The 72,089-nt window shown below is 35.6% G+C and overlaps 2 protein-coding genes across 2 annotated transcripts; both read right to left on the reverse strand.

Moving 5' to 3' along the window:
- Positions 1–11,869: 11,869 nt before the first annotated feature.
- LOC131164536 (uncharacterized) lies at positions 11,870–20,399 on the reverse strand. Its single transcript, XM_058121803.1, has 8 exons — positions 20,027–20,399; positions 18,995–19,307; positions 15,861–16,058; positions 15,320–15,592; positions 14,825–14,927; positions 14,513–14,631; positions 13,471–13,647; positions 11,870–13,228 (listed from the first exon to the last, which is right to left on the reverse strand). Exons 2-8 carry the CDS (start codon positions 19,292–19,294, stop codon positions 12,410–12,412), a joined length of 1,989 nt encoding a protein of 662 aa, XP_057977786.1. The 5' UTR covers positions 19,295–19,307; positions 20,027–20,399; the 3' UTR covers positions 11,870–12,409.
- A 2,036-nt stretch (positions 20,400–22,435) lies between these two features.
- Positions 22,436–57,238, reverse strand: LOC131164737 (proteasome subunit alpha type-6). The gene is made up of 9 exons (XM_058122170.1): positions 57,025–57,238; positions 56,548–56,642; positions 56,337–56,418; positions 45,384–45,480; positions 42,562–42,620; positions 42,340–42,422; positions 41,812–41,907; positions 23,329–23,388; positions 22,436–22,870 (listed from the first exon to the last, which is right to left on the reverse strand). Exons 1-9 carry the CDS (start codon positions 57,098–57,100, stop codon positions 22,778–22,780), a joined length of 741 nt encoding a protein of 246 aa, XP_057978153.1. The 5' UTR covers positions 57,101–57,238; the 3' UTR covers positions 22,436–22,777.
- Between the last annotated feature and the right edge of the window lie 14,851 nt (positions 57,239–72,089).

A 72,089-nucleotide genomic window follows, 5' to 3' on the forward strand; every position in this document is an offset into this window, starting at 1 on the left:
TTCCTGCATTCTGCAACAGGATACAGGAGGAAAAACCTCTCTCCCTCTAAATTCCTACAATATATTGAGAAAAAAGCTCTAGGCCTAATCAAGTTCGTATATGCTTATTTCTCACAAAACCGACACAAGTCCAAAAAAGGAAGTTTTGTACAAGTACAACCGCTTATTGAAATGGCCTGTTGATTCCGACAAGGCTAACAACAAAAGAACAGATTTTATGTCTATTTTATGAAGCTGAATTGAAAGATTCATCAGGCAGTTGAGATCGGAGGAAGAGACTACACAAAACAATATTCACTAGTGGTTGCTGGTCAGGTACTACTTCTGACACTCCATGGCAGAGAAACGGTCTTCCGTCCACCGCCAGAATCACTTTGCTGAAACAAACGTATAGCAGTATGAACCATGCAGCCAATCGGTACCTCGCTAAACCACTCTTCCAAGCTATGGTAGCGTGTGGTCACTTTTTTTCCCAACTTCAAAATCACACATTGCCTCTTCAACGATAAGAACCTGATGGAGAACATTGGGTATGAATGTTCAAGCTGCATCTATCCACTGTGCGCTCTCCAGACAAGTGGCATCAAACGCCTACATCGGCTATACTTTTGCATCAATTGTCACAAATCTGTAAGATCGTGAAACAGCTCCAAGATCACGCCGATGATCTTCCTCTCCCAGGGACAGTCTGAAGATACCATCCTGATCACTGCGGATCGGCAGAGAACATTACAAACCCTTCGGCAGATCCACGGGACAAATTCCTAGCGGAAGAACTGGAAAGATCTTTCCTTCCGTCTAGAATGGATCTCCCGTTATGCGCAAGGGCCTGCAATGACAACAGTCATTTCACAGACCATCTTTCAGATCCAAAATTCAAAAGACTTCAGATTGGTACGGTGTTACAAAGGAACGGAGTCTGTTTCCACAGCTCGAAAGATGACGGGACATAGTCCAGTTACGCAACCTCCAGGATGGTCACTGAACTTAAGCATCAGACCCATGTTCCTTGTTACGACGGATGACATTGTCACCACAGTCGAGTCATGGTTGAAAGAGAGGATGTCTTCCTGTCTATACAGTCAGGTTGAAGGTCACTTTCATTTGGTGCATGTTGACCCACATGACCATGAGTGCAGATACCAGAAGCTCATGTCGCCAACACAAAAAGGAGACACTAAACAGTTCATGCAAAAAACTGCTTTCTCTATAACAAGAAAAACCCCGATGAACCAATCCAAGCCCCACTGAGTCAAGGGCAGCCGCTACGCTCCAGGATCCAAAACCCAAAAACCCTTTTTGTGGATGTCTACGATAGAGCCGTTAAAATTCTCGAAGAGAAGAAGGGTCTCCCTTCACTACTGAAGAAAACCTTGAACCAGAACCTATCAAACTTCCAATTCCAAACTTTCCAGGAAACCAAGCCAATCCCTTGTTTTTTATGGCTTCTCCATATGACAAAGCAATTTCTCCTTTGGAACCCAGAAAACATATGATCCAAACTTCTCCACTATAGACCATTCCATCCACCCTCTGAAGTTCAACAGACGGTAACAAGGGAAGCTTCCATCACAAAGCTGAAACAAAGTCTGAAATGGCACATAAAAAACCCGGAATGCGTTTAGAAAAACACAGAACACGACGCTGTGGAAATGCCATTGACAACTAAAGTGACAGATTATCAACCATGGGCGCTCAGATTGAATCAACGATTGCTTTACCCTTGATTCAGAATGAAGGCATTATATGATGATCTCAAAACAAAGGAATCGATGTTCCTTAGTTCTGAAACTCAGACCTTTCGCTCATCTGAAGGGATACTTTGGATCCTTATTCAGTAGTGCTAAAGAGGAAGGGGGGAAATCAGAAGACTGCGAGAAGAAGTTATACGATTGAACGAGAATCCGCCAAGCTTCTACACCAAACCTACCACACCTAAAAAGCCTTTCGTTTCTCCATTGCATATTTCTTCATTCCAAACAGTCAAACTACAACATCTACAGGGACAACCTTGGGGACTACTCCGCCAAACACTTCAAACTACTGCTGAAATCCTGAGAAAACATTCCCTAGTCCAGCAGCTCCTGTTGTTCGCACAGGAAACTCCTATACCAGGCAAGTGAACCTTTTTTACCTCCTGAAACGTTCATTCAACCACCTGACATGTTGATCAAAAAACCAAAAAGCCCATTCATTTCACCTGATCATATTCTCCATCCGGCCTTGCGACCCATCCTGAAAATTCTACTGATGGTAACAGTGATGTTTTCAATGAAGCTTGTGTGAAAACATCTTTCTCATCCACAGACCAAGAGATCACTATCTTTCCAGCATTGATTGATGATGGATCTCCCACAGAACCAGGATCGTCCAGATACTCATGAATTTCATGAGAGTCCGGACAAACCACAGTTCCTAGTGAAAGAACCCTCGGAAGCCACCTCGGCTCCTCACTCAATCGGCTCCTCACATTCAAAAACAACAACTCATGGTTCTCTTTTGATGATTACCTCCAAGCCAAAAGAATGGAGAAGAGATCAGAATTGTGAAATTTGGTTTGCATGGATGATCTCCAACTATCAAAGCCCGGGGAGACACATACAATGTGTTCTTGTGAATTTACATCTAGATTTACTGTGTACACTAAGAGGGTGTTGGTTCCAAAGCTGGGTGAATTCAGAAAAGTTCGTTTCTTATTCCCAGATGCCATCCCTTGAATTGGAACAACTGTCTACAGAGAATTTGTTGGGATCCAGACATTCCACGCCAATGTTGTTCGTTTCAAGAATATTTCGAGAATGAGATGTGCTCTCTACAAGAATGGACGATCTTGGACTTCAATACAAAGAATGTCTAAACGGTTATGACTTCTTGGAGGATTTCATGATGTGATTAATTCTTTAGTGACAAGTTTATATCAATTCATTACAAGAAGGGAATCCAGCCAGACTGGTACAAAGAAAGAGAGTAGACGCTTCTCACTCCTTCGGTCTCCAAAGAAATCTCTCTTGGAGAAAATTCATCAACTGGCACTCAACGCCTTGAGAAGTTGTGGTGTGGGGACACGTCATCAACTATTCTCAAAGATGATCAAGCAGGACCATAAATTCCCCCCCACAAAGTAGGCAAGCAAAAAAGCACTATTTACAGATCAAGTGCCAAGAGAGAGAAGAATTGCTCTGCAGTTCCAAAAAGTAAAGCGCAGTTTACAAAGACTACGGTTCTTGACGATTCAAAAGAAAGATACAGGGAGACACACAGAAGAAAAGATAGATTCAAGATTCTTCAAGAAAGAGAGGAACATTAGAGGATATGGGACCAAATCCTCGCTGTTTTCGATTTGCAAAGTGGAATGAAAGGACACTGCCAAAAACAGGTGCCAAAACGAACAGGACCAAAGTCTGCCAAAATTTGCCTCAACAGGTACAGGAAACGGAAGGAGTGTGTACGATGCAGGGACGCAGAATTCTATTCTTTCAGAGCAAGAAGAAAATTGAAGATTGTGTTTAAGAGGATGACAGAGAGGGAAACAGTTCTCGTCCTCGCAATGATCAGAAAAAGCTAATGATTCATGACTTAAAGGATTATCAAGACATGAATGAAATCTCTTCAGATGTCTGTACCAGGTCCAAGGCCTTGTTCTTATTTTCCCAGAATTCCTCAAGTAAGCCGCATGGCCAGATGTACCAGGCTTCCTAACTGTTGAAAAATTCCCATGGGTAAACCTATTCCTGCTGTTTGGCATTCGTTGATACAGGATTTCTCATAAGACATGATTAATTTTTCCTAAAGTCTTACCTCCAGGACGTTGGTCTTCCCAACTCAGTTTTTCAGAGCAGCCGAAATCATGATTCAAAATCTTTTCAAGCCTCTTGATTCCAAAAAACCAAAATCGGGGAGTATAAGCTCCTCCTAGTCATTGTATACATTTGTGGGGACTCAGGTAATCGGTAGGTCCACCCCTAAAAAAGGATGTTCTTTAGGATGGGGATGTTTACTGGTTCTGGTAAAGGGGTAAACCAGGGGGGGGAGTCGAAACTCATTAAGGATTTCTTTGCCCACTGAATTAGTACAACAAGAGGAATTCAAAGCCTTTCACACAACCAACACAATTTTATTCTCTTTCGTATTCCTTGTCAGATGTCCAGGGCGCCATCCAAAACAAGCTCCTGAGGTTATGTGCTGTGGAAAAGCCATGATCAGTTTATTCATTTGAATCATCCACTTGGAAAAACACCCAGACGTCATTTCATTCACATTCCCTTCAAAAGTTAATGAAGATATTCGTCCTACTTTGTAAGAGCTAGAACATCACCGGGAATGTCTCCCTCAGACCTTAAGCTTGCCAGAGAATATATATATATATATATATATATGTTGGGTCACCAAAGCACCCTATGAATGCTTGAAGCTAAGGGCCTCTCTCTCTCTCTCTCCTCGCTCTCTCTCTCTCTCTCTCTCTCTATCTCTCTCTCTCTCTCTCTCTCTCTCTCTCTCTCTATCTCTCTCTCTCTCTCTCTCTCCCATATTATTGGGGAGTGGCAACACACATTTGCTACTTCGACTTAGAGGCCAAAAATAATTATGCATCATTTGAGAGCATAGATTTCAGACTTTAAATTTGAATTTAAATAAATTTTAATATAATTTTATATTATATATTTTCTAAATCTAATACAAATCTAAATCCAAATTCAAGGCATTTTCAAATATAGGATTAGAGTTAATGTTTAAGAAAAATTCTTAATTTGTCACTAATCTAATTTGTCACATAATCTAATTTTTTTTATGAAAAATATATATTGAATATGCTTAAGTGTTGTTGTGTTTATATAATTATTGAAGGAAAACAAAAACTTACTTTATGTGCACATTCACCTCTTATCTATTTTATTCTCTCTTTTTAAGATAGGATTTCCTAAATTTGAAATCACTCGTCTATACAAGCCCGTGAGAATGATAGGTACACCACATTCAAATAATCAAAGTTAGGCATCGTTTAATAAATAATTTTGAAAAAAAAAAAAACATACATTTAAATTTAATAGTTGTACCTTGAGGCTTTAGTTGATTTTTTACACATGATTTACGGATGGACGATTAATTAGAATCGATTTTACACTTGAATTTGAAATATATAAAATGTGAAGTAAAAATTAACGACACTGAAATAAAGAATATTAAGAGGATTTTTCTCACTCAATAAAACGAGAAATTATGAGACTAATCATAGTCATGTTTTATTTTTAAAACTATGATTAAATACTAATCAGATTCTAAGTGATTTTCAATTGATAATTATCTATTTAAATCAGACTCTCTCTTAATTGCCTAAAATTTAAGGAATTAATTGAATGTTTAAAATATGACGTGCACGATTAGACAATCTAAGATATACCATGTAATGAATTAATTATAAAGTGACTCGTATTTTCTAAAATTTGCCAGTTTTTAAGAATACATACTAAATCCACTCTAATTAATTAAGTAGCATCTTGATCTAGTGGTGCAATATGGAGTATGTTGAAGAGGGAGCGAGGAGCTCAATTTCCACCAATTACAAGGAAAAGGAAAAAATAAAATCAAAATTAATCTCCTAATATATTTATTTCCATATCAAATATGATTAAAATTTAATAATAATAAATCAAATGTTAATAGTATATCTGATATAATATACTAATCAAATTTTGTTGAAATTCACACAAATTCAACTACAAGGTTTGAAATACATTGTAAAATTTATTTGGACAAAAGATTTAACGAAAATGAAAAAAAATAAGACAAAAATTAATTTCTCACAGTATTTTCCCTCCTCCTCAGTATAAAATTTATTCAAATATAATTAAAAACAAACAAAAAATAAATTAGCACTATAAAAGATAAACATTTTGCTTAATGATATATTGTATATTTAGTTTCTTTCTTCATTTTTATTAATTATTGCTAACATAAATAAACATTTTTCCATACTGCGAATGCCCCACGTGAGAATGAGACCCAAAATTGTGAATGGCTCAAACTGAGTCCATCTGCTCTTCTTGGCCTCTCCCACTTGTGTGATGATGAGAGAGAGAGAGAGAGAGAGAGAGAGAGAGAGAAAGATGAAATGGGAATAATAGTGTTTGGGTCCATGATGAATTATGAGGGGGATCAAGGATTGATTAAACAAATTAGGAATAGGAATATCCTCATCTATGTGCCCTTCCCATTCCATGGCTCATGGCTTGACTGCTGCATCCTATTTATTATTATTATTATTATACAACTAATCAATTTGAGTCATGCTCTTAATTTTAATAGCTTCATATATCTTTGCATTATATATATATATATATATATATATATATAAGATGGATGGACCAACCAATGCCAAGAGAGGATGCAAATTAAAGAGTGAAATTATTGAGTTCGATCATGTTCATTGCGAAAGGGACCTTCACACTGCATAAAACGACGCCCATCCTGCATTTCAGCCTCCTATTTTTATTTATTTTTTATTTATTTTTGTCTATTCAAGTGTGAGAGAAAGTCTTACTCTATGAGTTAGCTTCTGGGGTTGAGAATACCCTAAACCACCCAACACTAGTATTAGAGTCTGGTTCACCAACATTCTCCCTAGTGTGTCGTGCCGGAGTAGACCCCGATGTGTGAGGGGGAGATTGTTGGGTTATCCCACATTGGTTGTGGAAGGGACTGATGGTTAGTTATTAAGTGTGAGGAAAAATCTCATTTCTTGAGCTAGCTTTTGAGGTTGAGAAGACACTGAATTGTCCAACAGAAACACAATATAATTTAGTACTAAATTTTGTATAAATTCACCCGTATTTGAATTCAAGGAACAAATTTTAGGGTAGGATAAATCAATATTAATTTGGGAGAGACTTTAAATTTGGATTTAAGTTAATTTACATGAAATACAATATAAAATTGTATTAAATTTTTTTCAAACTCTCTCAAATTGAAATTCGACACTCAAAATTCATCATGCTTCCAAATGAAGCGTAAGTGAATTTACAACCCTATTATGTTTGAGCATTCATATTTAAATGAAGCGTAAGTGAATTTACAACCCTACTATGTTCGAGCATTCATATTTATTGTCACAATTGAATGGTATTAATTTTGAAATCTATGACTAATCTCCTTAGTTCAAATCCTTTCTAGTTTTATATATCAAACATTAATTTTAAAAAAGATCTCGTAAAGGAGGGCCCAATAATTTGAGCACAACGATAAAGTATACATTACTCCTATAATATGTTTGGTTAGCGAATAGATTAAGAAAAATAAAGAAACGAATGAAATAAAAACTTAAAAAGAAACATAACGAAATTAAGTGATAAATTCGATTCTAGCTATATTATTTTCGATCCCATTTCATTCTCACGTACAAAATATGTAGCTATTTCATTACTCAAACCCCGAAAAAAATTAAAGTATTTAAAAGAAAAAAAAAAAAAGAAAAGGGAATTTCAACCACCATGCATTAATTATAAATTATGCTCATAAGGTTGAAAAAAAAGGCATCCACGAGTCTTATGTGGCACGCAAAGAATAATAATAATAAGCATAAAGTGTGACATGGCATCATATTCGCAAACTTACGTGTCGAACACTCATCGCATGCCGATGGCCCATCGAGTTGTCCTAAATTTTAATTATTATTCCAAATGATTTGGTGTATAATACGTGCTTTGTTTTTCTCTCTTTCCAGTGATCGTAGGCATAGGTTTTTTCTTCGACTCTCAATGATTGCATCCCCAATGTAAAATGGACCAGACTTCAGCCAAAGTCCCTTTTGCTGTTTTAGAAAGCTTCGTTGAGTGAATCAGATTGGCGTTTTGGGACGATGCCCTTTTGCTTTCTCATCCTCTTTTTTAATCCTCCTCCTGTGGCTTTTGTCAATCACAGTGATCGGCAGCAGATGAGAGCGAGACTGGAGATGGAATTGACACTTCAATTCATTGGTAAAACGTGTCACTCAACTCAACCCAATTCCATTCCATGACTCACGCTGCACCACCACTCACCACTCACCAGGATAGCTCTGCTCTCTTGGACAGATTTGCTTCCCACCACAAACAGACACTCTCATCCTTTCTTCAACTTACCAGTCAACGATGAATTCCCATCCATGCATATCTGGTTTTCCATTAATACAAGGTTGTTTAAGATTCATGTATTAAATGATGATAGTGATTTCAGAAATATGGAAAATATTTCTGCTTGGGACTTCAACTAGCGTGTCATGTAGTCCGTCTCTCGTTTCATCCTTCTTATCCGTGTTAAGGTTAATTAAAACTTGAGACCTTTTAAGTCAGAAGAGAAAAGGGAGGAGGAAACTTATTTTTAATTGTATTTTCTTTCTATGTTAAATACTATTGAAAATGAAAGTTTATCTTATTATGATTGAAAATATGAAAATGTCGAATATTAATGATGAGTAGAATGAAAATTTTGTTCATAGTTTTGGTGTTAATTTTTCTCTTTTTCTTTTTCCTTTCCTTGATAGTCAAACATCAAAATACAACTTTCTTTATATTTTCCTTTTCTTTGTTAGTATTTTTCGAGTTTCAAACAAAGCCCTGAGGAAAGGAAGAAAAGAAAAATAATGAGCAAACTCATTTTCTCTTATATTTTCTTTCTCTATTAAATGCTGTAAAAATGTAAGTTTATTTTAATATGACTAAAAATTAGGAAAAAATAAATATTAATGATGCGTAAAATCAAAATTTTGTTCATAAATATGATATATTTTTTACTTTCTTTCTTACTTTCCTTGAAAACCAAACGTAAAAATACAAATTTTTGATATTTTACTTTCCTTTCCCTAATTTTTCTAAGTTCTAAACGTGACCTAAATAGAAGAGTTTTGAACCTTAACAAGATGCTTTTTAAGAGGAACTATATATGTTATCCGAATGAGAACGATAGAAAAGTTTGCATCAAAATCTCATGGCATGAATGGATTTTAGGACTTGGTTGAATTTTTGCAGAATTATATAAAATTTAAATACAGCTTCAAATTGAATTATACCCGTCTTCATACAATTCTAAATATAAAATCCAAAGTTTAATTTCATGTCCTGATTCGCATACAGTCGGGTCCATCCTATATTTATATATATTCTGGGAAGAATCGGGCTCTGTACGTAGAATGATAGAGAGAGCCCATGAAATAGGAATAGGATTTGGATACACTCTAAAGTTGTAGTCCACCGGCAGGCCTAATCATTATCATTTAGGAATTAATTACTTGGTTAAGCAGCATCTTTAGGTACATTGTATCAGGAAATTGACCTATTACATACCATCCTCAATACTAAATTTAAATTTAAAAAAGAAACATGATTACCATCCATACCTATCATACACTTTGCACATGAGAGAACGTATACCTTCTTCTTGCAAAGAAAATTTATTAAGATGCATAAAAATGCATTGTGAGATATGTTCGTGCTAAAAACCGGGCTTTGGAGTCTATTCTCGTGCTTAGTCGAGATTCGAGGCATCATCGAAGATACATTTTCCGAAATATTTCGAATGCTGCAGATTTGTACAAGCTTAATGCGGTGGAAAATATGAAACACAACATTTGTTCTGCAGACCCTCTGCTGTTTCCCATGTCACCCTCCTCACCAAAATGTCAAAGGAGATTAGGGGAGGCTGTCCTAATGTGTGCAAGTCTCAAGAAATGAAGCACTTGGGAAAAATAACAAATTAAATAAAGGGTACCAAAGCTAGCTTCAAAAGTCTTTTCTTCTTATTTATGGGTAGTGGGACTGTGTTCACCTCACCTGGATTCTATTCCCTTTCTGAGTATTAAAAAAAACATAAAACAAAAGAAGAAGGAGAATATGAGGGTGGGAAGCTATGAAGACCCAAAGACCCACAAGAGTACTGCTCCTTGACCCCAAGCTGGACTCACAGTCTGACCTATATACATGGAACCCACAAGTATCCCACGAAACAAGGAACTAAAAATTCGAAGTTGGACAATTTAGGCTAGGCAGGACGGGTCAATGAATTGTTAATTGTGCAGGTTTTATTAGCACATCTTCTTCTCATTTTTAACTTGGGTTAAAGAAATCTTATGATCATATTCTGAAATCTGAATAATGAACCAGACAAAATATCTACTATATAAAGAAGCAGGAGAAGAAGAAAAAAACACACACACACACACATGAGAATCACACCCCTAAGAATAAATGTAGGTAAAGGGAAAAACCATAAAGGGATGAATTATATAGGGGCATCATGATTCCTGGGTGAGCCTGTACAAAAGTTAGGCTCTCATTCTCTTACCTTTCTCCTCTTGAACCCTACTATAATACATTTCCAACATGTATTGTCCTTTTCTACACCTAAAATGACATCATTTCTTGCCTTCGATTTTCACCTATGCATGTGTAATAGTCTTTTCAAAATATTTTAATATAACACTCACATGCCACTTTTTATGTAATGTAAATGTGCCGAGTATTTAAATATACCAGCATCTTTGATTAGCTACACAATTATTCTTAAATCTTAAATCTTAAATCTTAAACCCTAAATTCATATTGTGATCAATTTTCATAGTTAATATATTACAAAATATACAACACACGTTTTTCATATAAATTTGTTTTCAAAAAATAATTATTGATTTACTCAAGATTTTTACTTGCAAAATCTCACAACCTAGGATTAAAAAAAATAGCACAAAACCCTGATGCATGTTCCGTTTATATACATACATACATATATATATATATAACACAAACTATTCCTCATGTTAGTTGTTTGATCTTAAAAAATAGTTGCGTCCAAATCCTATGTATCTATTGAATTTCAAAGGCCGACAATTGAAGCCTTGGAAGAGTCTTGGATTTTCTCTTTTTTTTTTTAAGGATGAAAGGTTATAGGCCATTAAAGAATAAAAATAAAATAAAATTGGGACTAATTTATTAATTATTTACGCACTCATGTTTTGAAATTTATTATTAATTGATAACTTGTAAATGATGCAAACTGCTCTTGAAATATGAGAGGAATGGAAAATAATAATTGAAAACTCTCAGATATTTTCAAATTAATGGAATAGTCGAAGGATCAGTTTCATGTAAAAGTTGGCCCTTTTGGAGTGTTGAGTGAAGCCTTCTCTTATTTCTTGCAAGCTACATATAAATTATTCAAGCAAGAATGTTCCTAGTCAAATCTCAAGGCCGCCAAAGGATTTGTCTTATAATGAATAGAGAACTTCATAAAAATTAATAAATTAGTAATCTCAGCGCGTACTGGTGGATGGATCCAAAGCGGATGAACTTGCAAATAAATTTTTTATCCTTTTAGATGAAAACAACACCCACTACTAGCCAGCAAAGCAAGCCCAGCTTTCCATGTAATCTCCCAACCTTTGGGCCACATATCAGTTCTATTGAATCACTTGGGGCCCTATCCCCTTTCACAATGGGATTGGTGCTCCTAAACCACTTGCACAAATTGCATGTCACATTCCACTTTTGAACTCCACTTGTATGTTGAATTCTAGTTCTTAATGAAAGCTCCATGACCCAGCATGCACAAAAATGGGCGAGTTGAATGGGTGTTGAACTCCATCTAAACAGTTGGAAAATTTTTTAGCTGTGTCAGCGACATAAGAATTTTACCTTTTTTTTTAATCAATATAAACTCATGCTATGCTGCCGAAATGATAGTCAGGTATCACCCACAGTTTTCTTGCTGACAAAAAGGCCACTCAGAAAAGAAAAGATGAATATCAATCCATTCAATCCAGTGTCTCTTAACATTTCCCTTTCCCATCTAAGGAAAAACTAAAACAAGCAAAACAAAAAACAACAAACAAACAAAACAAAACAAATAAAACAAAAAGGCAGGGAGGAAATTTTAAGTTGGAATAGTATCAGTTGGTCATCTCAATCCTGTGTACAGGCAAAAACCAAATGCAAATTGTAGCCCAAAAAATCAGAGCTTTTGATGGGCCGCACTCGTATAACACTTTTTTCAAATTAGTTGAATCGGTCAAATTGGCTTACCAAAGAAACAGATGCATCACATGCAATAAACACGGTGACATCGAACAGGACTGGCAAGCATGGAACGTGAACCCATTCAGCCATTCTTCCAAAGAATAAATGAAGATATGACATGAACCCAAATACTAAATTATGGAGGGAGATTTTGAAAAAGGAATACATACATGTGTCATGTTTCACCTTCCATCATTTCCCACCACTGCACATAATCTGTGGAGTTCCAGCGATGAGCATTGCATTTCCATGGCTTCCACGATCATGGTTAATTTCCTCTTTCAGCTACAGCCATAAAACTCAGGTTGGAAGCCGTGTAAACACCAGTTTGGTGTTCCTCACAATCACAAACTACCACTGTAGTTCTGTTGCTATAACAGTACCTCCCCATTTGCTTCACCAGTATGATCACCAGAAGCTTCTTTTCCGAGCTCTTCAACTACTTTTTCCATCTGTCTTCTATATACCGGCATAAAGTGATCGCTGATCATTGTCTGTGACAGCCTCAGTTTACTATAAAGGGACCTAGGCGTGAGAAAAATCCCAACCTTACTCTCTACCTGCTGCTGGCCGTCGTCTGTGTCGCCAGAGGATATGCTGCTGTCATCTTCCCCTTCACAAAGAAGGGTAATGATATGCATAATCTTCCCTGGTGGGAAAAATCTGTGCGCCTCCTTCATTTCTGTCATAGGGTTCCCCACCTGGCTCTCAGCAACCTCTGCAATGGCTGCCGCTTCTTCTTCTCTTATTTCCTTTGCCAAGGCAGCTTCCTCCCCATCCCTCTGATTGTAGAGCTCATGCTCAATTTGCTGCCATAACTCAACCTCCGTCATGCGGTCTTCATTGTGATTCAGGAGACTCTCACCATCAACAATATTGGCATCCACATCAACACCTGATCTCAATTCATCAGAACAGTGAATTTCTGAAGACCACTCCCCTCCTACAGATGTAGACACAGGAAATTCTATGGCTTCAAAAGTGGTAGTCGTTTCATTGGGGGGCATAAAAAGAGGCTCAGAAGTATCCGTTCTGGAGGAGGAAGGGTCCTGGGTTTGATCCTCTTCTTTTGCATTTGAACGAGAAGCAGCGGCTCGATGACGGGGACCCATGCATGACCATGATGACAAGTGGATAGCCGGGCGTGTCCATGCTGCCTGGGCCATGCTCTGGGCTCTCTTCATCACAACCTGCGGGATTAACAGAACAAAACCAGCTAAACATAAAACAGGAAATACAACTCAAGCCAATCAGATCAGAACAATCACCCAGGGAATTATGCGAAGACTGAAGTGTAGGGTACAGAAAACAATTGCTTTCAAAAGAAAATTGAAATGGTTAAATACTTAAATACACAAGATATTTTATGGTCAACAACAAGAAAGGGGGGGAAAGGAAAAATTAAATTCTTAGTTTGACAGAGAAAGATCACCTGTGTACCATTGGAAACTGGGCGCAAAATTGCCCCAGCCCCTGCAACTTTTGCTCTAGCACTAGCCATGGATGGAAGACGGGAACCCAAAGCTGAAGCAGAACGATAAACAGTACTAAGAATTCTAGTTTGCTCAATTTGGTTCCGCAGATCATTCAGCCAAGCAGATGCTGTAACCTGCACGGTTCTCCCCCAACGAAAAAAAAGAAAAACATGCATAGTTAAAAATTAATCCATTACATAAAAGCCTGAACAACATTGAAATAAGACTGAAGCCATGCATATTATTTCCAGAAAATGCTAGTCAACCCTTTTCCCCAAAACAAAAAAAAAGGGGGGGGGGAGGGGGGGGGGGTGGTTAGAAATTATAGGAGTTATCAGAAGCAACATTCCAAGAAGACTGCAGTCTGGCGATGCATATTACTTCCATAAAATGCCTAGAATGCAAACCAGCCATATCAACATGCAAGTTACTAGCTTGAATTCTTAAACCATTGAAAATTGGAACAGCTCTGATGACATCCGCCAGAGAAGCAATATCTAAGAAATTCTCAAGGGCATAAAATGAAGTTTCCATAAAGACCACTGTAATTAAAACTCCAATAAATTCAGTTTTGATTGCTTGAATGCTAACTCAAGGGTCCAATTTTCACTCTACTCGAATATAGGAGTATCCAATTAAGAGGATGCCAATTAAATACGAAATAAGAAAGTATGTACAAACAGAAAGAAGAGATTCAATTCAATACATAAGTAATGAACCATGGCAGCCGTACTCAATTATTTCCACATACTATTAAAATAGTGACTTAAAATCTAAAAACCATTTTAGTCTAACTAAATTCAATCCAGAATTTCATCAACTATCTACATCCATCATCAACATCATTATTTAGGCAACCTAACAAGTAACAACAGCAACTGACAACACTCATTCACAAAATACAAGCACCATCTTCTAAGGAATAACTGAATCTCATTTATCATCAACACAAAGTGATAATCAAATATCAGAAATCCTAAACTAGTCCAGAAACAAAACCTCAGCACGCAAGTCGTCCACTGAAGCAGCTGAAAATGTAGGTACTAAGTCAGCTCCATTTATAACAGAAGTGATAAAATCATTGCCTGATTCCGCCAATTCCCATGTCATACAAGCAGCTGCATATGATGTGCCCAGTCAGTGCCAAAAAATGCTCAAAGAGAAACAACATCTACTGGATGTAACAAACCAATGTCACACCCATCACGAAATAGGACATATCCATAAACATGGAATGATATCTGAGGAGGCATCACATCCATATGAAGAAAAGGACACATGTTTAAGAAATAATTTACAATTTACACAAACCTGGAGCAAACGTGACACAAGTAATTGTCGACAGTTCCTTCTGCTCACGCAATACATATGTTAAAAGTGCTGCAGTGCCTCCACCCAAAGAGTGACCAACAATCTGGAGAAAAAAATTTATTTGTGTGGTTTCTAAGTTTTTCTGCAAATGATACAAGGCTAAATTTCTAAATAATAGTTAATTGGGACAATTTCGTTGAATATAACTAATCCAACAACAAAATTAATGGATTCTTGCCAGCAATAGTAGCATGCTCGACACAAACAACAGAGTAGAAAATGTAGACAGATGATATTACTTTAACCAGTAATATACAATCATAGAGTTCTAGCGGAAAAGAACATCCTATAAAAGACAAAGCACATTATAGAATTAAGTATCTACATTTTTTAGCAAGCAATGAGATATCATTGCATTAACACCAATTTAATGAATGGAAAAGATGAAAATAGGTGCAAACTGAAAATTAAAAAAAAAAAAAAAATTGTTTCTACCTGAACTTTATAGCCAGGATATTCATGCAGTGCTTTAATGAGACATGGGGTTGCGAGTTTGGCAATCCATCGTGCAGCAGCAACCATTCCACAATGTGCATAACCTAAAACTAAATTGCTGACTCCTCCCTCATGAACAACTGTGTGATGAAATGGTACCACTGCTCCTGTTGCAGCTGTCAAAGTATCCTTGATACTATGAGTTCCACGAATCAATAAGAGGAAACAATTTGTTTTATGATCAACAAGAATTGTAAAAGCCGGTTTCAAAATCTGCACACGATAAAGAGATAAATATGGTTAAAACAAGTGTGCATGCGGACACACCAAGACATGATGTGTATAAAAGATGTTCCACAATATATTTCCATGCCACTGCAGAGATACCTATTCCACATCTTTCATCCATCCACATCACTTGGGCATTACATATGCCCCCCATGAAAAAAGTAAAAAAATAAAAGAATAAAACCTACCAAAAAATAGAAACTAATTAAACTGAGGTTGCTAAACAACTGAATGAAGATCAAAAACCACTTACTCCTGCTTTTGGTTCTTGAAGGAGAACATTTTCTTTGGAATAGCCAGTCTCCTCTAAAAATAAGGCAAATGGCTTTTTGGAGAAATGCCAACAAAGGGTCAATAAGTTCAAGAGGTATCTGAGCTCAGCAGTTATGTCAGATCCTTTGAGTTGTAAACTATCTTTACCTCCAAATACACCGCTAACATGTAAGTTACCCTGAAGAGTAAGGTCATATGATTAGAAACTTGGTCCAAACTCCAAATAAGGAAGATGTCTTACAAGAAAACAAACCATCGAAAGTCATTATGCCATATAAACCAGACAAGAAAACCTTGTTCAGTATTTGGTAACAGAAGGTATCTCTAGAATCTATATGCAATAGAGTGCTTATAAAGTAAGTCTTTTAAATGATTGACATCTAATGTTTGATGAAAACCATGTATAGTTACTAGTTGCAACAGCATCATAATGAACATTCAGGTCCAGTCAAGTCAAGTAGTAGAAGCCTTCTTAATAAGGCCAACTACTTAACAAAGAATATGACTGCATAGAGGTGAAAAACAAGGTAATTTTTTTACAGCCAAACAAATCAATAATGGGAATTGATTTACATGGAAATTAACCAACATTTTAATCAGATGCTTTATTATATTCTTGATCTATTAGCTATACAGCGTTCATGAATCCAGTACTCTCAAATTCCAGTTCTCTTGCCAATGAGACATTAACTTCCAAGGTCTTCTTAACAAAATCATTGCATTGCTACCCCAATACTCATGCCCACAGTCCAAATGGCATCAATTTCCTGGCAGGAGCATCCAGATTAAAGACAAACTCCTTGAGGCTTGGAAAGAATTTGTTTCAGGACGACACATCTTTACACCTAAAATTTCATTATTGCCACCCTTGATAATCAGTCATATTCCCTTAAAAAGCATGGGGGCCCATTGGTATCATCCTAACAAATTACAGAAATGAAAACTAAAACCTAGAAACAAAAACTAAAACCTGAAAACTAACAAGTAACAACTTGTTTAATTAACATTTCCAAAACCAAAACATTTTGGACTCGTATCCAATTTTGTCCATGAATCAAATAACAATTATAAAAACACATAAATAATAAAAATGCAAAATATAAATAAATTTAGAAATATTATAATGAAAATAAAAATTACTTATTATTTTAGTTAACTATTCTATTTTTAAGCTCAATTTTCAGTGCTCCAATAATAATCCTATTGTACATGACAATTGAAATTTGGAAAAAATAACTTTCTGAATGAATTTTTCAAAACTTTAGAATTTTTATAGATCATTTTATTTTAATTATATTTTAAATTCACAGTCATTTTATTTTAATTTTATTAAATTTTTTGTCTAGAGTAAAAGATTTAATCCACAAAAGTCACTTTTGATACTAAAGCACTGTAACAACATATTGCTCATGACAACTGAAACCATAAAATTTGATTTTCAGTGTTTTTATGAAAATTAACAAAAATTCAACAACAGAAACAAGCACGTTGCCATAACCTATATCTTCACTATAAAACAGCGAAACAGAAAAGAGAACATGCAAATGATCCCACACAGCCCATAATATTAGAAATCATCCTCATCACAATCTTTGGTTTTTTATATTAAAATTTTTCATTTCTCATTTAGAGAAATATACAAAAAACGAAAAACCAAAGTCACAACTATTTAAATTTGGTAAGGTCAAAGATACATTGAATGTAGCATGCGAACACACACAAAATATATATACTTATTCCAAAATAGGCCTGAGATTGAGGGTTGGAAACATGGCAGTGGTGAGTGCAAACATGAAGCAGGGACTAGTCTCACATCAAAGCCCATCGAAATTCATTGTGTAGATATCTCCCTTTTTTCTTCCCACACCTTAAATATAAAGAGGTAACATTGCCAGGTTTGGTTCTAGTAGGATATTTGGCCAGGTTTGGTTCTAGTAGGATATTTGGCTTCAGATTAATTTTTTCATCATCATCTAACTTTGAATCATGATCCACCCATGCCCTTAATTTTTATTCTTCTTGAAATTTTCATTTTCATAGGAATCTAAATGACAGGGAAATTGAGGAGCTTTATTTACTTTGTAAATCTTTCTATTCTTATAACCATCACTCTTCACTCTTTTCATTCTTTTCTCTTGTTAATCATTTGTGGAAAGTTAAGATTCCTTCTAACATTAAAGCTCGTGTAAATGGCCATCCTTAATGAGTTAAAACCAACAATATGTTGCAGATTAGAAGACCTTCTATGCTTGTCTCCCTTGATGTTTATGTGATGTGTCTAGTGGGCAGTGAGACTCATGCTCATCTTTTTCATTGCTCTATGGCCTAGAACTTATGGAATAATATTTTTTGGAATTTGGATTTTTGGAGTGTTGGGTGCTCCTAGTTTTTTGGAGGGCTTTCTACTACTTGTTTTTAGAGGCTCTGGAAGGCAAAAGAGCAAGAGGAATATTGCAGGGGTGCAGTATTTCGTAGTTTTTGTGTTCTTTGATTAGAGATAAATGCAAATACTTGTGATTGCACTTCACTTCCTGATTTGGTTTGGGGCAGTATCATCTGTTTTGCTTAACTTTCAGCTTTTTTGTTGGTTCTTTCAGGTTTCTCTGATTTTCAACATGGTATGAAAGTTTCATTAGCCTTATTTTCATCCCAAAACACACTCAATAAACAAGTCAACTGCAATCCTCTGTTCCAGGAACACATGACTTAACAAAAAGCAGTGTGCTTATAATCCTGAAATAAATGGCAGGGCCAGCATAAAATAAGCAATAAAACAGGAATTTGCTTATCTGGAGTCAATAATCCATATAGTTGTGATGTCATGGCAAGCATTTAATAAATTCATATTTTCATTAGTTAGGGTTTTGCACATATCAAGAGGCTCGATCAAATAAATTCATTGCAATGTAGATTTCTGGATTTGAAATAACAGCTAAAAGATGCTTTGTTGTATCCATACCACCTAAGATTTATAACTTCTAAACCAAAATCCAAACAAATATACTACTCCAGAAAGGCATTTTTCTAAACATTCTGCAAGCTAAATAAATTAATGAAATAAGTGAAAAAAAAAAAAAATGCAGTAACAGTATGAACGCCAACAAAGATGCTTGCCTGCCTCTTTAAAAGAAAGCTGATCCCAAATGCCAAATCCCCAATGGGCCATTTCCCTAAAGTCTCGGAATAAGTAAATCTAAGAGTTTCCGACAACGTTGAAATTGTATCCACCCATGTGGCAGGTGCTTGTATAAGTCTGTGGGATACTCGATCAATTCCCAAAGGACTGTGACTTGACACATTATTAACATCGTCACCATCATGTTCCCGAGATGAAGAAGACTGTAATTTCCTATTTAATGTGTAGTACAAAAGAGCAGCTGCACCAGCCGCCGTGGCCATAGTTGCAGTTGCCATGATTTTGTAAAGCCTATAAGTAACCAGAAGATATATCAGCTCCATAAGCAAATTTATTCATATCTGAACCCAACTACACGTCTAAAAAAAGTTATTAATTCCTTAAATTTCAAAGGCATTATCTCTTAAGTTCTTGAAATTTCATACAATCTTCAAATGCATAAACTTCATCATTCTGATGCGAGATTGTACACTGCTACTAACAACAGTACATAGACTGAAAATGCAATACATCTTATGCCTTTAGGAGATTATTGAAGAGTAACTACCCGTTTGGTTGCTGAGAAAACTGAAGAGTATTAAAGGAAACGAAATGTCATCCTCTATATCCTTTCGTGATTTAAGTTCTGTGAAATAACAAAACTCGTATAAAAAATCAAACAGTCTAGTCGCATAAACCGTAGCAGAGAAAAGGGTTTTTGTCTAAACAGAGAAAACCAAAGAATCGGATTTTAATTTCTTTTTCCTTCCTATCTTCTCTCGGCAATCAAATCAAATGTACAAATCAAACTCAGCTGAAAAAAGAGAAGAAAAAGCTCAAATATTCTAACTTCCTGAACATCCTTAAAGGCATACGTAGAAATTTACAGCATCGCCTACAATCCGCAACAACGAAGGAAATAACAAATAAATTAACCTCGACATAATCGAAAGCCCCAGAACAAAACCCTAAAATTCGTAGGATTTGCGAGCCAACAATAAAAAGAACTTGAAATAAAAAAATTGACAAACCTGAACAGCGCGATTCTGATGTGATGCCGATACCTTTCTTTTCAAGACATCAAATGAAAATTATTTACATATAAAACTGAAAAATAGAAGGGATCAACGATAAGAAAGAGATTTGCAATGAAAATGTTCTTGATTTTGCTTTTTTCATTCCTCCTTTTTTATTCCTCAAGTTCGAATCTGCTTCATTTTCACCTCGTAGGAAAACTACACGCATTTCTTCAGTACCCCCTCGGGGGGAGGGGGGTGTGTTGGTGCGCGTCGAGGGACACGTGTCGGTGAGGGAATGAACCGGTGACGGTCGAAACCGACCCTCGCTCGCTGAGAATCGAGGCCGAGACCTGGACCGCACGCTGGATCAGTTCCTCTGCGGTGCTTTTCTTTGCGGTCTCTACGGTTCTCGCTATGCGGAGGTTGACCCCCTAACGGCACAACTATGTAGAAAGGAGAAACACTGGAATTTAAATTTAAAACCCACCCATATAAAATATCACTTTAACATTTTTTATTTTAACTATAACAATTCTCAATGTAACTCACAAATTAAATACTTCCTAAAAAAATGTGTCTTTGTATTTAAATTACCAAATTGGTTATTTTAGTATTATTCGAGGCTCAATTAACTCGTGATAAAAAATTATGATTTTTTTCTCTAATGTGAATTGATAAATTTTTTATGTTACATTCTTAAATTTAATACTACTAATATGGTAGACATAAGATTCTAAAATATTTTTTAATTAGCCGTCATGAACATATGTATTGAACAGTAAGATTTTTTTGCTGAATTAAAATAATTAAAGTTAAATTCACAAGTTCGTAGATTGAGTTGAAGCCAATTAGATGCCAAAGAAAAAGTTTGTATTTATTATTGTTGTATTATTTTAAAATTGAAACTATTAAAGCTAAAAATATTATTATTACCATTAAAAGAATTAAATCTACATGGTGACTAAGTTATTTACTATCGAGTATAATTATTAAAAAAATTAATTTCACAATGAGAAATTATTATTATTATTATTATTATTATTATTATTATTATTATGGTCTAGTCCATCCTCATAATGAGTTATGTATTTGAGTAAGGATTTAATATCCTTAAATTTGTCAACAAAAAAAAAGGGTCTATGATCACATAAATTGGCGAAAAACAATTCATATGACCAACCCCATCTAATAGGACTTAAAGGTTTGTTTTTTTTTTTTATAATCTGGGGACTCCAACCGCCTTCACACCGCTTTGAATACTATGGTGTGGTGCCAAACTCGAGGGGTGAAAGTCACCTACCCATTGACGCACCCCTGATAATTCACCGAGATAAGCTCTTCAGGGGGAATCGAACCTATAAACTTGAGATCACCAAAATTACAAATCACTCTTATCACTTAAGCTAACCCTGTATTAGTAAGGGTTGATTTTGTTGTTGTTGTATATGTATTTATATATATTACAGTTAGTCAAACCAAGCTTTGGCTTTTTCAAACTCAATTTGGATTAGCCTACCAAGCCTATGGTAATATTTCAACTAAACTTATAATTTTATTGGAACTATACGAACTTTAAAAATTAAATTTATTTTGTTTATATAAAAATAAATTTTAATTTTAATTCTAAAATTTACGTTCCTAAAAAATTTACATTAGGGATTATTGATATCGTGTCTTTTGTTTTCGTCTAAATGAGACTTTTGGCACATGGGCCCCAGAAGCAGCGGCAAAATGCAGTCGCTTCATTCCTTTCTAATTATTGCAATTAATTAATTATGTACTCTCTACTCTCCCTACAACCCATTGATTTCATTTGGCTAAAGCAAAAGGAAAGTAATAATAATAATAATAATAATAAGAGAAACCATTACTTGTTGCAATCATAGATATGTTGATGGGTTAGTAGTGGGGTAGGAAGAATCGAACTATGGACGTACTTCCTTTCAATTCCACATATTTCCATTTCGGTAGTTGTCCACTTCTTACTATTCAATTCCACTTTTCACCCAAATGCTTTACTTTGCACCATTTAAAGGGAATGCATTTAAAGAGTGAAGAGGTCTATTCGGCTTTTTTAATTTCTCTTTGTGCCTTTTTCAACCTTTAAAGCCCTTTTTGGTTGTGAAAAAAATAGATTCATTTTTTCTTTTGAAATAATTATTAAAAAATGCAATTTTTTTTTTAATTCAAGCATTTTATAACTAAACATCAGTTTACTACTTTTCAAATTTCCTATATAAGAATAGTTTTGAAATATAAAAATAAACAGAAGCCGACCTCACAATCGAACTTTAAAAGTTTCTATTCATTTTCTTATTCATACAGATTTTTCTCCCCCAACCCCATCCCAGCCTCCTACCAAGGGCAGCCTCCGTTATTCCATGCCCTACACCAGAACCAAAATGGACAGAGCAACCAGCATAGTTCAAGTGTCTTCACCAACACAACAATTGGCATTCCCCTTGTTCTAGGGATGCTTTAGCTGAAACAAATAGCCTCATTTGACCACTAAAGCCATTTTTGGATGTCTAAATTCAAGACGAGCACCAGCTCACTGGCATAATGTATTATCATCTACAACTAGATATTTCAAAGATCTGCGAGTAGAAAGGTGAAAATGCATAATATTTAAGGGCAACAACACAAATACCCCCGATCCAAATGAATTAAGAACGTCTTCTATGATTGGAAAGTGAGGGGTTTCAAATTAAATTTTATCTTGCAACTTTTAGCACCATTCAGCTGTAGCTTGCTCAAATACTTCTAGTCACGTTCGCTTATGGCAGTCAGGTGCTCATCTATCTCTTCAATGGACAATGCTTTGAAGATGGGATTATCCTTCCTCACAACTCCAACCTACAAACAGTAAGGATTTTAATTTACTTCCAAAAATAGGAATAACAAATAATAGCAGCATCACTACCAACTTTAACTCAAAAGCCTAGTACAATAAAGAGGACACTACTTCAGTTTACAAAGAGAGGGAGAAGCCACCATGAAGGTTTCACTATGGTCAATCTGCCCTCTCACTGACTGAAAGAATTATGAGTTAAAAAAGGAATGGGAGGAAACTCTTGAATGGAATTCATGATAAGCTCTTCAAAGAGTCTTTGTAGCCATATAATTTCTCTCCAATACATTATTACGTCTTCATCCAATGTTACCTAGAACATGGAACACTTCAATGCTGTTGCCAACTATCATATCATATAAAATTATGTAGCTGCTAAGGCATTCCACAATGGATCAAATCTAGCTCCCCATGACACAAACGCCATACAAAAAAATAAAATCACACATGGAACATTCAATACCTCAATTTCATTGGCCTTGAAGTCCTCCTGTAAAACCGATTGAAGAGCAGAAATAGCTGTCTGTACATTGGAAGCAGTAGGGCGATGTTAGGGTTCAGAAAAACAAATAAATAAATAAATAAATAAAACATGCATGGTTTTTCAAATGTATTGTACAACCATAAGTCTTACGCTGCCCCTGTGGTAGTCTTTAGAAAAAGGAAGAAAACATTATTTGCAAAGTCCACAGATATCTTATTGGAGAAGTGGTGGTGCAAAAAGCCCACTTGCATACAGTGAGAGCAGACACTAGAGCAGCCATAAGTAGATCTTAAACATATTAACAATCAAAATAGCATTTAAGTCAAATTAAAAATTAAAAAAGGCACATCTAGATGACAAATATCTTGAACTCCTCCCATAACCTTCTCCTTTCAAATAAATACAGGTGAAAAGTCTCACGTATATTCGGCCTCATCCCTTCATTTTCTTCATCATAATTTCAGTTTATACTATAAAATGCTGAAGTCACATGAATCCTGAGTATTTTCAGTTAGGAAGAATATATTGATTACTAAAACCATGACTACTCAAACCAAGTAAAAACATGACCAAACAACTTGATCCCAGATATCCTAAATAATTCTCCTTCCATCCTCATCCCTTTAATAGCACATTGTTAAATGAAATTTAATGCAGATTCAACATCCTCCCTCTCTTTTTCCCTATTATATAAGTGGTAAAATATCCATGTTATTTTAAAATTTGTTCGCTGCATAGAAATCTAGTAGCAAAAAAGAAGCTCACATCATAGGAAACAATATAATATAAAATAATTTATGATACTGATAATCTGCATCAGTGCTAGCAAAGTGTCACAATCTAGCACCTTATAAGAACCAATAGAATAAGGATGCACATGCAATATGACTAGTTTAATGTTTTCTTCATTGCTGTTGTAATGTTCCAGAAAGCCTTTTAGGGGGTGAGAGTGGTCATCCTGATTGTGAGCTTGTCAAAAGTAGGGATGAGTCCATGTCCGGTGTGCTAATAGGCTGCCCACACAGGCCACACCCACCTACATCATGTATAAATTTCCCTTATTGATGCATGGAAGCTTGATCATAATGATAATACAAAGCATACACATTACTGCATGTGCATTGTCGACCATGATGCTGCTTCCTTGATAGTGTTCTGGATGCATATTGTATGAATGATTATTTACCACCGGTGCTCACTATTTTGATTTCTGCCACTTTGGATGAGTAATTATTTTTATTGGCACATGTCATGTGGCTTATGTTGCATTTGTTCTTGCAGGCCTTGATCAAATAATCATTGCCTAGTTTGCTTGGAATAGTCCAATACAAGAGCCACCTGAGCCTAATTAAGGAAAAAAAAAATTTGAGTCTGTGACACTTTGTATCAGGGTGGGGTTTATTACCATGACTGATAATGTGGAGGCCAACAAGAAGGCAAAAAACAGACATGATGCAAAAGCTGTTTAACTCCATGCCCTAGTGGCAAAAATTCCAAATACCAAAGGAGAAACAGAACTTGTTGACTTAGAAGTAAAATCCCTGGAGAAAAGGCCAATAGAGCTTGAGGCTTTCCAAGAACAAGCAGATGCTTTCAAGGCCATAGTTAACAAAAGTCACTTTAAGATTTTCACAAGACTCACAACTCACAAGTCAACAGTAATTATTAGCACACTCATGATGATCTATACAGTGGGAAGAGCATGAAAGAATAACATTGATACTACTTCCCAAAGTAATGAAAACAAAATGCTGAAAAAGATTGAGTTTACCTGGAGAAAGCCAAAAAGTGCAAGAAGAAATGGATAAACAAGGGCAATGATGACAACAATTTGAAGTTGAATATCTCATGCTTGACAAAGTGATGCCAAAAACAACTTCATTTCTTCCACAACGAAGCTAAGAGTATATACATAAGTATAAAGAGTCAACCCCAATTGTGGCGAAAGTGGACAAAGCATCATATTGGATTTAACCACTACAGCCAATAAAAATTGACCTTATCTTCAACATCAGCAAAATGAAACCATATTGTGCAAATTCAAGACATGTAGACAAAAGGTTCGAAGAACACCCATTACAGAGAAGCACTCAAAACTGGGGAAAAGAAACAACTGGAGGAGTATCTAGTAATCAGTGGAGGGCAAAGACCTACAACACTTCACACGGAAGATAGAATATTTCTTAGCTTCTAAGTCAACAAGGATGGTGAGAGATTGAGGGGAAGAGAATGTCACAAGCTAAAGCCTTCAGTGGATGAATAGGGTTCACTATGTAAATATGTAATATTTTAAGGATGTACCAGCAGTATTACTCCAGTGTTTTGTTTTTTGACTCGTGTCAGTATTAAAAAGCTCCCTCCAGGGGACCAGTCATCCTAAATTGAGCTAGCCACCACTAGGGGTCAGTTTATGTCCCATCAGCTTGTAAGTTGCCCTTCACGCAATCATGTGTAAACTCCTCCTAATCTTGCTAATAATACAAGTAGACCCATTTACCATACATGCATCATAGCCAATAATCCATTAAAATTAAAGTTGCTTGCTGACTAGTGCCACAGATGTCTATTGCGTAAATGATGCTTGTTCGCATGCGCATACTCTTTGTTGACTACATTGCTCATTTGGACACGTATATTTTTATTGTGTGGTTTATGTTGTGTTTATATTTGCAGTGCTAGATTGAGTAATCCCTGGCTAACTTGCTTAGAAGTGTCCAAAACTAGGGCCAAAAGAGCCTAACCTGATCCTGAAAAGTTTAGCAAGTCAGAGAGCAACCAGTTGATTGAGGGTAAAACGTCAGTCGACTGTACATCAGTGTTTTTTACTTACATGCTTTCTTCAAACACTAATCCTTGTTCCCTATTAAAAATACTTCTCTACTATGCAATAGACCTAGATTACTGCAGATTTTCTCTCTTTTGATTTCAGATTATTCTTTTGCATATGAATACCCAAAATTCATATTGCTTTCTATTAGTTTTACTGTAATCCAAAGAGGGGGGTGAATTGGTATTTTCAAATTTTATCCCCTAGGTCAATCCCCTAACAGCAGTATTACACAAACCTAAGGTCAATCTAGTGCAGATAAAGTAAATCAATATAAATATACAACAGAAATTAAATTGCACAAATAAGGTCCATGACACAAAACAAATGGAGCTTCCTTGGGTCAAAAATATTATCATGGAATGAAATTCCCGGCAATCCCATACCTAGAAATGAGATGCTTGGCTCATGATAATATTATTTTGGTTCGCATTGTAAGATTCTCAGGAATATACACAAGTTCCCATATCAATATTTGGTTCAACATGAGAATCATGACAAGCATTTTAAAACACTAATCATTATACCCTTGACATGTGTATAACCAATATATAAAAAATACTTATATTTTGAATACAAAAACTTACTAAGAATGTGTACTTAATTAAATACATGTCCTAAAATTTTCAAGAATCACAAACTTAAAAGCTCGAAGCTTAGATAATAAATTGGCAAAAATGAATTGTGGGCAATATAGCATCTAAATATTAACCATTATTTTAAATTACTACAACACTAATAATATTGTTACTTTCATTTTTACTAATAATGTATTATTTTAAATATAATCGTAGAGCATGATAATACTATTGGAGCATTGTTGTCCAACCTGCCAAAATAAGGATGGCAATTTGGTACAAAGAATAGGATTCCCATGGGAATGGGATTCCATGAAACTTACTCATGGGGATGGATGGGAATAGGATGTCTATGTTTAATAGGAATCCTTTCATTCCCAAATATGAACATTCGCACCATTACAGATTCTTATGCTCAAACAAACATGGGAATGAAATGCCATAGACATCGATTTCTAGAAATCTTAAAAGATTCCGCAAATCAAACAGCCCTTTAGGGGCTAACCCTATCTCAATTGCCTTTTGGGATCTAGTGATCAAGAGAGTTCGTAGGAGTTTTACGGGGTGGAAGAGGGCATATTTGTCCTCAAAGGTTGTGCAACTCTCATCAATGCTTCCCTTTCTAATATTCATATTTTTTCTTTTTTTTATCTCTTTTCACTTTTTAGAGTTCCTAAGAGGTTAGTTAGTGTTTTGGAGAGGCTGATGAGAAATTTCTCATGGCCTCGTAGTGAAGACAATAAGAGGGATCACCTTTCTAGTTAGGATGTGCCGACGTTGCTATGAGACCTAAGTTTGAAGGGGGTTTGTGACTTGGCAATGCAGTTTCAAAGAACATTTCTTAAGTCAAAAAATGGTTATGGAGATTTCCCTGGCACAACGTCATTAAAAGCAAGGACTTGAATTTTGATTTCAATACAAATTTCAATGGTCTCAATTTACAAGAATTTCAACAAAGAATTTAATTTCGATTTCGATTAAAGAAATAAAAGAAATTTATAGAAAATGATGGAAATTTACAATGAAACTTTGGGAACCTTTCGCAACCAAACGAGGGGTTGCTAGGGCTGTTGGTTAAATATCTAGAAGCACACCTAAATTGATTTTGTCAAGTTTATCTTTTCAACATTCCCCCTTAAACTTGATTGTCCAAGCTTCATCATTCCAAGCATCATCTTCAATCTTAAAAATATATCATGTTTAAGTGGCTTCGTGAAAATATTTGCAATCTAATCTTAAGTCCTGCAAGAAATCAATTCAACCTTCTTGTTCTTCACATGCTCTCTGGTGAAATGATACCTTGTATTAATGTGCTTGCTTCTTTCATGGTATACTAGGTTCTTCGCTAGTGCAATCGCTGACCAATTATCAATATAAAACTTTGTGGGATCATTTTGTGAAAATCCCAGAAATTTCAAAACATTTCTGATCCAAATACCATGACAGATGGCTGAGCTAGCAGCAACATACTCAGCCTCATATGATGACAGCATTACAACGGCTTGCTTTTTGGATGACCAAGTAAACGATGTATCACCCATAAAGAAAGTGAATCCAATTGCATTCTTCCTTTCATCGATCTCTTCCCCAATCGCTATCTGAATAGCCAACAAATTTGTTGTCTTCACTCGATGCGTAGAACATACCATCATTGATAGTACCCTTGATATAACAAAGTATCCTCTTTGCTGCATTCAAATGGGACTGATCAGGGGTCTCCATATCCCTGCTGACAAGTCCAACTCCATAGAGTATATATGGAATGGTGCACATCAAGTATCTCAAACTTCCAACCAAACTCTTGAAGTAGGTGGGATCAACATCTCCTTGCTCGTTCTTCCTCAACTCCAATCCTGTTTCAATCGGAGTCATGCATGGTTGCAATTTTCCATACCAAACTTCTTCAAAATTTATTTCACATAGTTGCTTTGGGAGATGAAGATTCCCTCTTCACTTTGAATAACTTCTATGCCAAGGAAATGAGTCATTTGGCTAATGTCTGTCATCTCAAATTCCTTGACCATGCTCTACTTGAAAGCCTCACACATTGATGGATTGTTGCCGGTGAATATCAAATCATCAACATATAGGTAGGCAAGTAGCATGCTTTCGTTTGTCTCCTTTATGTATAGTACATGCTTATAGGGACACTTTTCGAATCCATTCACCTAGAAATAGTCATCAATCCTCATGTTCGATGCACGAGGAACCTGCTTCAAACCATAAGCCTTCTCCAACTTGTATAATCTTTCTTCGCTCTTTATCACATATTCAGGTGGCTGATCAATAAAGATTTCTTCATCAAGAAAACCGTTCAGGAATGCCGATTTCACGTCCAATTGGTAAATCTTCCTTCTATTTTGTGCAACTAGTGAAATCAACAACCTAATGGTCTCAAGTCTAGTAACTGAGGCAACGACTTCTCCATAATCAATTCCCTCCTTTTGTTTGTAGACTTTGGCAACAAGTCTTGCTTTGTATCTTTGGACTTCTCCTTGAGCATTCCTCTTGGTCTTGTAAACTAATTTCACTCCAATAGTCTTGCAGCCCTTTAGGAGTGTGGTCAACTCCCAAGTCTTGTTCTCTCAATGAATTGAGTCTCCTCATCCATTGCTTTTCTTCATTTGTCTTCTTTGTTAGCTTCCTCAAAACTAACTGGATCATTGATTAATAGTCGACAATATAGAGTAACATACTCATCCATAAATTTTGTATTTTCATACAGATCATCCAATGTACAAGCTCCTTGGGGCCTCATATTAGAGAGTTATCATTCTATTGGTGATGGAGCTTCATACCTTTGTGGTGATGGGAAACCACGTGGGGGTGTCTGCATGTCTCTAAGTAGTTGTGGCTCTCTAGCCACTTCTCTTGTTTGTGCTGGTTCTTCTCCCTCAAGTGTCAATTATGCATTTCTTGAAGCTTCAGTCTGGTCCCAATTCCAAGATTCATTTACTTAAAAAATGACATCTCGGCTAAAATGACTTTCTTGGTGAAAGGGTTGTAGAGTCCATAACCCATAGTATTGTCACAATATCTAACAAGTATACACTTTTTTCCTTTGTTTTCCAACTTTGTTCTTCTGGCCTCCGAGATTTTGGTATAGGCTATAGAGTCAAGCACTCTGAGATGACTCACACTGGGCTTGTGAGTACCCCATGCTTCATGTAGAGTCTTTGTATCCAAGTTCTTGGTAGGGCATCTATTGAGCAAATAGACCGCACACAACACTACTTCGGCCCAGAAATTTTTGGGCATATCCTTGTCCTTCAACATGCTTTTGGCCATGTTAAGGAACATGCGATTCTTCCTCTTAGCTACACTGTTAAGCTGGGGAGTGTAAGCTGAGGTAAACTAATGTCGAATTCCTTGTTGCCTAAGGAATTCCTGGAAAGCGTCTAAAGCATATTGTCCTCCATGATATGATCGGAGTGACTTGACGTGATAGCAACTTTGCTACTCCACAAGAGCTTTAAACTCTTTGAACTTGTTGAATGCGTCTGACTTCCTTTTGAGGAAGTAAACCCAAGTCTTCCTACTGTAATCATCAGTGAATGAGAGAAAGTATAGATTCTGTCCATTTGAAACTGGGTTCAATGGACCACACATGTCTGTGTACTAGCTTGAGCGGCATGGTTGCTCTCTAGTCGATTTGCTTTTCGAAGCTATTTATGTGTTGTTTGCTAAGAACACAGCTCTCACATATCTCATTTGGGTGGTGAATGTTGGGTAAGCCTTTCAGCATCTTCTTGCTTCCCAACTATTTTAAACTTTCAAAGTTCAGATGTGCATACCTGAGATGCCATAGCTTGTCTTTGTCTTTGTCTTTGATGATAGCGCTTAGACACCTTGGTGTATCATGTTGAAGGGCGAGCAGAAACATTCGATTCTTCGCCATGTGTACTCAAGTAACCAGCATTCCTTGAGCGTCAAAAATGATAAGTTGCATATCTTTAAGACTAATATTGTAGCGTTTCTCCATAAGTTGTCCGAGACTAAGTATATTAATCTTCATGTCTGGCACATAGTACACATTGGAGATAAAAGCATGGTCTTCATCCTTCCACTTGATTAGGACATCTCCTATTCCTCGAACTGGCACTTTAGAGAGATCGCCAAAGGACATCTCTCCCTGAACTTTCTCATCAAGTTTAGTAAATAGGTTCTTTCTGCTAGTCATGTGATTGCTGGCTCCAGAGTCAAGGTACCAAACATTTTGGTCCTCGTGGGTTGAGCTGTGTGCCATCAGCATCAACGATTCTGCTTCAACTTTCTCCTTTTCTACAAAGCTAGCATTTTCATTTACTTTGTTATTTTGGGGATTACCTCTGCACTTATTGTTGTAGTGTCCATACTTGTGGCAGTTGTCACACTGAACGTTTCTCTTGTCTACGTTCAGGCGGTTATTATATCCGCCTTTTCTTCCTTGTCCTCTGCCTCATGGGACATAGTTTTATTGATTGCGTCCTCCTCTAGTGGGACCTCTTCCACCTCTGCTGCCTTCTCTAGATTCAAAGTTTCCAGAACTTCTTCCACGAGATCCTCAGCCTCATCCTCTTCCTCGCTGTGATGTCCCCCCCTTGGTCATATCTATTTGTAGTGAGGGGCAGCTTCGTTTGGAGGGCTTGCTCTAGTGCTTTATCATCACTCCTTCTGTTGACTTTTGCTCATGGGCTTAGAGTGAGCCCACAAGTTCTTCTACAAACATGGTCTCCAGATCTTTTGTTTCTTCCAAGGTTACAGCTATATAATCAAATTTTGGATCCAAATATCGCAAAATTTTCTCACAAATTCTCTTGTCTTTGAGAATCTCTCCATTTCTTCTCAATTGATTTGATACTACCATAACTCATGTATAATAATCAACAATGAATTTAGTAGATTTCATTCTTAAAGATTCGAAATCACCTCGCAATGTTTGAAGACAAATCTTATTCACCTTGTCCGCACTTTTGTGTGTTCGATGGAGAGGGTCCCAAACTTCTTTGGATGTCTTGGCAGATGTAATGATTTTGAACGTGGCCTCATCAAGGCCTTGGTAGATTATGAACTTCGCCTTGCAATCCTTCTTTCGATCGACTCACAAGATCATTCTTTGAGCTTTGGGCAATGCTCCTTCTGCTTCTTTAGATTTGGGTTCGTCATACCCATTTTCCACAATGTCCATGACATCTTGAGCGCCTAATAGGGCTCTCATTTGTATGCACCAATTGTTGTAGTTGTCTTTCGTGAGTTTCAAGATGAGTGTCTGTGCACTACTGTTTGCCATTGGGTCTATGGATGCTTAGTACAGCCTCATGGAGTTTGAATCTCGCAAAACAGACGCCGCCAATTTGGTTGGAACGTCAAAAAATCTTCGAAAGGGTTGGATGCTAACGTGGCAGTGGGTGCTGACATAGCAGTGGGAGAAAATGTGTCATGATAATCTATACCTTCCAGTTGTGCGCAAACCTTTCGCAACCAAATAAGCTTTGAAATGCTCAATAGTGCCATCTGAGTGTCGTTTGATTTTATAAGCCCAACGACAACCTATAAGCTTCTTACCAGGAGGAAGAGAAGTGAGGAACCAAGTGTGGTTGGCATCTAAAGCGGCCAATTTGGATTGCATTGCTTCTTGCCAATGGAAATGAGAAGCTACTTCGGTATAAGATGTAGGCTCAATATCTTGATTGATAGCAGTAGTAAAAGAGCAATGTTGTGGTGAGTAATGATGATAAGAGACAAAATTGCGAAGGGGATATCGCGTACCTTTTTGTGGACTTGATGACAAAAGGCGTCAAATGATTGGGAGACGTCACTTGGTTGCAGACATAATCACATAAAGCCATGGGAGGGTGACGAGGTCATTGAGAACGGCGTAAAATTGGTTCGTGAGGAGGACTAGCTAGTGATTGCTGATGAGAATGGTGCTTGTTTCCAAGCCTCTCAATGGGGATAATTATTCAACATGGTGTAAAGCCATGACGATTTCTTTGAATGTCAAATCCAAGTTAGGTTTCATAGACGGGACCACCACAATGTCGTATGCCACAGCCAAAGGAGACGACTATGCTTCATGGAAAAGATGCAATGATATGATCCTCTCTTGGATGCATCCCATAATTTTTCGGCCTTGTGTAATATATTAGCTACAAAAGTCATCTGAACTTGAGCAAGACAAGCAATGTCCCTCTCAATCTGAAAAATACGAGGGGCATTGCTTTGAGAAAAACTATCCCGAAGGTCTTCCCATACCTCCTAGGCGGCGGTTGAAAAAATGACGCTGTCTGCAAGATCATGTGTGAGTGAATTGAGAATCCAATAGAGGATCATATCGTTGCATCTTTTCCACGAAGCATAGTCGTCTGGCTTGGCTGTGGCAGACGGCATTGTGGTGGTCTCGTCTATGAAACCTAACTTGGATTAGGCATTCAAAGAAATCATCATGGCTCTACACCATGTCGAATAATTATCCCCATTGAGAGGCTTTAAAACAAGCACCATTCTTGGATGATCGGAATGGTGAAAAAAATATGGATTGGTAGCATCAAGGTTGCCCTCATTCGAAGGTTGCTCGTTCACCATGATAATGGGAAACGACGATAAAAGGAAGGCAAAAAAAAGGGCAGGGAGCTAGGGTATCATTCCCTGCTCTGATACCGTGTAAAAGAAGGAAAAAAAAAATATTTGCCTTTGAATAATTTTATTGAATTGGAAGATGTAGCTTTATACAAGAAATTTCCTTTAATCATGCTCGAGATTTCCTACAATCATGCTAGAGAATTTCTTACAATCACTCCTAGAGATTTCCTTCAATCACTCCTACAATCATGCTAATCTATTCTAAAGTATAAAAAACAACTAAACAAATATAAAATTAATACAATATATTTGTCAATGAATGACTGATATAGTTGACCTTCTCAACAGCTTGATTATCACACATCAACTTCATAGGCTGAAAATGTGAAAAACTCAATTCTTCCAACATGTTCTTCAACCAGACAAGTTCACAAGTAGTGTGAGTCATAACTCTATATTTTGATTAAGCACTTGGCCTAGCCACCACAATTTGTTTCTTACTCTTCCAAGAAACCAAATTACCACCAACCAAGATACAGTACTCAGTTGTGGATCTCAAGTCGGAAGGCAACCCAACCCAATTTGCATCTGTATATCCATGGATATAAGTGTGACCCTGATCACAATATAAAAAACCTCCCCCAAGTGCACATTTGAGATATCTCAAGATGTGAATTACTACGTCTCAATGACTTGTCCTCGAAGAATCTAGAAAATTGACTCACACAATCATTGCAAGAGACAAATCCGACCAAGTGATCGTGAGATAATTCAAATTTTCAACAAGTCTTTGGTATATCCGCCACTAACTTTGTTATTAAGATCCATACGTGTATCAACCTTTTTGAATCCCAACAATCCAATTTCATCCAACAGATCAAGAACATACTTCCTCGGTGACGAAATAGTTCCTATACGATATTTAGATACTTCTATACCCAAGAAGTGTTTCAATGGTCCCAAATCTTTGGTTTGAAACTTAATCTATAGAAAAAGTTTGAGACTCTAAATATCTTTATCATCATCACTTGTAATAACAATATCATCCACATAAACAACAAGAAGGATCCTACCCAATGAAGTATAATGATAAAACACAGAATGGTTCACTGCACACTGTCAAGACCAAACTCAAGTACTACAACACTGAAACGACCGAACAATGCTCTAAGAAACTGTTGTAAACCATATAGTGTCTTCTTGAGCCAACACACTAAGCCTAACTACCCCTGAGCAACAAACTCAGATGGTTGCTCCATATAGACCTCATTCTCAAGATCACCATGCAAGAAGGCATCTTCACATCCATCTGATACAGAGGGCAATGACAAGTAGTGGCCAAGGAGATGAACATACATACTGATGTAAGTTTGGCAACCAAAGAAAAGGTGTCAAAATAATCCAAACCATACCCCCGAGTATACCCCTCAGCAACAAGACAGGCATTCAGATGAGCCATAGAACCATTGGGGTTGACTTTCACAGTGTATACCCAATGACAACCAACTGCAAACTTGTCTGGAGGAAGAGATACCAAGTTCCAAGTGTCATTGTCTTGTAAAGCATTCATCTCTTCAACCATAGCATTCCTTCACCCAAAGTGGGTTAAGGCTTCCAAAACAAATTTAGGAAGGTCAGTAGATGATAGAAGCAATAACAAAACAATAATAGGAAGGTGATAAGAAGTCATAATAAACATAGTTGGAAATAGGAGTTGGGCACATGTGTGTTTACATTTCCGAACAACAATGAAAGGATCAACATCATAGGAAATATGATCATCATATAAGGAAACCAAAGGCGTGGAAGTAGAAGCTAAAGGGGACTCTCTTCCTTGGAGTCGTCGTCATGAATACACTAGAAAATAGGATGATCACGACAATGAAAAGGACTTGAACTACATGGAGATTCAGATGGATGGTTAGGCAAGGACAGCAAAGTGGAATCTAGAAGATTAGGCAAAAGGAAGAGACTCATTGATCTCCAAAGCACTCAAGGACTAGGTGTAGCAAGATGTAGACTCAAAGAAGGTAACATCGGCAGAAACAAAGAAGTCATGCAACACAAGACTATAACAACAATATCTCTATTGAGTACATGAGGAGCCCAGAATGACATATTTTATAGCATAAGGAACCAGCATACCCGCCCCAAGAGTTAGTGGATGAACAAAGGACACACACCTGAATATGCGAGGAAGGAGTGAGAATAAAGGTGAATTAGGAAAGTGAATGGAGTAAGGAATTTTATCACTAAGAACAAAGGATGGCATCCTGTTGAATTAGATAGCAAGCGATAAGTACAGCATCACTTCCAAAACATTTTAGTTACATGCATTTTAAAAAGAAAGGTGCAAGTAATTTCAAGCATATGTCTATTTTTCCCCTCTGCAACCCCATTTGTTAAGAAGTGTGGGCACAGGATCATTGATGGACAATACCAAACTAAGTCATATAAGTAGTGAATTGTGAACTAAAATACTCTTAACATTATCACTTCGAGGTAATCGAACTAAAAAACCAAATTGAGTCTTTATTTCAAAACAAAAAGGGCAAAATATATAAAATAACTTGGAAAAATATTTATTAAATATAGCTAAGCCATTCTTGAATAATCATCCACAAAGGTTACAAAGTACTGGAAAACCCAACTTCGATACAACGCTACTAGGACCCCAAACATAAGAATGGACTAACATGAAAAGGCTTCCAGCCTGTTTATTGACTTAAAAATTGAAAGGGACACGATGATGCTTTCCTAACTGACAAGACACACAATCAAGACTGGACACAAAACTCAAATCAGGAACAAGACGTTTTAACTTTTTCTAGTGAAGGATGACAAAGACGACAATAAATTTAGAGAGGTGTGGCAGCAGCAATGTATGCGGTAGAAGGAGATAGCGGCTCAAAGTGAAAAAGTCCACCAACTTCACGCTCTCCACCAGTCGTGTTCCTCGTCTTCAAGTTCGGAATAACCACAAAATCAAGGAAGAATGTTATTGAACAATTCATAGATTTAGTAATCTTGCTAACGGACATAAGATTGAAAAGAAACATGGAATATACAAAACCAAAGGAAGAGAACTAGAAAAAGTGGGATTTACAGTTCCAATTCCCTTGACTGCAGTGGTGGATCCATCAACAAGATTAACACAAGATAAATTTGCAAGACATTGAAGAGTGGAGAAGAAATTAGATATACCTGTGATATGATTGGCAACGGAGGCCATGACCCAAGGACTACGACGAGAAGTACTAGAATACAAGCATACTATGGAATTACCTGTTTGGGCAAGAGATTCAAAGGGGAAAGAAGCTTGTTCTGACACTTGATACTACTGGAACTTAGAATACTCTTCCTTTGACACGGGTACAATATGTTGCCCCCCACTCGGCCCCAAAGGTGCGGAATTTGTGGTTAGCTGCCCCTAAAGGTGTGAATTCAGTGGTGGTTGCAATGGCAACACATGAAGGTCTACCGTATAGATCCAACATTGCTTAATAGTATGATTACTTCGTCCACAATTAGTGCACTAGCGAGGAGTGCCTCTACCTCATCCATCGCTACCACCATGACCACTCGAACCACCTTGATAACTTTTGCGGTTGTTTGGTAAAGAACTAGAATCACCCTACGTAGCAAAGACTATCCTTTCAGAGCTAGATGCAAGAGCAAGAGAATGTGTGCTAAAGGAAGCATGAAAAACACGAGAATAAACATCGGCAAATGAAGGCAACTCTGCACTACTAAATATTTGGGATCGGACTGCCTCAAACTCGAGTCTCAAGCTACTAAAACCCAAAGAACTATCATCTGATCCCTCTGCTTCTACATCTCACGAACGTTGGTGGTTATAGGTAGCACGTCATTAAGCTCCTCATGAATACAATTCATCTCTCCAAAATAGTCTACAATGCTCCTATCTCCTTATTGTAACTGAAAGTACTCCTAGGATAAATCATACATATGTGTAATGTTACTAGAGTATAGAAGTTTAGCGTAATCCCAAATCTCCTTGCACATATCTAGATGCATATACGTTTGTGCAATTTGTAGCTCCATTGAATTCCACAAGAGGGAAACAATCAAGGCATCTTCTTGAATCCACACTTCTTTTCTCTTTTCATTACAAGGGTCAGACTGGAGCAAGTAGTCAAATTTTCCCAATCCTGCTAAATAAACACCCAAACAACTTTAGGCCATAGAACATAATTCATCCCATCCAACTTTTGAGTCGTTATCTGTGGCAGCGATGAAGGGAATTTTTGGCATTCATAGACTCCATCTCAACACTCACAAACTTGCAGCCACACCAATGCCAAACAATAAGAACAATCAAAACCAATCGGGACAATCACGAACTCTGCAAAGCACCAACACAACCATGGACGAGGTGATCGACTTACCAACAAAGATAGCACAGCCACAGCATCACAATCTTAACTTACAAACACTGCCACAGGTCCAAGAAACTCATAAAGAAGCCTTTACAAACACTGAACAAAAACTAATGGATTACCACGAGTGCATGGTTGAAAAAGGTTGGATCTTTGGGCCAAAAACATGCCCAACAGCTTGATAATATTGCCAATAGAAGGAATTGGAACATGGAAGAGGGAAAAAAGAAAAAAAGGAAAAAGGTGGCTGGAAACTCTCTCATGTGCCAGTGCATGGAGTAGGCATTGCCGGCAGTTGGCCTGCGCATGGGACTGTTTCCAGCAATGGGGTTTATAGGGATAGGCTTCGGAGGGTTCTGTTTTTGGCTATATGGTTGGTATCGTGAAATAATGAATGGGGGATGTGTATCTGCGAAGGGCAGCTACAGGAATGTGTTTTCCGAAGACAGCAGAGTATGATAGGGTTTAGGTTGGATCATGCTCTAATACCATGCTGGGATTTTGATTAAATGAATCAAATACATTCTAATGACAATAATACCCTTACTAACTCTCACTAATTAACATACTAACACATTTAATAATAATACTAAAAGACATAAATAACCTCTTAACAACTATATATAAAAATAAAGGAGATTTTCAAAACTGTAATAACTATCATGGAATTAAACTTATGAGTCACACAATAAAATTATGGAAAAGAATAGTTGAACAAAGATTAAAGTTAGAAACATCTCAAAAAATTAATTTGGTTTTATGTCTGGGATATCTACTAAAGAAGCTATATATCTTTCAATAAAATTAATGGAAAAAATTTAGGAAAAAGGAGGACTTGCATATACTATTATTGACGTAGCAAAAGCATACAATGGGGTACTAGGGAAGTTATACGTTGGGTTTTAGAAAAAAAAGGATCTATGTAGTAGGCATACTAATGTCATTAAGGAAATGTACAAAGGAGTAGTAACTAGCAAATTTCCAATCACAATATGTGTATATCAAGGATATGCTTTAAGCCCTTACCTTTTTGCTCTAGTGATGGATGAATTTACCAAGAGTATCCAAAATGAGATTCCGTGGCACATGTTGTTTACAGATGATATTGTCTTGATTGATGAAACTAGGGGTGGAGTAAAACCTACATTAGAATTATAGAAAGAAGCTTTAGAATTTTGAGGCTTTAGGATAAGTAGAAAAAGATGATATTGTCTTGAATGATGAAACTAGGGGTGAAGTAGAATCTAAGTTAGAATTATGGAGAGAAGCTTAGTATCTAGAGGCTTTAGGATAAGTAGAAATAAGATATAATACATGAAATGTAATTTCAGTAATAGTAGGAGGAATATTGGAGAAAGGGTTAAACTTGATGGTGAAGAAATCAATATTATTAGCAGATTTCAATACATTGGATCTATTATGCATGCTGAAGGAGCAATTAAGAAGATGTAATGCAGGTTGGGTAAAATGGAGAAGTGCTTCATGCATGCTGTGTGATTGTAGAATAGCCTTAAAATTAAAAGGGAAGTTCTATGAGACGGCTGTAAGACCAACTATGCTATATGGATCAAAATGTTGGGCAACTAAGAAACAACATATCCAAAAGGTAAAAGTTGTTGCGATGAAAATGTTAAGACATTTGAGTGGTACAACATTACGATAAATTAAAGAACGAACATATTCTCAGTAAGTCAGGCGTAGCTCCTATAAAATATAAGGGGGGGGCAGCTCAAATGGTTTGGACACCTACAGTGTAGGCAAAATAAAGCACCAATGAGGAAGAACGAGTTATTGTGACGAGCAGTAGAAAAGTAGAGGTAGACCTCAAATAACTTGGAATGAGATAGTAAGGATTTAATAGCCTTGAATTTGTCAAGAAATTGCTCATGATTGCAAATATAGCGGAAAAGGATTCATATAGTCGACACCACCTAGTGGGACTTCAAAATTGGTTTGTTGTTGTTTTTGTATCATCATCATCATAAATTCATAATAATAATAAGGGGGTATGCTTAGTTTAGGGCTTCAAAACAAGGGTGAAATAATGAGGTACACTTCGTTTAGGGCTTCAAATTTTATTTTTCTTTTCCATTTTTTTTCCATTAAAATTTGAGTTATAGAGCTGAATTTCACTCAAAATCTACTGAAATTTCGAAATTTCAGTCGAAATTTTTCAAAAACAAATTTGGAAGTGAGTTTCCATTTGATAACCTCCAAAACTCAAAATTTCGATGTTTCAACCGAAATTTAAGTCCTTGTCTCCTTCTTTACAAGTAAGTACAATGTTCATCAAAACGTAGAGGAAGTGACAATGTTTCTTAGACTCAATCCTTTGAAGTTCATTTCCGAAGTTGCCCAATTGTTATTTCCTCTTACTTGAATTTCTATCAATTTGGCATGGACACACCTTGGATGCCTCGGTGCCCTGCCTTTTCAGATTATCTTCCTTTCATAATGCTCTAATAGAGAGATTGATGAGCTCATTACTTTTTGAAATCCTTTGCTCCTCATCTGGGGAGTAATTCTAGGGTCTGGTTAGGGGATTCTTTGGGTTTTTTTTTACCTATAGATCTTGCTTTCAATCTTTCTTCATGTATTGAAACCTTCAACCCCCTCTTCTTTTCTTGGAATAGTGTCATTTGTAAAGCTAAGGTTCCTTTTAAGATAAAGCCATTCACTTTGGACTTGTCTTAATAGAATTAATACGAATGACTTGTTGCAGGTAAGGAGACCCTCCAAGGCCATCAATCCAAAAATCTATGTGATGTGCTTGCCGGGTGGTGAGACATCCATGTTCTGCCCTGTTCTCTATTCTTGGTGAAACATGGGTAGCCTTGCCAAGTGTGGCCAAATTCTAGTTGGTGCAGCATTGGCGTTTCGGAAAGAACAAAATAGTGGTGGCCTTATGGAAGTATGTGGTTTATGCTATTTTTTGGACTTGGTCTGCTGAGAGGAATGCAATAACTTTCAATGCTAAAACTAATTCTTTATATGGATAGGTTCTTTTTGGGCACACTCTTGGGGAATGTTTGGTGGGGTTTCATTGTCTAACCACAAAACAGACTAAAGGGCAGCACTTCCATAATTTTCCTCAGCTGAGAACTAGAGGATTCTTGTCCTTTAAAGCTTGTGTATAGTTTCTTTTTATTAAAGGATAAACTGTTTCTTAGAGAGAGAGAGAGATGGCTAATATGAATAGGCAAATTTTGTGAAAGATCACAACATTCACTGCAATCAAATCGAAATTCAAATGATGAACCAGATTCGAAATATTAATTTTGTCATTTGTGAATGAGTGATTGAATTCAATTGAAGATTCAGCACAAATTCTAAAAATTGGCTTCAAGTGACTTGTATATATGACAATAAAAAAATAAAATACATTGATGAACATTAAATGACATGCACCTAATATACATGGATACATACATACATACATACATATATATATATATAACTGAAAAATAAATTTATTTATAAGGAAGCTTAAAAAGAAAAGATAACTAATCTTTAAAATATAAACCCAAAAACTTCTAGCTTCCTAATAGACTACTCTTAAGGAGAATCAAACAAATGGGATTTTTAAACTCTTCTGAAAAAGTTTGCAAACACTAAAAGAATACAAAAGAGAGATAAAAGCTAGATGCTTTTGTTTATTTAATTATAGAGGATCTTCAAAAGGGTTAAGATCTTCTCTGTTAAAAATGGAGAATTTAGCGTTCTAGATTATGATTCAACTAATTTAAACAATTAAAACCTAAGTACCTAACTCACCAATTAGAAATCATAAGATTCAAATCAACAATTGTACAATTCATGTTCAATTTTTGTTTACTTCAATTTGCTTACTAGATTCAAATGAATAGACTAGTGGACTGAATCAAAATCAAATGATTTTGAAGATTCCTACAATTTTGACAGCTATGACAATTTTGATAAAGCATGATTTGACTCCAAAGAAAGCAGGTAAGTGAAAAACCAAAAATAACAAAACAAAAAGTAAAGTAAAAACAAGCATTAAGTCCAAAAAGGAATAGAATACATGTCACTCAATCATCTTTCAAATGAAAGTTCAAATTTGAATTAGAGCAGCTACCTGTACTGTTTCCTCATAGGAAAATGCAGGATCATTCTTCATTTTCTTCTCCAGGAAATTAATTGCTTCTTGCTCCTTTAGCCCAGCACTTGTTGCCTATTAACATACACCAAAATGCAGTCTCCAAATATGAAATTATGGAAGTGAAAGGTATAATAAGAAAATCTAAACATGACCCAAAACTGTTGGAAGTGGTCAAATAAAATTAGCTATCTGTATTGCTGGCTTCCTAAACAGGTATCAAAAAGAACATGATGTAGAAAATTATTCTGTCAGTTCAAAATTAGAATACAAGTACAATCCAATGTGGTTGCCAAAATCTACCACAGGCAATTGGTGTAAAAAAACTAGAGACAAGAAGCAAAAAAAAAAAAAGAGACAAGAAGCAAGAAAAACTTATATTGTCCTTCATTCATTTATGAACGCACTTTTTTCTCTTCTCACATTAGGTAGCACAAGCATGTCAGGACATTCTTGAGGAACAATAACATTTCAAATGTAAATCGTGAAACAGAACTTGCCACATACCTTGTGACCAAAAAAATGTCCAGCTGGGTCACATTTAAAGAGCCGCGGTCCATATTCTTCATCAATTCCCAAAACCATAGCAACTTCCAATGGGAAGATTAAAAGTAGAAGGAAAAGAACATCAATATTTATGAAGTGATGAGTCCAATACATAGTTGCACCACATGGAACTCTTCCAATTACAAGAGAATTTTTCAGAACAGTGAAGAAGAAGAGACAAACCTACTCCAAGAGGTCTCATATAAGCATGTTGAGTATAGACTTGAGATTTGTCAGCGATCCTGTACATATAAAAGAGTTGATACCCTGAAAAGGCCTTAAACTACACCATATGAAGTAAAAATAATCTAAATGCACATGTTGCAGGATGAATTGATTTTAAATATACGCATAATCCTCTCCCACATTCAACACACACTTGTACTAATTAAACTAGAAACTTTTCCCATGTATAGCATGGGCACATAATACATAAATTTAAAATATCATTACCATGGTTCTAAAACCCGGGCTGGACCAGCCAGTACATCTGGGTTATACCAGAAATAGCTGCTTGGGCTATCTGGGTGAGACTTAAAAACCAGAAATGGCATGAGATAGTAAGGAACTGGCCAACCCAGGGCAAGTCGGCTGACTCAGCTCAAACCGGCACGAACCAGGTTGAAAGTTTGGTCAACCCAGTCCTCGTACTAAAAAACAAAAATGCTACAAAGGGAGGTAGGGGGATTTGATCCCTGCACCTCAAGGAAGATGAGAATACTTAGCTGCAATTGTTGCTCAGCTCATAATCTGGAACAAATAATATATAAACATAACATGCAATATATACACAGGTAGAGAGAATTTAAATAATTTTTTATTGAATCAAACACTACACTCCCCACCTTAATAATAATAATAATAATAATAACAACAACAACAACAATATGTTTCATAATCTGGAACAAATAATATATAAACATAACATGCAATATATACACAGACAGAGAGAGAAATCCAATAAATTTTTATTTAATCAAATACTACACTCCTACCTTAATAATAATAATAATAATAATAATAGGTTCAAGAATATTTTAGGAAAATAAGAAAGTTTACAAATTCCATCTTTTATATGTAATTGATGATGAAAACAATAATACAAATATGTTAATCATGAATCATAATCACCTATTAGTCAAGTAGAGAAAAATCATCACCATCATTAATATCATGACATCACCAGTTTGGCCACTGGTTTAACCCACCAGTGTGATCCATCCGACCAAACTTCACCAAATTCATCACTTGCCCAGGTTTTAAGACCATGACCATTACAAAGAACAAGGGCAATAAGCAAGCATAAGTTCAGTCAATTGCTAAACTTGAACAAAATTACTTTACGAACCAATATACAATAATGGTATAAATAAAGGAATTTGCTTTATGGTTTAAATTCACGAAAATCCTTGTCATGAATAACTTATCAATAAAGCAGATTGAATATATAAAATTCCAATAGGTTTAACGTGGGAAGAAAGATCCAGTGAAAATTTGTCTACGGTTTACATGCTGTGTTGGTTCACCTTTTCAGTCATCAAGCAAGCTTATTGATACCTTAAGCATTTTTTAATAGCCACATATGATTAGAAAACATCAAACACCCACATTTTTGTGACAGATATTAAGTGCATACACAGATTTGAAAGTGTAAATGAGTTAAATCTGTTCGGATGTGTGTTTGGTGTGTATCTATGTTTTGTGGATATATTAAAGAGAAATATCTTAAATTGGTATTATAGTGGTTGTTTAAAGGCCTGAGTTGATGTTAAAAATGCCAATTCCTACCCTTGGAATTGAAACCAGTTGAGCATTTGGTACTGGGGAACAAGACACCCTGGCCATGAATTGTGCAGCAACCATTTGTTCCAAAATTATGTCAATTGGAACAACAAATTGGATTGCAACTGTTGCAAACTAAATTTATTATATGGATGGTGGAATTTGAAAAACACTACCCCTTAAGTTAAGAGTCTTTTTGGCATCGCTGTTGTTTTCTGTTTCTGATTCTGCACAGTGAAGAAACATATTATAAAATACATTTGTTCATATTGTCAGTTTTCTGTTTCTGTTGAAGGTATTCAGCTATTTGCGAGGTCACTCTCATCAATATCGATATCATCAATAAGAAACGTTTAGGCTTGTTATCCAAAAAAACTGAAAGCCAAATTTTAAAGTTTTCAGTTGTTTTGGCAACTTGATATCCAAACTTTTAATATCCAGATTTAGTTCATTTGGATTAAATCATTCATTTTATACACTTTTTAAAATTTAAATTAAAATTAAATGATCATACAAACTTAAAAAGTTAAAATAAAAATATACATAAATTTCAAAAATAATAATAAAGCCAATTACAAAATATTTTACTATTTTTCAATTGTCATGTCCAATAAAAAATTTTATTGTAAAGTAAATTTTGGAAGTATAACAATTAAGTCAAATAATTATAATAATTTTTATTTTCATTGTATTTTTAAAATGTGTAATACTTGCAATTTTATTACTTTAATCATATTTTTATAATATTATTTGATTTAAAGGCAAAAATGAGATTTTTTTAATTAAGTTTTAAATTTGTTTTAGTTTTATAAATATTAACCAAACAGGTTGCTGTTTTCTGGTTTTTAGTTTCTATTTCTGGTTTTTTATTTTCTTTTCTGATTTTCATTTCTGCAATATTTGACAATGACACCGAACAACCCCTAAAGATTTTCATGCAATTTTTACAGATGGTGCAAGCGTTTTTTCAAGCTTGTAATGCATGAATTATGTCTATTCAAAACCAATCTTCCCATAAGGAAAGTAAACTCTGCCTCAAATCAACAACCCTACTTATAAAAGGACTAAAAAATGCTGGGTGTTTTATTACCAAGCCATCCAGTCAAATGCAGGTTATTTTTTGAAAATATGTGCTACGTGCTAATCTAATTCCAAACATATAATCCAAATTAGTTAACTGGTGATTAAGCTAGAAAGGATTATCTGAGGCAAATGCAGCATACCATCTAGACAATACATCCACTGGCATCTCATATCCATATCTGAAGCGAAACTCAGCTGCTTCATTTCTTGCTTGCTGTACCAAGGTCCTCGCATCAGCTGGAAAATTAAATTCATAAGAAAACTGAAGGCTTCACTCATCTAAAAGAGCACTCAAGATGCATATGTATCGAACTGACAAGTACTCAACATATAAATGTACACATATGGGATAAAACATACTCGTAGTTTAGTTAGTCATGTCATCTTCACACTAAACCAGATGATTTCTCTAAAACAAACAGTTGATAAATATCCTCGAAGTACCCATGTCCACAAGAACTTTATGACTATACGATGTAAGATGGATGCAAGGATTTGGAAGGATAATTTTGAACCAGTTTGGAGACCAATTTCAGGGAATAGGCCAATGGGGTGTGGGACTTAAAACCAAACATGTTTAGTTTATCTGTAGCAGGCTTATGCGTATTTGGGGTTCGTTTGTAATATATGGGTGTTTGTGTGTAATTTCATTTATCTTTAGGGTATATGTGCAATTTCTTGTATTTTAGGCTTTCCTTTTAGTAGGGTGTGAAACCTTGTAGAAGTTAGTTTTTTGTTGAATTTGAATTGAACTGAATTTGGAGTTCCCCCATCCCAACCCACATGCATCTTTTCTTCCTTCTTCTTTCTGTTTCTCTTCAAATTTCTTCGATGGCAGTAATCCTATCCTGTTCCGTTCACCCTTGATTTTGTTAGAGCATCACTATACTTCTTTATGAATAATAAAATTCAAAAAGAATGGCAAAAGCAGCGAACCAGTGTGTACAAGGAATATGCGTACAGATTTTTTTTTTTTTTTTAAAGAAAAAGAAATTCATTAGATAAAGAAAGAATTTACAATTAGGAGAGAAGACATCTCCTTAGCAAAGTCTGATAAAATCCTTAGAAAAACCAAAAATTAAATTGCAAAAAAAAAAACGACAAAAGAAAGTCAAGACGCCCTAAGAATATCAGGAATATGCATAAAGATACACCACCAAGGGGGAGGGGGGGAAGGGAAAGAAATTAACTACAACATTCTCAAATATAAAGAAAATAGAAACATGAAGGAAAGGAAAGATAAGCAGATCACTAGACCTCCAACAAAGCAATATCAAGAGAAAGTTTTGCTCCAAACCACCTAAAGAACATTCCTTGCCTTTAAACATTCTTGACTCTCTCTCCAACCAAACACACCAGGAGACAAACCAGCAAAACTTGCCAAGCCATACTCCACCTATTCCTAGCTTCTTGTCCTCAACTCCTTAACTAAACCACAACTGTCTTAGTCAACAACCAAGACACCCCAAGTCAAGGAAATACCAAAGCCCATTAAAAAATGTCATTAGATTTTCCCAAGAGAATTGGGTGGTTTGTGAGGCTTTGATAGACTCATTAGTGATTGTGAGCTGTGTGACATTCCATCATCCAAGGTACAGTTTACTTGGTTTGCTGGTGCAAGTGCATCGACACTTGGATTAACCAGCCTTTGTCTACTAAAGAATATGAGTGATTGAGGTGCCTACAGATAACTTTAGGCAATCATGTTCTAATATTTAGAAATTGGGGATTCTGCATTTATTTGGAAAATGTGGACATTTACAATCCATTTAAGGTGTTATTTTCGACATTGTTAGTTATTCAGGGTTATTTTGTAATTTTTGGTTGTTTAGTTTTAAAGTTTCTTCTTCATGGGTAAATAGAGGTTTTTTTGGATAAGAAATATTTTTACAACAGAACAAGCTAGGTAGGTACAATAATAGGAGGACAAGATGTCCTCCGAAAAGCAAAAGCAATAACCAAAAAATATTACAAAATAGCTGTCTTCCAATCCCTTTGAAGGTCAGACAATGGCAAACCCCAAAAAAATCCAAATGAATGTGCCTGAAAAGATGCCTAGAAAACAATTCTATCCATCCATAACAAACTAGGAGGAGTTATGCAATCCTCAAAGGTTCTCACACCCGTCTCTACCCAAAGAGCCACAAGATAGCTAAGGTTGCACTATGCCATAAAACGCAACCCTTCCTACTTGTGCCAAAGCCCTAGTGTCTCAAGCAAGAAATCTCCCACATCTTGAGGTGCCACCCAAGCTTCCTTGAAACAAGAAAAAAGAGCATTCCAGAGGTCGGTTGCCACCAATGAATGAAAAGGTGAGCATTCATTTCATTGGACTCACAGCACATCAAGTACATATCAGGACTGAGAGACTAGTAGGATCTTGTTATTTGTAATAAAACATGCGTGTTAAAGTGAGAATCCAGATGAAGGTCCAAATCTTAAAGGAACCTTTCAATTCCAAATGATGTGGCTCCAAGGGAAGTTGGGAAAAAGGGGTTTTAAGAGGTTGAGGAAAAAAGATTTAGAAGAAAAGAGACCTGAAGAATCAACCTCCCAAACCCTCTCTTCACCCTGAAAAGAACGAAGTGATCCAACACAGTAAGCAAGGTGGGAAGCTTGTCAACCTCACTTTCATTGAGATTTTAAAAAAAAAAATGGAAAGCCCAATTAAAAGAGACCAACACCCACCCCCCCAAAAAATAAAATAAAAAATAAAGCGTTGATGGGTGCATTGTGAAGAGTGCAAAGCTTATACAGATGAGACACCATCAACTCCAAAAATTTCTCGACCACCCAAACATCCTCCCAAAAAACTGAACCCTATTTGTCATTACCCACAATAAAATCGGTCAGAGGAAAGAAAAGACACACAACATAGGAAACAGACTTCTAGGGGCTCACATGAGAAACAATGCCACTTCCTCTAGTCTCCCAACCTTTTTGATGAACCACATATTTAATTTCTATCAGCTTTGGATATACGGATTAGGGAGTTAACCTCTAAGGGGAACCTCCATTACTATTAATACTTAGAGAGATGTTTTTGGAAACCACGTCACCAAGCCCCAGCGCCCCCTTCAGGTTTAGGTCTTATAACAACTTCTCAACTAACGATGTGGTCACTTTTATTCTCCCTAGAACCCAATGATAGAAAGTCATGCATCAGCCTCTTAAGAGCCTTGGCTGCACTCAAGGGTACTCTAAAAGGGATAAGTAAATAGGAATGTTGAATAGAAGGCACCAATAAGTGTAATACGACCCTCAAGAGATGAGTGCACTTTTTCCACCCTTCCTACCTCTGACCAACCCTCTAGATCACGGGATCACAAAAAAGCCAGAGAGTTAGTATTGCCCCGAAGAGGGACACCAAAATAAGAAAGTGGAAAATCTAAAACAGGGCTTTAAACCTCTTTAAGTCCCTACTGCCCAAGTTGATATCAGTTACCTACTCTAGGACAAGTTGATCTTCAAACATGAAATTTTTTCGAAAATTTTCAACAAAATAATAACTTTTTGGAATTTCACAACATTGCCCTCAAGAAAATGCATGATATCATCGGTAAACTGGAAGTGTAAGATCTCCACCACCTCCCTACCAACATATAAATCTCTATCGCCCCCAAACCCTAGGCATGCAAGAGCATCCAACTCAAGACATCCACCAGCAAGGTAAACAAAATTGGAGACAGCAGATAGATCAGATCAGTTTGCTTAAGCTCTCAAGAGGCCCTAAACCACTCTCTAGGCTGACCATGGACAACAATGTCAACTAAAAAATTGGTCGAGCTCAAGCAACCTATCCACTTCCTCCGCACATCCCCAAAACCTTTCTTAAAACATCACCTTATCCAAAAACCCCAGTTAACCCAATTGGACAAATAAGTGAACCTTTTCCTAAGCTCAACATCCATCCCTGTCCTCCCTACATCAAAATGGACTCTTAGGGGGCGTTTGTTTGCACTTAATAGCCTCTAAATAAAAGTTAGGTGCTGAACAGTCTAATATTTAGCAAGTCAATATTGTTTGTTTATGGGTTGGATGGATACTGAATTAGTGCTGACTGAACCAGCATCTTCCCCCTTGCTGATTCGGCCAGCAGCAAAATTTATACGTATTTTGGAACATTTGCCCCTATCAAAATCCCTAAATTACACAAAAAATCCCAATTCCGTTCACAGCCACACAGCCTCCTTGCTCCTCCATTTTCTCTTGCTTCGTTTTCAGATTGAACAGCCTTTACGCACAGCTGCTGCTGCTTCTTTTTCTCCTCTTTTCTCCCCGTTGTCCTCTGTCTAGGCTCCGTGCACAGCCTTGGCCTGTCTGCTGTGGCAGTGGTTGTTCACCCTGTTTCAAGAATAAATAGCCCCTCTGCAGTGTTTCAGGAATACAAGCGGTATACCAGCAGACCCGAATGGAGAAAGAGCCCCTCCTCCCGTATCTCATCCTCAGAAGAAAAGTTTTGCCACCACAGCCACTCTGTCCTCTACAGGAGAACAAATCGACTATATATATATATATATATATATAGAGAGAGAGAGAGAGAGACGCTCACACACACACATATTTATAAAAACATATATCTATATCAAGTTCAGTTAGATTTTTGAGCAATTAAGGTTGGTGATGGCTGGGAAAATGTGTTTGATGGTGGAAATGTGTTTGATGGAGCAGTTGTTGCCAGTGGAAATGTGTTTGATGGAGGGGTTGTTGCCGGAGCAAGTGATGCCCGCCTTGTCAGCTCCAGCGGTGACCACTGTGGGATGATGCTCTGGCTGCAGTCATGGATGTTTTGGAGGTCTTGGCCTGTAATTTTTTCTTGAATCTAAGAGGAGGGGGAGGAGGAAAAGAAGAATAAAGAGGAAGAAGATCTAAGCTATTTTTCTGACCAGAAAATAGCTATAATTTTAAAATCTTTTCCAATAATTTCTAACAGGTGATTTTTTAATATATTTCAGAATTTTTTCCTGTTTATGCAATATTTGTTTTGTTTATTTAAACATGAAAAATTATATATATTTGTTTCTTTTTTAAGTTCTCGTGAAAATATTTAAGAGTTAAAATAGCATAAAAATATTTATATTCAGAACTTTGTTGAACGACCTAAACTATTCAGTATTCGGGGGTTCACTTCACTTCTAATTCAGTTAACTACTTCAAAATTAGATTCAGCAATTTGCGCTTAATGCTTAATTTTGTCAAACACCCCTTGCACGTATTTGGTACGTAGGAATGGAATGGAATCAAATTTGTCACTTGAATTTGTTACGATCACAATTCAAATTTTCATTGCATTCATTTCCTACCACATTCTATTCCGCAAACCAAACATGACATAGAACAATGGATAATTTGGAGCTTTTGAGTGATGAATCTTTAGTTGGAGGACCCCATTTGCTACTTTCCTTACGGTTACTGAAGATGCAATACAGTCCATACGAGTTCATTATTTTGCTTCTTGTTGAAATTGTTCCAAATGGTTAAATTGCTGCTACAATAACATTCCCAAACTCAAGCTTAAATTTTCTCTAACCAAGGGAATTTGATGGGAAATATAATTTTAGGTGATATATTCTTCTTGACGATTTAAAAATTAAGTATTTTGATTTCATTTGGAAAATATGGATATTTTATCAAGTCAGCTGGTTGTCTTTTATCTACCACCATCTATGTCATTGTTAATGGTGAACCAAAGTTTTGGTTTTGAGCAACCCATAATCTCCTTTTATTTACTCTAGTTGTGGATGTGTTTAGTAGGATGTTTTGTAAAGGAGTTCACAGAGACCTTGGAAAGGGTTAGGGTGGGCTAAATCATGTGCATGTTTCTCAATTCTCACTTACAGCTTGTGGGTGATACCACTGTTTTCCTCCCTTTGGATCTCAGATAGCTTCTGTGATGTGCTGACTATTTTGTAAAGAAGGCTTCAAAGTTGGGTAAATTTGTCAGAGTCGAACTGCAGGCATTAATGTTGCTTGTAGTGTCATGCCCATTATGCATAGTGGAAAGGATCTATCATTCTGCACTAGCCATGTGCCTAGGTCATCATCCTAGGTCATTGTGGTTGATACCACTATTTTCCTCCCTTTGGATCTCAGATAGCTTCTGCGATGTGCTGACTATTTTGTAAAGAAAGCTTCAAAGTTGGGTAAATTTGTGAGTGGAACTGCAGGCATTAATGTTGCTTGTAGTGTCATGCCCATTATGCATAGTGGAAAGGATCTATCATTCTGGACTAGCCATGTGCATAGGTCATCATCCTACAGTAATTTCTTTTTGGGATATCACCATAAAAAAGTCTAGAGGAGGTCAGATAGTTGGAGTGGTGCTTACTTCACCATAAATCTGGCAGGGGGGGTAGGGGAGGAGGGGGCAGTCACACTGTCATGCTTGGAGTGCAAAATATGCTGCGATAAGGGTCCTTTATACCATCAGAATTCCAAAAAGAAACATTTAAAATGATAGTGGACGAGAAGCCTGAAAGATACCAATTATGTATATGAACCACTGGATCCTGCTAGCAGCAAGGAGAAGGCATTAGATAGTGCATAATCACTTGGGGTACAAGTTTGAATTGTTCTTCGGAGGAAACCCACCCAAAAGCCATTCCCTAAGATAAACAAGCTCTTCTAATAATCTGGGGCAGTTACCCACTGAGGAGTTCAGCAATCTGTACATGCCCGTGATATTAATTTGATCTTGAACCATATTGTTTGCCAGTTGCGTTTGCACCCCTCTAAGATTGGTGTGTTGTTGGTATTTTGTTACAGGATGTGATTGCAATTGGTGTGTCATTGTATGGATGTCAATTTAGCATTGAGCAGAGTTATCTTCCAGTTACATTGTTATGTATATGATTTGCATGGTTGTGATATTCTATTGGGAAGACCACGGCCCTTTCAACATCATATTATTTATGATGGTTATAACAATAACATGAGCAACGAGATTGAGTCATTCTGTTATGAGTTGTAATCTCAATCAATTAACCAATTACCACTAATGCTCAGACCCCTTGAGACTTGAGAGTGTTGGGTTGCCTTGGGTTTCTTTCCTTTGCTGAGTCCTCCATCAGTTTTTCAGAAGTGGGAGACAATGATAGACAAAGGGATAACCTGTCATGCAGTAGAGAGGCAGTTCGGAAGCACTATCCTAGTTTAGGAAAATATCCTAATTTTAGTTTATTTGATTTATTTTAGAAAAATAATTCTCCATAGAAGGGTTTAAACACATTGGAGTTACGCTTTTGGAACTGAAATTTTTTGCATTAAGTTCAGGTTTTGCCCTTGAATTCATGCAATAAGCTAGCGCTCTCCAACTTATAGCTTGGAAAATTTTATGAAAATTTTTTTGTCGTCCAGGGTCAGGGAAAGAAAGAGAGATCGACTCTATCATTGGGAGATCGTTTATAAGCCTACGACTGAGGGAGGATCAGAGGTGTCTAAAAACAATTCTTCAAAGGGGAAGTGGTTATGAAGATTCCCTTTAAAGCCTAATTCCTCATGGTAATTCTTAGCAAAGGGCTTAAGCAAAATGAGCAGGATGTTTAATGTTAGTCATGCAACCACTGAAAATTTGTTTCTGAGATCTCTCATCTTTTTTTCCCATGTGTGATGTATTAAACTAGGATTGTTAAGAGGGTTTATTTCTAGGAGGATTTTTTGGATTGGGGATGCTCCCTTTCATTGGGTTTTTCCCCATCTTTATCATATTCCTGCCCTTCACAATCCTCCTATTGTTGATTTCTCCCTTGGTCAAATGATTTTAATTTTTGGAAGTTTCATTACATTAGAAATCTAAATGAAATGGAAATTGACGACCTAGTTGGGCAGTTGAATTTTCTTGATTCCTTTCTTTTTTACTGTGGGGAGTGACAGTAGAAGATGAGATTTGGAATCCTTTCTTGCAAGTCTCTTTTTGCTGATTTGATCCATTATTGTGATGTTTCTTTCCATCTGAATTATTCTTTTTGGAATTCTAAGGTTCCTTTCAAAATCAAAAGAGACACCTAGGTTGCAGCCCTTGACAGAATCAATATACTAATAATCTTTTACAGAGAAGAAAGCCAAATTAAGTTTCATCTCCTTATATGTGTCTCGTGTCACCTACTGGTTCTTGCATATACAACAATCTAAGGTGGTTGCCTATACAAGAAGAGAGAAATCAAATCTAACAGAGAATTTACACCTCTAAATGGACAAGAAACAAAATATAACCGGCCCTGCTCAAAGCTTTATAGAAGTTCCTAATTTGAAATAACAAATCTCCAACTCTAACATATTCGGTCTTAGACCCAACTCCGGGGATGTATTGTTCGATTTAGCTAACTGGTCTCACGGGTTTGTCCTCTAAAAAGAGTCTTGATGGGGATCAACATGCCTTTGCTGTGACACGTGGACAGCCTCCCGGTGTCCATTCCTTTGCTAACATGGTGACACAAGGATGACCTCCAAATGTACCTATTTTGCAAGAACCCATGAATTGATGTGTAAATTTCTCTATCAAAACCTTCCCATCTTCAAATTGATTGAACACAAAAGTTGTGGGAAATTTTGTTAGCTTTCTTTTGATACCAAGATTGCCCTATTTGAAGTTCTCTAGTAGAAGTTATGCCCCAAATACTAAAGGGTATTCGCGGCTGAAATTATCCATCAGCATTTCGCGGACTTTCTGAGAGTCTCGACTAGGGCGCGACCAGGACACCATGAGGTGCGACTAGGTGCACACTGAAAAATTCCTGAGAACATCGACCAAGAGCGCAACCAAGAGCCTTGGGGGTGTGACCTAGTCGAAAATACCGTCATCTGAACACCAAAAACAAGCGAGCTCGAGTCCCAGATGGCCCCACACGGATTAAGCTTCTTTTGAATTTTGTTTAAGGTGTAATATTGCAAGACAACCAAGCTTGCTTGCATGCGAGAGTGTTAGAAAGTTGAGTTAGCATTTATTGTGTCTAGTAAGTTGGAGTGTTTGTAAGTTGGGTTGTATTTACTTTTCTTGTCTCCCATGCTTATGTGGGAATTGTTAGTTTGTTTATTGTCTTGTCCACCCATGCTAGATTAGCTAGTTAATGCTTTGTCTATCCCTTCCCCTTTGCTAAGTCTATATATGTCCTGAATCATTGTAAGAAAGAGGCAGAGAGTATTGATATTGAATTAAAAAGGGTTTTTCCTTTGCTGAAGCTTGTTAAGCTTTGTCCAATCCTTGTGATTGTGTAGTGAGAGGCTACGTCGTTCTTCCCGGAGATCAGGTGGTGAGAGACCACTATTCTATCCAACAACTCCATCTCCACATATCCCACACTCATCACACGACCATCTCCATCAAACACCCACACGACCATTTTATATGCACAGCAATTCCACTCCCATCATTACATTTTGAAGCTTGTTCCACGGATTTTCTGGCAAGATATGAGTTTGTGTGAATCATAACAAGTCATCCAATGATTTCATTAGTAAGATTGATATTTTTATAACCCTTAACTGGTTGTGAACTCTGGTTTGAAGCTCCATAGTCCCAGTTGAAATAGCCTTCGAATACCTGCAGTTTATCTATATTCCTGCATCTTGCTTAATTTTGTGTTGGATAACCTCCAGTCATCCCAAAGATTTTCCTTTGGTAAGGTTGTAAACTTTTTAAGCTCTATTTGATTATAAGTCATTACTCTGTCTTGTAAGCCTTTGATTGAAAACCTGAAATTCCACATTTGGTAAGCCCTTTAAATTCAGAGATTGCCATATTGTTACTTGCTAGCTTAAAATCAATTATGGGAATATTGTTGTGCTAAACATAGAACTTTCATTCTTGAAATATTGAAATAGCATCTTTTCCGCATTTAACTTTATTCCTTTATGAAATAACTCTTGGGACTTATTTTCAGGACAGCATCATACACCGTTTAAAAATTCAAGAACATGTGAACTACAGCATGATTAATTGTGTTTATGTTTAGTTAATTGAGTTCTTAAATCAAAGTGTATGTGCTTGTGTGAGGGTTGAAACCTTAGGACTAGGTCGGCCAATCCTGTCCTACATCAAGTCTCACATAGTCGGAGCTCAAACCACCCTTAGAAGTTATAAACCCAAGATCTCCCTAGTACACATCCGATGTGCGACCGTGACACTCTCTCTTGTCCGATCTCTGACGCCCTCATCGAAGTGGCTTACACCTCTGTGTAGAATTCACCCACATGATAGTAACCCCAATGTGACTTTGATACCAAATATAACAGTTTTAGACCCAACTCTGGTGAGGTATTGTCCGCTTTGGCTCACTGGCCTCACGGGTTTTTCCTATAAAAGGTGTCTCACATGGTTAGAACCCAAACCATCCTTATATGTCCAAAATCTATCTAATACACATACAACGTGGGACTGTGACATTCTATCTCTCATACGCTTCCATTGAAAATAACAAAGCCTCCACAAAATATAACTTCCAAACCTGTAAAGCTCTTAATAAAATGAACAACCTACCTCACATTAAAACCCAACACTTCAAGTGATCATCATCAACCATTGCAGTTTAAACAATATGCATACACAACTTACACACACACTCTGCTCTAGCACATGCCACAAAGTGAACAAGAAAAAAGGTGATCACAAAGAAAACAAAACATGGGCATATGTTCACAATTTCACATTTAAATTTTAAACATGGAAGCACTTCATAAGGTTGCTCATATTTTAGGTGGTTTTGAGCCTATATATTGTGAGAAAGGAGACTATCCATAGAGTCTTTATTTGTCAAGATGAAGTAGTGTTAGGCTTTTTTCTTCTCTAGCATAGTCTTCCTTTCCTAACAACCCCCGACTCCCTGTTAAGAAAAATTGGTTTCTCTATATGCAGCAGGTTTAGCATTTCCTTCTTAGACAATAAAGAAAAAAGGAGTGAGAACCAAATTAACATAGTCAAAAATTTTCTTAAACAATCAAATATATACATTAATCCTGTATTTGGAAATTCAGCTTTATAGTCTTGGATTTGGACAATACGAAATCACATTACGTTTTGTTGAATCCCATGCAAAGCCAAACCTCATGATCAAACTCAATACTCTCAGACAAACAATAAAAAGGCATAAAATGGAGACCTGTCATGCCAGTTGCCAACAACCCAAGGTACTTTGTGATGGGAAAAAGGTGTGTAACACTGGTCTGATCCAAAAGCTTGTCCTGCATCAGATTTCAGAATTCAGTTTACATGTTCCAACTTGAGATATTGATTAAAAAAACAAAAACAAAAACAAAACAAACAAAAAAACAAAGTCTCACATAACCAATCAACAAGGCAAAAACACTCACCGGGACCTTCTTCTGGGTTACAACACAGACTGAGTCCTTTCCACGGACACCAATCGAGGTGATCCCTGAAGCTTTAACAGCTTTAAAGGCATATTCTGTTCATTTATAAAACACAAGTCTTCAGTCAAAACTTCCCCATCCTAAGAAACGAATACAGATGCGCAGTGGACTGAGAGCAAAGGGACCGAACACTTCTCAAAGGGCACCAGTGTGCATTTATGCTCATTGTTTGTGAGCATAAATGCTAGACTTCATTATTTGTGCCTCCCAACCAAGTGAGACTTGCACAAACTAAATGGTTTAGTTTAGATGAAGCCAAAACAACGTAGATTACAAGGTCAAAAACTTTCCGCTTCATTCCCTTCTCTTTTATTTTTTTCTCGGCAAACAAACGGAGGGCAAAACATCAAAGGGAGATATATGTTCCATTTTCGCAAGGTCCCGAAACAACAGATAAGAGGGGGCGAGAAATCTTACCAACTTGGAAGAGACGACCTTCAGGAGAGAAGATCGTAATGTGACGATCGTATCCACCTCCGCTGCCGCGACTCATGCTTCGTACCTCGACGAATCTTACGATGGGGTTTGGTGCTTTATGAAGATGGAAGGCACGGACAGTTTATGGCTTGGAGACGAAGAAAGAGAGGGCTTCGAGTTCAACAAATGAAATCGGCTAAGCTCCTCACTATAAGAGATGGAAGTAACAAATTTTTTTTTTAAATTATTATTAAATTGAATTAAAAAATTAATATGCGAATTCGTCATTATATTTTTTCGTTTATAATCCAAAATATTATAAATCGTGATTAGAATTTGGGAAATACAGCTTTAAGACACAAATATTGAGACAAAACAATAAAGGAGAAGAAGAATTAATTGATTAAAGTTTATTAACTTACCTTGTACTTCTTTTTCAATCCTATACGAAGTTCAACTTAATGTAATATTTTAAATCTCATTATTATGTTTGGTGTCTAGATGGAGCCTCTATTAACACTCCTTAACGAGTTTCTTTGGGCTTCCTTATAACTTCAACATTCTTATAATAGTGTTTAAGTGGAATAACGGACATAAAGAGAGATAAGTTTAAAACTAAATAAAACTTCTATTAATGTATCTTAATTTTTCTTCCCCTTTGTTGTTGTCTCAATATTTGTATTTAGTAGGGATTCATGAAAATTGGTATCAAAGCTATGGAGCTATGATCAGAAGAAGAGCAAAAGAACAAAGGTCACTTTTTTTATCAAAAGGTTTCAATAAAGTCAAATATAAGATATTATGAGAACTTAATATAAGAGGTGTGGAGAGAAAAATATTTTAAACTACCTTCTTTTATAGTCAATTTCGAGTCTGATCCTATAGTGATAGATCTAAAAATAGTGAAAAAAATCTAAAATCACAACTACTAGGGATTGAAGAGCAGATAAGTCTATCAATCTAGAATTAGGCAATATGAGTGACAGTTATAACAACTTTACAAAACTTTAGGATCAGAAGCAAACGGCTAATATCTCATTAATCTTCAAAGATGACTGAAAATAAGTCCATTACAGATAAAATTAGAGAAATAATGAGAAGTTATGAAGATAAAATAGTTGATTTAAAAACTCTTAATAGAAGAGAACATTCGTCTCAGGAAGTCAGAAGCAGTATATCAGAAAGATATATAGCTAGAGACTGTGAGGAAACATAAGAACTGGAAGTTCAAAGAGCCCTCAGAGATATAAACGAAACTAAAGTCCTATTAGGTATAACAGAGGATATCCAAAAAGCTCAAGATGAGTTTGATAAGCTTTTACATAAAGAAAAATGGACAGATAATGAAGTCTCAAAAATTTAAAAAAGAATCAATAATAGGTTAAATGAGGTAGAAGATCTCAAAGCTAAGAAATTGGCTAATGTTGAAAATTTTTTTGTAAAAACCTAAAGGATCTACAAGAGGTGGACCTGCATGAGCAGGACCATCAAGTCACAATGAAACAATACACGTAAGTTTTCCAGAAGTTTCATCTTAGGATGCCAAGCCAATATGGCAACCTCTAAGAGTGGAACCACACCCATGGGAGCAAAATAAGTCATCTTTCAAGGAAACGCTCCAAACGACGACAAAACAACAGGAGTCTATTTTGAATTATCCAGGAACAATTCAGGAAGAATTTAAACCAAAGAAAAGTGTTCTGGAAGGAGTACCCCATAATGGAACAATTCTCATGCTCAATTAAGAGAAATATTTCGCAGTTGCAATTAATGATTGGGCTATGGATATTAGATATCATATGTTTAGTCGAGGAATTGAAAATTGGTCGGTGGAGCAAGCATATAAATTTGTAGTAGCCACATTAAAAGGAAATGCTGGAGATTTTTGGGGAATACTTCAAAGAAACTCATATGTGAGTACCATTATTTGAATACCATCAAAACTCCAGATGAAGTAATAGCTATTATAGTAGATTTTCTCAAACAATAGTTTGTAGGATATTCGCTAGTTGATAGAGGTGACGAGCTAGTTGAAAATGCCAGAATGGCTCTCACAAAAATCCAAATTTGTGATACGTGTTACTTTGAATAATATCTTTGTGAATTCCAATATTGGTACTATAAGCTCAGACCGCAAGATCAAGCATACGCTAAGGAAGTCTTTATAAACAAATTACCAGGTAAATAGCCAGAAGTGATAAAGCAAGCTGTTAAGTATAGACTTTAGAAAGATACAAAAGTATCAGAGACTCTTAGAGTCAAAGCTGAAACAGTAAGACAAATTATAAGACTTTATTGTATGTAGCGGCATATGTTTCAGGATGTACAAAACGCGCCTTATATGAATCCTGACTGTTGCCCTAAGACGAGTGGGGTAGCAGGGAGATATGGTTGTAACCAGAGGTCAACTAGACACCCAAAAAGAGTAGAAACTAGTTGTGCATAAGGTATTTGCCATAAAAAAGATTAAATCATCCAAATTCAAAGGAAAAACCTAGAAAAAATTTGGAAAAAGGAAAAGCTCCAAAAAAGGGCAAAAAAAATCTATAAAAAAGATATCCTAGACCCAGTAGGGTTAGAGAAGATGTCAAGGAATCGTTCAAAAGAAAGTATGGGCGATATCTGAAATGTCCGCAAGGGGAATCCCTAGAAAATTGTGATTGTTGTTGGTTTTGTGGCAAGAAGGGTCATAAAGCTAATAATTGTCTAGAAACGGAAAAAATGAAAGGAAGCCTTAAAAGGTTTTTAATGGAAAATTCCTCATAATTATTATATGAGCCAATTTGGGGAAAGGAAATAGATTCAGATGATAAAAGTATTGACTCTATTTTCTCATAATACTCTGAATCGGAAGATGGAGAAGATGATTCAGAAGAAGAATCTCCTTATTATCTCAAGCTAAATCAGTTAATATTAGCAATGACGAGAGTATCTGACAGAGCACCAAATTTAGTTTCTCTATTAGGAGAAGAATAAAATGTAGTGCATACCGTAGATATGGAAATCCCGTCAAAAAGTAAGGATTGTCAAGAATGGAGAATGCCTCAAGCAAATTGGGCCGAAGCATATCAGACATCATGGATACCTTACAAAGAAACTATAAAGGTAATAAAGAAAGAATTAACTATTGAAGTATAAAAAATAGACGTAGGAACTTTCATTTTACCACTGCTTTCTACACAAGAAATCCATAAGGCAAAGTATAAAAAGGCTAGATATATTCATTTTGGAATTATCCAGATAGGGATAGATCCATTGGTAAGGAAAGGACAGGATTCACCCATCCTTATTGCAGCTATGGATGGAAGCACTGGAAATTTCAACAGAGCCTTACTTGGAGGAGCTAGGGCAAACCTTCATTCAGGAGTAGCCTAGATTAAGGTAATACCAGATTTTCATGTAGACTTACATGATGAAAGTGTAGAAAAGACTTTGCAAGTAAGAACAGATACAATAGATTGCAAAAACATGTTAAATTGTAGTCCAGAAATGAGATGAGTTAGAATCATGGCCAAACTGTATTTAAAATTTTACAATACAGGCAGACCTGCATTACAAAGGGGAAGAGTAGATTCACACAACTCTTCGAGACAAGTCAAGCAACTGACTCAGTTAGAGGGATACAACCACAAATAGTTAATCCCAGATACCTGAGTTGGCCACAGATTTGGGTTACACCTAGATCATAATAAAGGTTAAAATCACTTTTGTTAATGTCAGTAAGACAAGAGGCAAATAGATTGATTATTTTTTACCCTTTTAGAGATATTAACACCAGCAGTGTAAGTATATCCAGCGAATATAATTCAAAAATAAAGATAGAAAAACTATCTCAAATTGGTTCATCAAGTAATAGGAGAATAGTAGGCAATAGAACTATTTGGATTCCTATATACTCTGATGAAGATGTAGATCATACTCGTGTAACATACATGGGAACGTCAATCATAAGTGTTAAGTTATAAGAATGGGTAACGCTCATCAATATTTCTATCAATAAGATAGATTGTATTGCTCTAATAGATACAGGATGTACGTGGTCTTGTATGAATATTCGTTTTCCATAAGTGACGTGAGAATAGGCTAATCTTCAGGTAACGGTGGGAAATAATGCAATTCTTCAGATAGGAGAAATTGCAAAAAAATGTAAAAATAGCTATAAATGACAAAGACTTTGAAGAACATATTCTTTGCTTAATCCTAGAGTTACAAGATGATTTTCTTTTAGGAAATAAATTCCTTAAGAAATATCAACCATTTACGATATTCTCAGGATGAATAATCCCAGATAACCATTTTATTCCAAAATCTTTAGGAACTATAAAAAATTATATAATACAAGAAATAAAATTTGATTATCAGAAGAAACTTGATAATTGGAAAGAATTTGTATCAGAAAGTATCCTAAAAGTAAATCAATTAAAAGAAAAAAGTAATTTTGAAGAAATCAATAAGCTACTTTCAGATAATTGGTTAGAAAACTCATAAACATTACGGCAGAAAGCTATGTCAAAAGCAGATATTGTGCTTAAAAATCCTGATACAATTATAAGAAGCAAAGGGATTGTGTAACGACCCGAATTTAAAATGGTAGTTAAATAATAAAGAAAGGGAAATGGAAACCGGAAACAGAAGGAAGTCGTCGACGACATTGAACTTTGGAAGGATTAAGAAAAGGGGATCAACAGGGGATTCGTCGACGAAGGCTTAAGAAAATTCGTCGACGAAGGACTGAATTTCATCAACGAAGAAATATCGAGAGAGGGTTTTGAGCCGACTGAATTTCGTCGACGAAGACTGAATTTTGTCGACGAAATTAATGAGAATTCGTCGACAAAGGTCGGGCTCGTTGACGAATTTCGCTGTTCAATAAATATGGAAAATCCAGATTATTAACTTATGAAGGAAGCCAACTCTTCTCTCTCTCTCTCTCTCCTCTTCGGTTTTCTCCCTCTCTCTCTCTCTTCGATTTTGGCTTCACCAATCGTCAGATTGAAGATTTGAGGCTACCATGACGCTTCTGGCGAAATTCTCTACAAGTTTACCGGAGCGGATAGTCGGGGAAACGAAGTTGGAAATCATCCATAAGTTGAGGTAAGACTTTATACTCAATATTTGGATTTGTGATGGTTGAGAAAAGTGTTATACGTGTTGAAATATTAAAGTTTAATACTGGGGGTTTGCATTTTCAGGGTGTTGAGTTAGGAATCCTGCGGGTGCGAGGAAGATTTTCTTATGGGCTTTTCAGGAATCAGGTAAGGGGATAAACTAAGCTAGTTCTTTTGAAAATTTTACGAATATATTTATAGCACTCATTTTCAGGAAAATACATATGTTTATATATATGATTTATATTTGAGAAAACCCTGTTGAAAATAATGATATGTTGAATACGTGGAAAACTTGTTTAGTGTGGCATGAGTATAAAATGTATGAGAAACTGTTTTCTGGGAATGTGTTTATGATACGGGTTTTTATGATGGAAAATTGGCGCAGGGGCCGTGCTATGTGGATATGTTTGCCGACGTACGGGCTGTGCTATGTGGATGAGATTTGCCAGCGTACGGGCTGTGCTATGTGATTTGCTGGCGTACGGACCGAGCTATGTGATTTGCCCGCGTACGGGCCAAACTATGTGATTTGCCAGTGTACGGACTGAGCTATGTGATTTGCTGGTGCATGGGTCGTGCTATGATAAAATGTGTAATACCAACGTATGGGTCGATGATTTTCATGATACACGTATATATGTGAAATGATATGATTGATGTGAAAATAAATGATATGAGATATTTATGTATCACAATTTTAATATATGTTATATGATATCAGAACCTAGTTGGCTTGGTCTAGGCTAGCACTTGCACGATACCATTGCTATGTGTCCATGGTCTTTGTGATCATGATATCTGTGTTAACGCCGCTGTACGGAGTGGTGTGAGATTGGATGGTCGATGTGGTTATGTTCAAGAAGTGTGCTATTTTCACCCCTGGTGTACGGACCAGTCTGGGTAGACCCATCGGACCTACAGATTAGACTATTGACTTGGCAGTGGTCGGCCAACCATTGTCAGGTCCTGCCTTCGGCCCACACAACCCAGTCATGTGGGGGTAATACATGACAACAGCCAGCTAACCTACCAGGAATATTTTTATGTTATTATTATGATATAAGATGAGATATGCTCATGAAATGTAGTATGTTCTGCCATGTTTTGATATACATATGTTTTTCCATATTTGATAAACAGTATTAAATATGTTGTATATGGTATATGTAGAACACAGAATACTCATGTTGTCACACACTAGTATTAGTTTATTTCCCTTATTAAGAGGTGTCTCACCCCTAAATCTTATTAACTTTTCAGGAACCCCGGATAGGAGAGCGGGAAAAGCCTCGCTAATATAGTACGGTTTATCTGCCCATTTTAAAGGGTAAGTTTTTGTAGGGACTGTTAGATTTTGTGAGAATGTCCCTAGTTATGATTTTGGGATGTATATATGGAAATATTGTGGAATATAGCAACTCTGGTATATTGTAATACATGGTATTAAGATGTACATTATTGTATATTTTCTGCTGCTAGGGTTTCTGCTGTATGTTCTGATTTATCTCTGGTACCCACGGGTTCAGGTGGATAGTGACCTGTTGAGTTGGAATGTGGTATTGATTTTATGATGATTAAAAAAAAAAAAAAAGTGAAAATGAGCAGGTCGTGACAGATTGCTTATCCAAATGAAATGATAAAGGAATTTGAGAAACAAATTCCCGAATTATTAAATTTGGGTCTCATTATGCATAGTAAAAGTGAGCACAAAAGTGCTGCATTTATGGTAACAAATCATGCCGAACAGGTGCGAGATAAAGTCAGGTAAGAAGAACACTCAAACACACTTACAAAGAGATTTTAGCAATAAAAGTGAGTAAGAATGAGCGTAGGAGACTTAAAAATGGAAGTATAAATTTTTGAATTTCAAAAGATTTTTACTAATTAAGATTGCTAATCATTTTTTAATTTTTTGCAAATGAGGGGAAATATATAGAATTTCTCAAAATTACAACAGTTAAGGACATATTAGTCATTTTATAAAAAGTTCAATTGAGGTTAATAAATTTTAACCGTGTTTTAACCTTGGTAATTCTCGCTAACCCGAGAGCACCGGTCGATCGAACTTAAGGTTCGGTTGACCGAATGGCTAGGTTCGGTCGATTGGGAGAAATTTGAACTAGAAGGATGGTCGACTGGACTTGAAGGTTTCAAAGGCAATTTTTCAAATTCGTGCGGTTCGGTCGATCGGGTCTTTTCGAACTAGCAGGTTCGGTCGATTGGGCGATTGAAATTTCCCACATGGGGGTTCGATCAACTAGGGTGTTGCCCATATAATCTTGGTCGGTCGACCAAGCGGTCAACTTGTTGACCTGGTGGGAGTTCGATCAACCGAACTTCCTTATGTATAAAGGTCCGAACTTCCTTACGAATAAAGGTTCAGTCAACCAAACATGTCAAATTGGGCATTTTCGATATTTTTCTCTTTAAAATGTTGCTTTTATTCATATGATAATTAACTTAAATTTGATAGGGCACTCATTTATGCATGCATAGGGAACTTAAGGTCAGTCTAGGTATTTTTTAGCTTATCTATCCTACCATGCAGGTAAAACACTAATTATTACAAACCATTTTCCCTAATTACTATTATAGACTCAAATTGAATAATAATGAATTATAACATAAAATGATCTTTAGGGTCTTCATACTTTTCTTCATGTGCTATCAAAGTATTTGCGAATATAAATCTGCACATAAACTAGATAGCCATCAAATACTTGAGTATTTGTCATTATCAAAATCAGTTGTGACCTATGAGGTCAACAAACCTTCGTCGACAAACTGTAGAAGGACATTCGTCGATGAACCTCTTCCTTCATCGACAAACCCTAACCTGAAATTTCCTTTTGGGATCTCTTCGTCAACGACGCCTGAACTTTGTCAATGAAGCACAGAATAATACTCGTCGACAAAGATAGGGCATTCGTTTACGAATCCTGCTGCCGCCCTTTAAAATTTTCCTTTTTTTCTTTTCTTATTTATTTCCTTATTTTATGGGTTCGAGTTTCTACAGCAACTGCTTAACTTAACTCTCTGTCTCAACACACAATTTCTCTCTCCATGTTCCTCACATTTCTGCCACAATCAACTCACACAATTCCACACACACACACACACACATCTCATTTATAACCATGGATGGGAGGTGGAAGTCAAAATTAGGTGGCTTAATTTCAACATGGTGGATAGGGTTGGTGGCCATTGGTCTCCAACGTCAATGAAAGATGTTGGGTTGGTGCGGCTGCCGAGTGCAGATGTCTCCACCTTCTACAGAATTCAACACGTTCAACTTGTTATATATTTTTCATTGCATCAATCTTCAACAAATTAGAGGGTTATGATGAAAAGAAATAATAATATACAAAGCTACAAATGAATCAAACCATTCATGTTGATTTTTCGTTCATAATATAAATTAGTGATTCATAGGTTTAATTTTGACATGTATTAATAAATGAGCTAAACTTGAATATAAATATTTTTGACTTGTCTCGACTCATGAGCGACTCAATTACAGATTTGATTGAATTTGTTTCATTAGGTTAAAAAATTATGATTAATTTGTGGGCTCGTTTTGTAATAACCCGAGGAAAAAAATTATTATTAAAAAAATAATAATAAAATCAAGAGTAATTATTGATTAGTTAATTAGTTAAATATTATTAAATTAATGTATTAAATAAACAAATAAAAAAATAGTATGAAAAAAAAATTAAGGCTAATTAATTAATTAAACATTATTGAACTAATTAATTAAATAAATAAATAAAAGGGATAGTGTGGAAAAGAAAAAAAAAATTGAAATAAAGATATATATATATATATATATATATATATAAAATATTAAATGTAATAAGATGGATTGGATTTCAATTTGAAATCCAATTCCATCTCTTTTACTGCATCTCTCTACGTATGTCTCTCAGTCTCTCACAAGTTCTCTCACTCGATGTTGTTAGCTTAACAAGTGCCGATCGGGAAACGGAAGGTGTCATTGGATTCCTAACTCCTCCATCGATATTTCTACTGGAGCGAATTTATCGTGAGAGGGGCGTAGGCATCATTCTTGGGATAAGGTAATTTTTCCCTAATTTCTTAATTTCTCGTTAAATATGCTATTGAATTGACGATCATGTACCACCATGGGATCTTAGTCGTGATTGTCGTCATTTTTGCGTAGATAATTTTTCAATTAGGATTTTCTAAGCCCACTCCAAATCGAGAGTGAGATTTGAGAAATTTGGTAATTTGACTATATTTAAGGATATATTTAATTATTTAGAATTTATGATCCTAGGAAATATTAAAATAGTATTTTATTTATGATTAATTTAATAGAATTAAGATTTTTGATTCAGGGTCCGGGTGAGCACCGCAGGTATTTTTCGGGGTTCTTGTTGGCGTAATTTAAGAAACCAGGTAAGGAAAAATTATATATTAAATCATATTTTATGAAATTAAAGCTAATAATTTATGTTATAATATATGTATATTTTGGTGTGAATTATTAAAATGCCAACCATGTAAAATTATGATTTCTGAGTTTAGGACCACTTATTTAGTTATGTATTTGTTGAAATAAACGAAAGAAAGTGAAATGAATTTTCTGGATAATTATGTAAGAAATGAAATTATATTTTCAGTAATTAAATGCTAAATGTGGGTTGGTTATTTTACAGGAATATGTATGAATTTTTTTGTTAAATTGCGTGGCATGAGATTCTATGCAAATATATGTTAAATGTATGAGATGCAGGCTAGGTAAGTAAAGTATTGAGAATAAAATATGATATAAACTATGTTGTTTGTGTATGTTAATGCAACTATGTAAACAACTGAAAATTCTGGGTAAAACAGTTGAAAGATTTTGGGTAAATGTATGACAGCTGAAAAATACTGGGTAAAACAACTGAAAGATATTGGGTAAAACGATTGAAAGATGTTGGGTAAAATAGTTAAAAGATGTTGAGTAAATATATGATTGTTGAAAAATGTTGGGTAAAACATCTGAAAGATGTTGGGTATGTAATAAAATGAAATGATAATGGAAATGAATAAAACGAAAATGAAATGTGAAATGCGAATAATGTAAAATAGGAAAGATTCACTTAAAGTGAAATGAAATAAAATGTTAATGTTATGAACATGAACGTGTGAATGATTGAATAATGACAGAAAGAATAATGTATTATGATACTAGAAGTATTTATACTCGTAGAACACGTTACGATTGGGTGGAGCATACTCTTCGCCCGAGGGCTTGTTGAGAAAGGCGAGTACGCTAGTAACTTTAAGTGTGACTATAACTACATAACGTACTAGGGCAGAGGAAACCTACTTGTATGGACGGGTAGATTTCCTTATCCCTAGGGCTTTCGTCGGTAAACCTTTGTTTGAACTGTGCGAGTACGAGATCAATCTAACACTTTAGGGCTTACTGAGTAAGGTGAGTGCCCTGGTATGCTTTATTAGTGACCTTAGGGTTACCTAAATATCATAACAGAGAGGTGCTACTTATTTGGGCGGGTAATCACCCCTATCATCAGATAATCTCATAAGTTAAATCTTTTGCATGTGATTTATTAGGTTCAGAAAATGATTTCAAAAATTATGTTAACGATTTTCAAATGTTAAATTTTATATTGTTATATAAACTCATGTTAGTTGCACACTGTTTTAATATATTGTTTCTTGCCTTACTGAGATGTGTCTCACCCAAATATCAATTTATCTTTTTCAGGATTTCCTCAAGATCGAGCTTTGAGAGCTCAAGGTTTTTATAACATTATTGGGAAATAGAAAAAGAAAAAAAGTATATTTTTTATGTTAATTTTGGGATGTATAAAATTTATGTTTTATGTTTTAAGATTGTTGAGTAAGGAATAATTGTAAAAATACTGAAATGTTTTAGGAGTTATGTAGATTTATGGAAATGCAGGTGATGGATGATTTATTATGAATTATAGTTAGAATTAGTAAACTCTGGTATTATGTTATATGGAGATTATGTTTATGTTTTCCGTTACGTATATTATGGATTATGGATTATCAAAGATTTTATCAGGTTTTAACACGTTGGACCCGGACCCGGACCCGGGTTTAAGGGTTCAGGGCATTACATTATACTATCAGAGCAATGTCTAGCCGAAAGTATGATTAGATTCACATCGTTTGGATATAGAAATATTAGAGTATTAGGTTAGGGATAATTTATACCAAAGTATTAGATTGAGTTGCAATAAGAATAGGAATAGGTAGATTAAGATACCATTAAGAATTTTGTGTTGTGTTTCGTAAGTTTGGGGGCAAAAATCCTTTGGTGGTCTTCTGTGTTTTTCTAAAAAAGTAGTTAGCTTAAAAAAATCATTGTAAATCCATCAATGGTGATGTTTCCGAGTAGAGAAATTCGAACTTGGGATTTGAACTCGAAGGTTAAGTTGGTTGATTTAGGGTAGAAAATCTTTGAAGGAGAATAATTTAAGTGATGTGATTTAATGGTTTATGGTCAAGTTGGGTGTTTGATATTTAAATTTGAGTATATGGAAATGTGTTGTATGAGGTTAAGGAAATAATTGATTAGCTAGCAAAAATTTAAGGACGAAATTCTTTAAAGGATGGAAAAATATAATAACTTAGGAAAAAAATTTATTATTAAAAAAATAATAATAAAATTAAAAGTAATTATTGATTAGTTAATTAGTTAAATATTATTAAATTAATGTATTGAATAAACAAATAAAAAAATAGTATAAAAAAAACAATGAAAAAAAAATTAAGGCTAATTATTAATTAATTAATTAATTAAACATTATTGAACTAATTAAATAAATAAAAGGGATAGTGTGGAAAAGAAAAACAAAATTGAAATAAAGATATATATATAATATTAAATGTAATAAGATGGATCTTTTTCACTGCATCTCTCTGAGTATCTCTCTGCGTACCTCTCTCAGTCTCTCACAATTTCTTTTACTCCTCTGTCCTCATCCTCTTTCTTCTTGATTTTGTTAGCATAACAAGCGCCGATCGGAAAACGGAATGTGCCATTGGATTCCTAACTCCGTCACCGATATTTTTACCGGAGCAAATTTGTCGTGAAAGGGGCGTAGACATCATTCTTGGGGTAAGATAATTTTTTTCATAATTTCTTAATTTCTCGTTAAATATGCTATTGAATTGATGATCAAGTACCACCACGGGGTCATAGTCATGATCATCGTCATTTTGGCATAGATAATTTTTCAATTTGGGTTTTCTAGACTCCACTCCAAAGTGAGAATGAGATTTGAGAAATTTAGTAATTTGACTATATTTAAGGGTATATTTATTTATTTATAATTTATGGCCATAAGAAATATTAAATAGTATTTTATTTATAATTAATATTTTTTATTCAGGGTCCAGATGAGCGCCGCAGGTATTTTTCGGGGTCCCTGTTGACGTAATTCAAGAAACAGGTAAGAAAAAATTTTATATTAAATCAGATTTTATGAAATTAAAGCTAATAATTTATGTTATATTATATGTATACTTTTGTATGAATTATTAAAATGTCAACCATGTAAAACTATGATTTATGAGCGTAAGACCACTTATTTAGTTATGTATTTGTGGAAATGAAGAAAGTGAAAGAAATTTTCTGGATAATTATGTAAGAAATAAAAATTGTATTTTTAGTAATTAAGTGCTAAATGTGGGTTGACTATTTTATAAGAATATGTATGAATTTTTTTGTTAAATTGTGTGGCATGAGATTTTGTGTAAATATATATTAAATGTATGAGATGCAAGTTAAGCAAGTAAAGTATTGAAAATAAAATATGATATGAATTATGCTGCTTGTGTGTGTTAATGTAACAATGTAAACAATTGAAATATGCTGGGTAAAACAGTTGAAAGATACCGGGTAAATGTATGACAGCTGAAAAATACTAGGTAAAACAATTGAAAGATGTTAGGTAAAACAGTTGAAAGATGTTGGGTAAAATAGTTGAAAGATGTTGGGTAAATGTATGACAGCTGAAAAATGTTGGATAAAACAGCTGAAAGATGCTTGGTATGTAATGAAATGGAATGATAATGGAAATGAATGAAATGAAAATGAAATGTGAAATGTGAACAATGTAGTATGTGAAAGAGTCACTTAAAGTGAAATGAAATGAAATGTTAAAGTTATGAACATGAATGTGTGAATGATTGAATAATGACAGAAAGAACAATGTATTATGATACTAGAAGTATTTATGCTCGTAGAACATGTTACGATTGAGTGGGGCATACTCTTTGTCCGATGACTTGCTGAGAAAGGCGAGTGCGCTAGTAACTTCAAGTGTGGCAGTAGCTGCATAATGTACTATGGCAGAGGGAACCTACTTGTATGGGTGGACAGATTTCCCTATTATTTTGGCCATTGCCTGTAAACCTTTATTTGAACTATGTCAGTACGAGATCAATCTAATACTCGAGGGTTTAGTGAGTAAGGCGAGTGCCCTGGTATGCTTTATTAGTGACCTTAGGGTTACCTAAATATTAGAGTAGAGGGGTGCTACTTGTATGAGTGGGTAATCACCCTTATCTTTAGGTAATCTCGTGAGTTAAATATTTTGCATGTGATTGATTAGGTTCAGAAAATGATTTCAGAAATTATGTTAACGATTTTCAAATGTTAAATTTTATATTGTTATATAAACTCATGTTAGTCATACACTGTTTTAATATATTATTTATTTTCTTACTGAGATGTGTCTCACCCGAATATGAATTTATCTTTTTCAGGCTCGAGCTTTGAGAGCTCAAGGTTTTTATAGTATTATAGGGAAATAGAAAAAGAAAATGATATATTTCTATATTAATTTTTGAATGTATAAAATTTATGTTTTATGTTTTAAGGCTGTTGAGTAAGAAATGATTGTGAAAATACTGAAATATTTTTGGAGTTTTGTAGATTTATGGAAATGCAGGTGATTGATGATTTATTATGGATTATAGTTAGAATTAGTAAATTCTGGTATTATGTTGATTATGTTTATGTTTTCCGCTGCGTATATTATGGATTATCAAGGATTTTATCAAATTTAACGTGTCGGACCAGGGTTTAAGGGTTCGGGGCGTTACACGTTTAGTAGGTTGAATTGTGGTTGGTAATATGACATAAAAGTACGATTATCTCTAGATGTGTGATTTTTTAAGCTCAAATTACAAAATTTGATAAGCTCAAACTAACTTTGTAAGGTAAAAAAACCTTGTAATAGTACTAATAAGAGTCAATTTTTTTACAAATACCTAATCTCTTATAGGGAGAATTTCTAAAAGAACAAAGGAGTTGTTTATTATCATTGTCAAAAATTAGAAAAAAAAAAAAAAATAGAAGCAGAAATTAAAAATTAAAAATTAAAAATCAATAATTTGTTTAGTTAATATTTAAAAAATTAATACAAATTAAAAACTTCGTTAAAAAAATGTTCATTTTCATTTTAAAATAAAAATATTACAAAAAAATGTGATTAAAATAATAAAATTACAAATAGAACACATTAAAAAATTACTATAATAAAAATAAAATTTATTGTAATTACTTTACTTAATTATTCAACTTTCAACATTTACTTTACAATAAAATTTTGATTGGACACGACAATTGAAAAATGGTAAAAGTATTTTGTAATTGACTTTATTGTTATTTTAAAAAATTTATGTCTATTTTTTTTATTTTAATTATATTTAAATTTATGCAATTATTTAATTTTTATTTTAATTTAAAAGTATATAAAATGAAGAATTTAATAAAAAAAATATTTATGGATGTTAAAATTTATGGTAATAAGTTGGTAAAAAATTGAAATTTGGATTTTATGATTTTTAATTTTTGGCAAACAATGATAAAAAAAAAAACACATTTTTATAATTTATTTTTTTATTATAAAAAAATAAAAAAAACAGAAAATAATAATG

Source organism: Malania oleifera, chromosome 9 (assembly GCF_029873635.1).
Source record: "Malania oleifera isolate guangnan ecotype guangnan chromosome 9, ASM2987363v1, whole genome shotgun sequence".
Taxonomy (NCBI): domain Eukaryota; kingdom Viridiplantae; phylum Streptophyta; class Magnoliopsida; order Santalales; family Ximeniaceae; genus Malania; species Malania oleifera.

What these genes read in the sequence shown, in the direction of transcription:
- LOC131164536 (XM_058121803.1), bottom strand. Translation starts at nt 19,294, where the DNA reads ATGGCAACTGCAACTATGGCCACGGCGGCTGGTGCAGCTGCTCTTTTG. An exon ending in TTGTGTCACGTTTGCTCCAG is followed by an intron (nt 14,632 to 14,824) that starts GTTTGTGTAAAT and finishes CATCATATGCAG; the next exon opens with CTGCTTGTATGACATGGGAA. An exon ending in TGGACGACTTGCGTGCTGAG is followed by an intron (nt 13,648 to 14,512) that starts GTTTTGTTTCTG and finishes AGAACCGTGCAG; the next exon opens with GTTACAGCATCTGCTTGGCT.
- LOC131164737 (XM_058122170.1), bottom strand. Translation starts at nt 57,100, where the DNA reads ATGAGTCGCGGCAGCGGAGGTGGATACGATCGTCACATTACGATCTTC. An exon ending in GTGGATGTATTGTCTAGATG is followed by an intron (nt 42,621 to 45,383) that starts GTATGCTGCATT and finishes TTATATGTACAG; the next exon opens with GATCGCTGACAAATCTCAAG. An exon ending in GACATTTTTTTGGTCACAAG is followed by an intron (nt 41,908 to 42,339) that starts GTATGTGGCAAG and finishes GTATGTTAATAG; the next exon opens with GCAACAAGTGCTGGGCTAAA.